This window comes from Cajanus cajan, chromosome 3, assembly GCF_000230855.2.
Source record: "Cajanus cajan strain Asha chromosome 3, NIPB_CcT2T_4, whole genome shotgun sequence".
NCBI lineage: Eukaryota > Viridiplantae > Streptophyta > Magnoliopsida > Fabales > Fabaceae > Cajanus > Cajanus cajan.
Window position 1 is genome coordinate 57,107,584 of NC_138519.1, and position 72,089 is coordinate 57,179,672.

Here is a 72,089-nt window from a genome sequence, read left to right on the forward strand (position 1 = left end):
CTAAATTTTCAAAAAGTTGGTTTTTCCTAAGAATACTAAAGACTTGCCTTAAGTGTCCTATGTGAACACTTAGGCACCTACTATATATAAGAATATCATCAAAATAAACTACAACAAATTTTCCTATGAAATCCCTTAGAACATGATTCATGAGACTCATAAAAGTAATAGGAGCATTGGTGAGACCAAAGGGCATCACCAACCATTCATATAATCCAAACTTGGTCTTAAAAGCGATTTTCCATTCATCACCTTCTTTAACTCTAACTTGATTATAACCACTTTTAAGATCAACTTTAGAAAATATGATGGCTCCATGAAGCTCGTCTAGCATGTCATCAAGCCTAGGGATAGGATGTTTATATTTAATAAGGATGTTGTTGATGGCCCTACTATCACAACACATTCTCCATTTGCCATCCTTTTTAGGGACCAACAATACTGGAACAACACAAGGACTTAAGCTCTTTCGAACCCAGCCCTTCTCTAACAACTCTTGGACTTGAGACTCTATTTCATTAGTCTCTTGGGGGTTTTTCCTATAGGCTGGCCTATTGGGTAGGCTAGCCCTAGGCACAAGGTCAATTTGATGTTCTATCCCTCTCACAAGGGGAAGGCCCATTGGAACTTCTAGAGGTAATAGATCATCAAACTCTTTTAAAAGAATTTTGACCCCTTTAGGTAGAGTCTCATTTCCACTAGATGTGGCAATGCAAATAAGAGTCCCTGTACATAGTAGGATAAAAGAGGGTTGTTTGATCAAGAGAGTTTGTTTTGAAAATTCCTTATCTTGATCAACAACTTCTAGGGAGGGACTCCTTTCTCCTTAGAATTCTCTTTAGTCCTAGTTTTCATGGACTTTTTTTTCTCTCTCTCTTTTCTTCTTTTTTTTTGAATTTTTTTTTCTCACTTTCTCTTTTGGATTTCATTTGTGCTTGATCCTCTGTCACCTGTTGAGGAGTAAGAGGATGAAGCACAAATTTCTTCTCCTTGTGAGTAAATGTAATCTCATTAGTAAGGCCATTATGCATGATTTTCTTATCAAATTTCCATGGCCTTCCTAGTAATATATGACAAGCTTCCACTGGTACTACATCACATAGCACCTCATACTCATATTTTCCAATAGAAAGTTTGACCTTTAATTATTGGTCAACTACCATATCACCATCCTCATTAAGCCAATGTAGTTGATAAGGTTTGTGTACAGTAGTTAGACACAACTTTTCAACCAGCCTAGTGCTACAACAGTTGCACCATGACCCACTATCAACAATGAGAGAACAAGCCTTGTTTGAAACATTACATCTAGTAAGAAAGATGTTCTCTCTTTGTGATAAGGTACCACTAGGTTGGTTGTTGAGGAGGCTCCTAATCATTAAGAGCTCCCCCTCATAAGGAAAAGTTAACTCCACATTCTCTTCATGATCACTTGCTTCTTTCTCACTATTACTAGAGGAAGTAGTAGTCTCCTCTTGACTACTATAAGTATCATGCCCCCTTAAGATCATGACTTTCTTTGTGGGGCATTGGAGTTCCGTTAGAAAAATCTCATTAATTAAGAAATGCCTGGATACCTGACTAATACTTAACTAATGGTTTTGAAAATGGTTCGTGGGAGTCGCCACCAATGTTTCACTCAAAACATTGGAAAAAGAAAAGGTTTTAAAAATCCAATAATGGCCTCGATAACCAAAAATTGGGTTCGAGGGTCGATTATGTGTAGGGAAGGTATTAAGCACCCCTACAACGCCCTAAATCGGTATCCTATGATGAAGATAGTGTGATAAGAATTAATAAATTAAATATTTAATCCCCTTTATGAATATTTATTTACATAAATTACATGGTTGATCCTAAAATGTCTACATGGTTGCTTTTATTATAATAATATTTGAAATAAGGGAATAGAGAAAAGAGGAGAGAATCGACTGAAATACCTCTTAAACGAGCTTTGTTGAACCTTCAAATGTGGAGATTTTTAGGTGCTTTGTGGCAACCTTTCACACTACAATATGCCTAAAAAAAATCTCAAGAAATACAAGAAAGAGAAGAGAAAGAGAATTTTTGAGCTGTGTGGGAGTCTAGACGACTTTTTTCTGGCTTGAGAACTGTGCATGAGTCTACTATTTATAGACATCAAAAGTTGCCAGAATGGCCCATTCCAGATTCAAAATGGTCTATTCTAGATCTATACGTTATGTGTTAATTTCGCATTTTGGAACGACCCGTTCTAAAACCAAAACGACTTATTCTACAATTGAGTTTTAACACATAACTATCATATTGGAACGACCCGTTCAAAACTAGGGGTTAAGGCCTTTTTGGTGCTTTGGAACGGTCCTTTCTAGTTGAAGAACGACCGGTTACACATTGGGAATAGGCTGTTCTAGCTTGAGATCGGCCCGTTTTGGGCTACTAAGTGACCTTTTGTTGGGATTTAGGCCTTCTAATGTCATGTCCTATTGTTTCCATGGTTTGGGAGCTCATTTCCTTGATAATAGACGTCTATTTCATTGCTTTTGTGGGTCTGGACAAAATTGGGTGTCTATAGTTGCCCTTCTTTACCTGTTCTTTGGAATAGTAATTTGTTCCTTTTCCAAAGGCAAGTAAAGACGTAGACATTTTGTCCGGGTCTTCTCTTCATCTCTTTGGTGTTGAAACTTCTGCATTATTTCCCTTGGATAGGTGTATTTGCTTGTATCCTCGCCTTTTAGAGTGGCTGAGTGTTGGGTTGCATACTCTATTGGGTAATAAAGGTGACAAACTTTACACCTAATCTTCAATCTTTAAGTAGATGCTCCATTGTTTCTCTTGTGATAGTGCGTTCTTTTATTTGTAGCTTGTTGTAGATTGAGTATTTTTGTAGCTCAGCCTCTCTAGGCTGGACTGATATTTAGGGCTTCAGCCGGCCCAATGCTAGTTATAGGGTCTAGCAACCCTCTTTGTTGTTGTAGTATTTTCGTAGCTCAGGCTCTCTAGTCTGAACTAACATTTTAAGGATTTAGCCAGCCCAATGCTAGTTTTAGGGCCTAGCAACTCTCTCTATTGTTGTAGTATTTTCATAGCTCAGCCTCTCCAGGTTGGACTAACATTTTAAGGCTTCAGTCGGCCCAATGCTACTTTTAGGGTCTAGCAACCCTCTCTGTTTTTGTAGTATTTTTGTAGCTTAGCCTCTCCAGGTTGGACTAACATTTCAAGGCTTCAGCCGACCAAATGCTAGTTTTAGGGTCTAGCAACCCTCTTTGTTGTTGTAGTATTTTTGTAGCTTAGCCTCTCTTGGATTGGATTGACATTTTAAGGCTTCAACCAGCCCAATGCTAGTTTTAGGGTCTAGCAACCCTCTTTGTTGTTGTAGTATTTTAGTAGCTCAGCCTCTCCAGGCTGGACTGACATTTTAAGGCTTCAGCCGGCCCAATGCTGGTTTTAGGATCTAGCAACCCTCTCTACTGTTATAGTATTTTCATAGCTCAACCTTTCTAGGCTGGACTGACATTTTAAGGCTTCATCCAGCCCGATGCTAGTTTTAGGGTCTAACATCCCTCTTTGTTGTTGTAGTATTTTGTAGCTCAGCCTCTCTAAACTGGACTGACATTTTATGGCTTTCGCCGGCCCAATGCTAGTTTTAGGGTCTAACAACCCTCTTTGTTATTGTAATATTTTTGTAGCTCAGCCTCTCTAGGCTAGACTGAAATTTTAAGGCTTCAGCCAGCCCAATGCTAGTTTTAGGTTCTAGCGATCCTTTCTATTGTTGTAGTATTTTCGTAGCTCAGCCTCTCCAAGCTGGACTGACATTTTAAGGCTTCAGCCGACCCAATCCTAGTTGTAGGGTCTAGAAACCCTCTCTGTTATTCTTGAGGATTCTAATAGTATATGCTCATTGGTGTTGTGGGATGAAAGACTGCTCCCAGGTGGATAGGCATGAGCTGTTTGAGGTGCCTCTGTTTTTGTGGGCAGAGAAATACATGAATTATAGGGATTCTAGCGTTGTCCCGACCATGTGAGTATTGTGAAGTTAGATGAAAAACACATAGAAGGGGGGTTGAATATGTGTGTGTATGTGAACAAAGGAATTTTAACATCTTTTCGCAATAAGACTCTCTTTCGTTTGGTAAAATAATATTAGTGAAAGCAAAAACTACCCAGGATTAGTTTAACAAAATCATTTTCAGTGTGGGAGTTTCATCGTCTATTTAGATAAAATGCTTCTTTAAACGAAAACCGTTCTTTAAGGTGACAAGTTGAACAAGTATGGTTTTCGTCTGAAGATGTTTTTAATAGACGGTTATCATTGGACAAAGTTTTCAATATTTAAGATCAATCAAATAAAGTGCGTCTAAAACATTAAAGCATTGAGCAAATATTTTTATACTCGTTCTCTCAAACTGAGCTACGTCCAGTCTCCTTCAATCGAAGGGTTGTAGACACCCAATTTCGTCCGGGGGCATGCAAACAATGGGACAGGATTTTAGAGGGCCCAAAAGCCAAACAAGCTGACTTTAGAAGACTGGAACAGGCTGTTCCAAAACCGGAACGGGCCGTTCCCAATTTGGAATGGGCCGTTCCAAGTTTCTAAATGGGCCAAAAACCCTAAATTGGAACGGGTCGTTCCGACATTGGAACAGGCCGTTCCAAGATTGGAACAGGCCGTTCCAAGCTTATAAAATAAGGGTCAAAACCTTTACTGGAACGGGCCGTTCCCAAACTGGAACGGGCCGTTCCAGGTTAAGAAAAAGGCCTAAAAATGTTTCTTTGGAACGGCCGTTCCAGTTTAAGAAATCAAGTGTTAATCTCACTACTTGAACAGGCCGTTCCAATTTCAGAACGGGCCGTTCCAGTATACGAAATTTACACACAACGGCCATGTCCAGAACGGGCCGTTCCGATTTTTGGAACGGGCTGTTCTGGACCCTTTCTGAAGTCTATAAATAGACAGCTGGGGCTCATTTTTCAGGGGCCCAAAAAATTTCGTCCAGCACTCCTTAGAGCACGAAATTTCTCTCTTTTTCTCTCTCCCCCTATCTTTTGTATTTCTTGAGATTTTGTGAGGCATTGTAGTGTGAAAGGTTGCCACAAAGCACCTAAAATCTTCCTGTTTTGAAGATTCAATTGAGCTCATTCAAGAGGTATTTCAGTTAATCTCTTTCTCCTTTTTTTTTATTTCTTCTCTATAATAAATATTGTTATAATAAAAATAATCACGTAGATATTTTAGATTAATTGTATAATTTAAATTGCAAGCATGTAAATAATTATTAATTAAAAGGGGATTTAATATTTTTATTATTATTATTTATAATGCTAATTTCATCATAGGGTACCAATTAAGGGCGCTGTAAGGGTGCTTAATACCTTCCCTACACGTAACCGACTCCCGAACCCAATTCTGGTTATCAAGGCCATTATTGGATTTTTAAAAACCTTTTCTTTTTCTAATGTTTTGAGTAAAACATTGGTGGCGACTCCATGAACTCATTTTTCAAAACCATTAATTAAGGATTAGTCTGGTGTCCGGGCATTTTTTAATTGATGAGACTTTTAATAGGATGTCTAAACCATATGTTGCAAGATCGGAAATTTTCGGGTTGCGACAGATGGCGACTCCGCTGGGGACGTTTAAAGAGGGTCAGGCCCATTTAATTGATGAAGTTAACAAAATAAAAATAATAATTTAAATATTTTTTCCCTTTACTTTATTTTCTTTATTTGATTGGCTTTAATATTTGTTTGTTTGTTTAAATTCTGCACCTATTTGAATAAAATTGTACACAATCCTTTGCACACAACAGTTCCCCCTACACCCGGGGGCATGAGGGTATTAAACATAGGGAGTGGTTGATGTATGACCGGCCCAAGTTTGGCCTTGGAGCCTGCGAGCCTTGTCAAAAATCACACTCAAGGTGATAATTGGTTACTCTAGCCCGAAATACTGCGATAGACCTTAGAGTTTGCCAGGTGACGGCGACAGAGATACTGGGTCCCTATAATGGGGGCACCTTGGGGGCCTTAAGACCAGTGAAGATAATTAGAACTGCCTTGTACAATGCACTTCTCTTAACAGGGACCACAGACCATGGATTTATACGCAACTGTTCGTGGGTGTACGTTGATTGAGCATGTGTGTGTGCATTTGTTTGTATTATTTTGTTTTAATAAGATGGATTAGAATTTAAAATAAGCAAACAAATAATAAAATAATAATAATAATAGTAATAAAATTTTATACCCCTTTGTACACTCTTAGGTCATCATTCCATTAACATCATATAGATAGTTTCTTTTTTTTTAAAAAAAATGAATAAAAGAAATCTCATCTTTACCATGCATCATTTCTCTTTAGATAATAAAAACATGATAAAGATTAGGCAAAAAAAATGACATGCATTCTAGATTAGCTCATTAATTTCATTCATTTTATTTTATTAGCTAAGGAGGATTAGGTTGTCGTATGTATCGAAAGTTAAGGAAAGTGAATGCTCTAATATACGACAGTATCTGCGCCATAAAGAAAAGCCCAAAGCAATTTAAAAAAAAAAAATACTATGGTTGAACCCTTGCTTTGGTATGTTTGTTGAACTAAGTCTTCTTAGAATCTAATATAGATTCTCGCTTAATACTGTCGAAATCTATTTGAGCATTCATAAATAAACAAATCAATGAGACTGATATTTATTATTCTCAACTTTCTCTACATTCTACATTACATTCATTTAGAACATATCCCTCCTTGTAAAAGAATAAATGAGAATAAAAAGGGAAATTAACCTATGTGCGTTAATCGGAAGTAATGGAAGTAAGCTATGCATAAAGAGTTGAGGAGAAAGAACTCTACAATCATTAAGACACCAACTCTTGCCCTGTGAAGATAAAGCTGTGTCGTGCAACCGTGAAATTCAAGTGGAATAGAAAGATGACTAGGAATGGACGAATCCACACTCCTAACGAGTTGTAAGCACCTGAGGAGGACGAATCTCTCAAACACTAAGGCAAAGCGGTTAGAGCTTTCTCGAAAGGTGATTTCAACAAGAGAGAAGCATTGCTTGTTAAGAAGCTGCTAGAATGAAAACCCGCAAAGGGCATTCTAGGCAAAAAAAAAAAAAAAGAGCAATGTTTGTTCGAGCTGAAAATCGAGAGACAGCTTGAATGTTCCCCTTGAGACTTAATAGAAAGCTCTATCATTGCTTCTACCCATTCCTACATCTTAGGAAAGATATGAGTTGAGAACACCTTCATGAGAGAAGAAGCAAAAGGCCCTCCCCCTACACGAGATCTTCTGAAGCACCACATCCAAGCAAGTGGAGGACTAGCTCTACAATTAGATGACCTAAGCCTTTCTAAGGGGCAACCTCCTTCTTTTTCTTTGTGTATGAATCACGAACTTGGGGCATGTCCGGGCCCTCAAGATACATTAAATGGGCACGTGTAAATTGAAAATTCTATTTTAATGTCATACTCTTTTCTATTTCATTTCTCTTCTCCCTCTTATCTACTATAAGCCTCTTCAACAAACCTTAAATGAACAAGTACATTTGAAATAAGGACGTCATTAGAAACAATGGCTTAATATGCAATAAAAGAACACATAAAGATCAATCAAACTTTGCATGACTTGTGGATAAAAGTGCAAACGAGATCAGTGCAAGGGGCATCGCCCTTTAATGAAGGAATGAAAGATGATCACAAATGCTACAAAGACAAAAGCCCCACAAGAAACTCATTGAGGGGCAGTGCAATAATTAGGGCAAGGTCCGCTAGGAGACCGACAAACAAAAGGGTAGCGTAGGCAAAAGTGAGGATCAAAAAGAAAACGTCCGCTAGGGAATACACCTCAACTACCCTAGGCAAAAGTTAAGACAAAGCAACATCCCGAGCTGAAAACTGAAAGGCGGCTCGGGAAGATCATTTAATCAAATTTGCAATCCTAAGTCATTGCTTAACTTCGAAGGAAATAATGAGCTATTGCAGAAAATGGTTTCCTCACTTTGAACGTGCTTGTTCATCAGCCTAAACCACTAGCCTACCTCGGCCAGCCATTCTTCTAAAACCATTTTTTGTAAAATCATTTCTAACAAAACTTCTGCAAAAAAAATATATGTATATATCCTTTTCCTCTCTTTCCTCTTGACCTATATGGCATTAAGATAAATTTGAGAGTTATACGGAGTATGCACAGTGAACACTCACAAGGAAAAGATGGAGGTGTCATAGAACAGAGTCTAGGTACACCTAATCTAAGGGCTAACATATCATATCCGGTACAAGCGAGAGGACTAAACTAAACAAACCTCAAGTTCAGGAAGCAACACTCAGAATGAATTCGACACGGCTAAAGGCTAACAATCCATGTCATTGATTAATGCGCATAGATTAATTTCTTGAAAGTAAAATCAATATGCATTTATGCATTAGCATAGAGGCATCATTGCATAGCATGCATAGGGCACAAATGTGCACAAAAGGGTATAATTTCAAAAAAATTTTGAAAAAATCCAATCCATTCCTTCTTTGCATTTTCTTTTGCATTCTTGCATTCTTTGTGTGTGTCTATCCATCCCTTGTTGGAGGAATCATGAGGCCGAAGCACTGGTAAAAAAGATCAACAACTAGATAGTGCCTTAAAGCCAAGATCATGTCAAAAAGCATAGCCCCAACAAAGGCATTCCATACAAGTGGTTTCATATAGCCACCAAGAAACAAAAGACATGTCAACAGCAAGACGGGATAGAAACGGACGAGGAAGAATAATCAAGGATGATTCAAGAAGGATGATTCAAGAGAATGCCAAGACTAGGAATGGTTTCTTTACCAAAGCCAGGAGTGGCTTCCAAAATAATACTCATCAATAAATATTAAGCAAATAACATCATCATGGGATGGGATCCCTCCACCAATGATGATAACAAAAGATAAAACAGCAAAAGGCAAGCTTCATACATGTTGAAAAAGCCGAAGCATTTAGAAAAATAGCAGAAAAAGGCAAGCTTCAAACATGAAAAAGCCAAAGCTAAACAAATATAAAATTCAGAAAAAAACCTACCACAAGCAGACGCCTGGAGAGGTATCACAATACTCACATGGCAGGGGAAACACCAGAATCCCTATCACCTATCTATCGCCCATCAACACAGGGGCACATCAAGTACATCTTGCCCATCCTCCTTGGGGCATTTTCCATCACAAGTCAACAACGAGGGTACCGTCAAGTACCTTAAATCGAAAAGGAATCACCATCAAGTATCCACCCAAGATTTCAAAGGTCCTCCTTCAAAGGATATCAACAACCATCCAAGTTGAGAGCCGCCATCGAGCTGCTCAAATCAATGAATGACAACAAGGGTACCGCCGAGTTCCTCGAAGTCGAAATTGGGATGCTGCCGAGCTCCCACCGTAGGTCAGTTGAAGCCTTAAAATTAGCCAAGCTTGATTAAGAGCCGCCATCGAGCCGCTCAAATCAATGAATGATAACGAGGGTACCGCCGAGTTCCTCGAAGTTGAAACTGGGATGTCGCCGAGCTCCCACCACAGGTCGGTTGAAGCCTTAAAATCAGCCAAGCTTGATCGAGAGCCACCGTCGAGCCTCTCAAATCAGTGAACGACAACGAAGGTACCGCCGAGTTCCTCGAAGTCAAAATCTGGGATGCCGCCGAGCTCCCACCATAGGTCGGTTGAAGCCTTAAACTCAGCCAAGCTTGATCGAGAGCCGCCGTCGAGCCTCTCAAAATAGTGAACGACAATGAGGGTACCGCCGAGTTCCTCGAAGTCAAAATCAGGACAGCCGTTGAGCTCCCACCATAGGTCCGTTGAAGCCTTAAAAATTAGCACAACTTGATCAAGAGCCGCCGTCGAGCCTCTTAAATTAGTGAATGACATTGAGGGTACCTCCGAGTTCTTCAAAGTCAAAATCGGGATTGTCGTCGAGCTCCCACTTGTGGGCCGGTTGAAGCCCTAAATATCAGTCCAGCTTGGAGAGGCTGAGCTCAGAATATACTCCCTCTTTAACAAGCCTCAAATAAAGAAACACGCTACCATGAGACAAGCAGAAGCAGTAGGAAACATCTACATCAAGATTAGAAGCCAAGATGTTTCGATTTACCGTCCTTATCACCCGATGGAGCATATAAACCAACACTCAGTTGATCTTAGTAACAAGGATACAGGTAAACACCATCTACCCGAAAGAAATGGTGTGGGGGCATCTACACTTCTGACGTAAAGGAGAAGATTCGAACACAGAAAGCGACATGGGGCATTCACATGGATCTCGAAGCCTAGATGTTTCGGTTCACCATCCTTGACACCTAATAGAGCATACAATCCAACACTCAGTTGCTCCATGGGGCAAGGATATAGGGAACACCGTCTACCGGAAGGAAATAATGTGAAGGTATCTATTGTCAAAACAAGAGTGAAGATCCGAATTTTCACCTCACTATCACAAGAGAAACAATGGAGCTTCTACTCGAAGACTAAAGATCAGGTGTACAGTTTGTCAGCTTTGTTACTCAATAGAATACGCAACTACTTTAAAGGGTGAGGATACAAGCAAATACACCTATCCAAGGGAAGCAACGTAGAAGTGTCACACAAAGAGACAAAGAGAAGACCCGGACGAAATGTCTACGTCTTTACTTGCCTTTGGAAAAGCAACACAGCTATTCCAAAGGACAAGTAAAGAGGGGCAGCTGTAGACACCCAATTTAGTCCGGGGGCATGCAAACAATGGCACAGGATTTTAGAGGGCCCAAAAGCCAAACAAGTTGACTTTAGAAGACTGGAACGGGCTATTCCAAAATCGGAACGGGCCGTTCCCAATTTGGAACGGGCCGTTCCAAGTTTCTAAAAGGGCCAAAAACCTTAAATTGGAACGGGCCGTTCCAAGCTTATAAAATAAGGGTCAAAACCTTTACTGGAACGGGCCATTCCCAAATTGGAACGGGCCGTTCCAGGTTAAGAAAAAGGCCTAAAAACGTTTCTTTGGAACGGCCGTTCCAGTTTAAGAAATCAAGTGTTAATCTCACTACTTGAACGGGCCGTTCCAATTTCAGAACGGGCCGTTCCAGTATACGAAATTTACACACAACGGCCATGTCCAGAACGGGCCGTTCCGATTTTGGAACGGGCCGTTCTGGACCCTTTTTGAAGTCTATAAATAGATAGCTTGGGCTCATTTTTCAGAGGCCCAAAAAATTTCGTCCAACACTCCTTAGAGCACGAAATTTCTCTCTTTTTCTCTCTCCCCCTATCTTTTTTATTTCTTGAGATTTTGTGAGGCATTGTAGTGTGAAAGGTTGCCACAAAGCACCTAAAATCTTCCTGTTTTGAAGATTCAATAGAGCTTATTCAAGAGGTATTTCAGTTAATCTCTTTCTCCTTTTTTTTATTTCTTCTCTATAATAAATATTGTTATAATAAAAATAATCATGTAGATATTTTAGATTAATTGTATAATTTAAATTGCAAGCATGTAAATAATTATTAATAAAAAGGGGATTTAATATTTTTATTATTATCATTTATAATGCTAACTTCATCATAGGGTACCAATTAAGGCTGCTGTAGGGGTGCTTAATACCTTCCCTACACGTAACCGACTCCCGAACCCAATTCTGGTTATCAAGGCCATTATTGGATTTTTAAAAACCTTTTCTTTTTCTAATGTTTTGAGTAAAACATTGGTGGCGACTCCATGAACTCATTTTTCAAAACCATTAATTAAGGATTAGTCTGGTGTCCGGGCATTTCTTAATTGATGAGACTTTTAAAAGGATGTCTAAAACATATGTTGCAAGATCAGAAATTTTCGGGTTGCGACAAGGGTTCCACTAGATAATAAATTAAGTACAAGTATTATTTGTTCAACCTCTTCAGGCTCGTAGTGAGTATTATAGACCATCCAGGTCACGACCACTCCTGGTCCTACGTATTCTCAACCACTTCTGGCTCGTTAGCTTCACTTGTAGTCGCTAGTATTCTTAAACCACTTCTGGTTGCCTGAGTATTCTCAACCACACCTGGTTTATCAACTTTTCTTTTTGACGCTAATATTCTTTACTCAGCCACTTCTAGCTCTTAGTGAGTATTATCGACCAACTCTTGGCCCGCCAGCTTCACCCACTAGCACTAATATTCTTTGATCAGCCACTTCTAGCTCCTAGTGAGTATTCTCGACCAACTCCTGGCCCGTTGACTTCGCTCATCAACGCTAATATTCTTTAATCAGCCATTTTTGGCTCACAGTGAGAATTTTTTGACAAGCCTTTACAGGCTTTACAAGTATTGTTTCCCTAGCCTCTTCAGGCTTTACAAATATCAACTAGATAGGTTTGGTTTGAGTGTATGGGTTACTCTCATAGAGAGGATACATAGGCTTCTACACTCACTAAGGTATGTAACCTTAGTCTTTACAATGATTGAGTGTTTGGTTTACTCTCACAGAGAGGATACATAAATTGGTACACTCACTATGGGTTTGTTCCTAAGATGCACATGTTTGGAACACCTTAGTTTACAGAGATGAATACACTATGGTACATTTGACTTTATACGCTTTACCTCTAGTTTCGTTGTTTCGTGGGCTTGATATCACTTGGTTAGAAATGCAGAGCCAAAGGCTAGCCAAAAAGCCTTTCAAGGTTTGAGGTAGTGATATATATATTATCTTGTAGAATCTGTCCGTTGCAAGTGTCCTTTCAAGCAAATATAGTCGTTCATGACTAGTTTGATCTTTCATTTAATGCTCAAAATCTTGTATTAAATGTTGCTTCCCATTTATAGAACTTGCGTGAAGTCTTCTTTGCCTTGTTAGCAGCTGTGTATGAATTTAGCAGAGACTTAGGAACCATTTTGTCCTTTTCTGGTATCATAGCTGTAGAGTGTTAACCTTATCTGAAAAAGTGATGTACTTTTTCTGACACATGCATTCTTATGCTTTTGCGTGTTTTTCTTCTTTTTCTTCTTTTCTCTTTGATCATGCGTTTTACATTAAGAGCATTTATGTGATTGTAGACGCTGGCTTGATTAGTCTTTTAAGACTTGATTCTTTAATTACTTGTGTGGCAGTCTTCATTTGCATCTGTTAGTTCTATGCATCTCAATCTTGACCTTCGTCTAAGCATCTGAGTTTAGTGCTTTGACTTTTCTCTTATTCAAATCAACATTACAGGTGGACAAACTCTATTCTTTGTTCTGACGTGTCTTTCAGTTTGTGCTATCCTTCGTCTTCTATGTTGCTGACTTCTTTTTGCTCTTTTGCTCATGCTTCTTCTGGTTCCTAATGTTTCACTAGAGGTTATACTAGACACACCTTCATTTGGACTCGTAGTCGTCTGGTGCACATATTGTACTTTGTCTCTGTCAATTTAATTTGTTTGGTTCTCATGATGTGCCTTGCCTTGACTGTGCTTTTTATAGATTTGATCATCTGGTTTCATCTGATGTTCAACATTGCTTTTCTTGTTCCAGGTTTAGTCTTGTTTTCGCTTTTCTTCTAATACTTCAATGTATCGATTTGTAGTAGGCCTCATCTAGTGCTTGTTGGATGTTCTTCCGTCTGTGATCAGACCTGTTCTTGATGCTTGAGTAACCATCATCTGATTCTCTTGTTTAGTTTGTCCAGGTTTCATAGATCTTACATTTAATGCATTTGATCTTGCATTAAATGTTTTCTTTCCGAATCTGCATTTCACGAAGTCTTTTGTACCATTTGTTTACTTCTATGTTTGGCATCAATCATGACCTGGACATCTATGTACTTTCCTGGCATTGTAGTTGTAGAGGTGTTGTCATTTACTGACTGGTAGGTGTAAATGTTCTAACACATGTAGTTTTGTCTTTTGGATAAGTGCTAGTTTATTTTTCTTTTCTCTCTTCTTCTATTTTGATAATTTTGTGTGTTCTTCTGATAGTGTGGATGCTAGGTAATTCTTTTCATTGTGCTTTCAAACGCAATCCAGTATTCTTAGTTTTTGTCTGTGCATTTGAGTCTCCGTCTAGTCAGCTATGCACTCTCTTGACATAGGTTTTTCCATCATTTGTGGTTTTGTATCATCTGAGGCTTCATTGATTTCCTTCTAATGTTGAGCTTGTTTTCGTTTGATTTCTTCGTCTTATGTCTTGTAGCTTTTACCCCTTATCTAGGTTGCTCGTGCTTTGTCCTTTTATTTAGCATTCTGTTTGTGAGTTTCTTTGTCTGATGTATTTCCTTCTTTTAATCAGTCTTTATCTGGTGCTTAGCTCATATTTCTTGGTTCTGATGTAGAAGGTGATACATGCATATTTTTTATTTTTTAGCTTGCCTATACTTGTTTTTATCTGAAACACTTACACATTTGTTAGAAATAATAATATGCATTATATTTGTCTCATTCAAAACCTTACTGGGAATTTCTTCGTCTGACTTAACATATTGTGATACCTCTCCAAGCGGTGCTTGTGGTAGGGTCTTTTCTAAGTTTCTTTTTTGTTTAGCTTTGGCTCTTTCATGTTTGAAGCTTGCCTTTTTCTGCTATTTTGCTAAATGCTTAGGCTTTTTCAACATTTACGAAGCTTGCCTTTTTCTCATGTTGTTGCTTTTTCTCTTTATTGTCATCATTGGTGGAGGGATCTATTCCCATGATGTTATTTGCTGACTCTTTATTGATGAGTATTGTTTTGGAAGCCACTCCTAGCTTTGGTTAGGGAGCCATTTTTGGTCTTGGCATTCTTTTGGATCATCATTCATTTGGTTGAGAAGTGAGGCATGATGGTCTCTTTATGCTTATAGGCTTGCTTGTTTGGTCGTTGAGCTTTTACGAGTGCTTTGTCTTGACGACTCCCTTTGACCCATGGCAAGTATAATGCATGGATGCATGGACGCAATGAAAATGCAAGATAGGAATGATTTTATTTATTCCTTTTTTGGTGTAATGTCCTTCCATATGCCCCTACCTCATGCATGCAATGGAGTTTATGGTCATGTCTTTGTTCCTAAACATGCAATGCAATTCAATTTATTTTTTATGTCGGGAAATTAACCTATACGCAATAAGGTTAATGTTGACGATTCCTTTCTGTCCATGTCATTTCTGATTATTACCGGGATATACTCCTTTAAACCCGAGGTTTCATAGGCTTATTGGTTAATGTGTGTCGCAACCCAAAAAATTCCGATCTTGCAACCTATGGTTTATACATCCTTTTAAAAATCTCATTAATTAAGGAATGCCCGGATAACAGGCTAATCCTTGATTAATGGTTTTGAAAATAGGTTCATGGAGCCGCCACCAATGTTTTACTCAAAACATTGGGAAAAGAAAAGGTTTTTAAAGATCCAATAATGGCCTTGATAACCAAAATTGGGTTCGGGGGTCGATTACGTGTAGGGAAGGTAGTAAGAACCCCTACAACACCCTTAATCGGTACCCTTATGATGAAGTTAGCATAGTAAGAATTAATAATTTAAATATTTAATCCTCTTTATGAATTGCTATTTACATGCTTGAAATTTAAATTACACGGTTAATCCTAAAACGACTACATGATTGCTTTTATTATAACAATATTTGAAATACGGGAATAGAGAAAAGAAGAGAGAATCCACTGAAATACCTCTTAAACAGCTCTATTGAATCTTCAAATATGGAGATCTTTAGATACTTTGTGGCAACCTTTCATAATCCAATATGCCTCACAAATCTCAAGAAATACAATAGGAGGGAGAGAGAGAGAACTTTCGAGCTCAAAGAAGTCTTATACGAAATTTCACGGCCCTGAGAACAGTGCTTGAGTTGTCAATTTATAGACGTCAGAACTAACCAGAATGACCCGTTCCAGATTTGGAATGGCCCATTCTGAGTCAATCTATTATGTGTAAAATTTGAATCTGGAACGGCCTGTTCTGGGTTTGAATTTTACTCATAACAACCTGTGTTGGAACAACCCGTTCCAAGCTAGGGCTAATAGGCCTTTTTAGTAGTTTGGGTTCTTGTTTGGGAATGGCCCGTTCTAGCTTGGGAACAACCCGTTCCAGCTTGGGAACAACCCGTTCCAATTTCAGAATGATCCGTTCTGGGCTACTAAAACGAACTTTCTCGGGCTTCAAGCCTCCTTGTTGTCATATCTGTTAGAAAAGAATGGCTCAATTGATGGAGTTTAGGTTGAAGCAATGGATGAATTTTTGCTTCTTTTGACCTTCTCCGAATTTGAAGACCTTTTCCTTGAGCTTGCCATGATTCAAATGGAGGAAGAAGATGAATGGAATGATAGGAGAATCCCTAAGCTAAGGATGGAAGCATCCAAGATAAAGATCCAAATGAAAGCTCACTTTCAAGCTTAGGAATGGAGGTTTTCCTAAGGCTAGGGTTAGTGAGATTTCGGTGACTCTTGGAGAGAATTGGGCTGAAGTAAAACTCAGAATTCTCTATTATTCAAAAGTGTCTACAAAATGGAAGGATACAAGCATATAAAGCCACGGATCAAGGAGCCACCCATGTGCACTAGCAAATGGCGCCAATTTGAATTCAAATTCAAATTTGAATTCAAATTGGACGTCCAACTATCCTAAACCATGTGCGGCCATTCCTTCTAGATTATTAATTGCATTTAGAGGTAATTTAGGGTTCATTTGAATGTACACATGTGCAGCCCCCTTTGGCACAAAACATGTGACTCAAATGAAACACTAATTACTCCTAAATGTAATTAACATTCTATGATTCATGCTTTATTACTTAATCCTTCTAAATTCCTATTCTAATGGCCTAAATACAATGGCCAAGCAAATACAATGGAAAGGAAAAATTACAAGAATGAAAACGAGCCCAATATTGGGTACCAAAAGCCCAAAGGCCCATGAAGCCCAAAACTAGGGCCAATAAGCCTATGGCCTAAAATGCTATCCTAAATGGTCCAAAATACAAGACCCAAAATATAGGAAACCTATACTAACATGATATATACAAGACATAAGAAAATAGCTAAAACAAGATATGGCCCATGAGAAGTTCAACTTGGGCTTTTCAAGCCCATCGGGCCCATTGGACCTTGACTGGCCCAATCCTCCATGTCTAGCCCACTCCTCTTGGCTCCTTCAATATGTCACCTCTTGCCTTCCTAGGCATGATTCCATCATCAATCCAAGAGGGGGGTGAATTGGATTCTATGACACTTTAAAAAATTTCAGAGTTTTCAGGATCTTTATTTCAATTCAAACTTTTCTAATTATTAATTTTCAAAGAAGTTTCTTAAAGACTTGTTAATGAAGAATGAATCCTATATGCTTTCTTGATTAATCATTAATGAGATTCAAAGTTAAGAACAATCAATATGTAATCCTTTGATTCAGTTCAAATCAATGTTGAACATGCAAACATGTAAATCAAGAATAATCTCTTCAACATACAACCAAGATATTACACAAAGTAAAAGATAAGGGTAAGAGAAGATTGCACAACTCTTTTATCCTGGTTCAACCACTCCACATGTGACCTACATCCAGTCCTCAATCATAACCTGATCAAGATTTGTTCCACTATCTTAATGAAGAAGTTTTACAAGCATACCACACATGCATATACTCCTACATTCAAGATAACCACTTTCTTGACCTCAAGAAAGCACCCCTTGTAGAAACCCACACTACTAGAAAGAGACTGTTTTACGTCACCAATTTTACATCGGTTTTAGTAAAACCGATGTAGAAATAAATCGCGGTGGCATTCTCGTAATAAATAGCATAATAGATTGCATATTTACATCGGTTATACATGGGACCGATGTAAATATGTAGTATTCTACATCATTTTTATGGAACCGATGTAGTATTTCAAAAGGCGGTGGCATTGTCGTAAATAATCCTAAATAGTTTTGAGATCTACATCGGTCCACTTGGTGACCGATGTAATATTCCTCATGAACCCTCCAATCTAAAGCATATGCGCGCCTTTTCCCCTCATGAACCCTCTCCCCTGATAAACCCTAAAATCTGGAAGCATTTCCACTGGTGAACTTGAAGTCTCGAACCAAGCCTTTCTCACAAAGAACCGTGAACTCTCTAAGCATTGTCATTGATTTGCAAAGAAAGAACGCACCTACTTTGGATGCAAGCTTGAAACTTCTGTTTCGTTTCCGGACAGTAATGGTAAGCATCGTCGTTCTTCTCTTTTGGTTTTGAAGTTTAGATTTCTAATCTATAATTCTAGTAAAGCTTCAAAAATGTCATTGTTTGGTTTTCGGATTCTTACTCTGTGTTTTGAAATTATGAAAGGTTTTGTTCTACTTGCGAACGATCATATTGGAGTCCCTGCACGAAGGTTGAATCTGTGATTAGGGTTTGATTCACATTGTCGTAGCATTCTGGGATTCCTCCTAATTAAAAAGGCCAAAGGTTCGTAAAAAGAAGTTTATTTACCCTGCATTTTGACGTTTCTTTAAATCTGATCTTGTTTTAGTGTAACTCTGTTTTATTTATTTTAGTGTAAATCTGTGATTATTTTCATTATGTTGATGTGAACACATTTAGGTCATCCCAGTTACTTATGCCTCCATATTCAAAAGCTGTATTTTCGCTTTTCCTAGGAGAGAACCCCCTCCATATTAATGGTTGTGTCATCTTGCCATTCCCTTCTCCATTCTTCCTTCTTGTACTAGTCCCAGCAGGATTAGATGCTGTCATCTCTTTGGTAGTTTTGCTTATAATTGTTCTCAGCACAATAGAATTAGACAACCAAAATGTCAACCTGTATCCAAATGCAAGAAGAGGTTAATCACCCGGCAAGTTAGCACATTTTATGATGAAACTGCAGGTTCCAATTTATGCAGTAATGAATAATCAGCTACCTCTAATATCTAATTTGATCCATTTAGCTGAGATTTCATGTAGGATATCCACTTTATCTTCCATTTGTATTATCATATTTTTTTCTTTTGGTTTTTATATTGAGACTAGAGTAAGTTTGTTCTCATTTTAAACAGAGAAGTGCATGGCAAGTTCCACCCCTGTAAAGTTCTCTTCATGCCACACAAGCCTCCTGTTTTCTGAGTTAATTAATCAAAGACAAATAAACTTTTCTTAATTAGAAATAAATTCCAAACTTCACATGATGAAGCAACTTGTGATGGTTAATGTTCATGGACTTCTGTAAAATATTATGTTGACTAGTAATAGAACAATGGGAAATATACTAGGAATAAAATGAAGTAACCATTATATCCAAAAAGAGGCAGTAGCCAAAATAATTCAAGCTTTACCTTGGGACATCATTTCCACATGCCTTAGCAACAAGGGTTAATCCTGAAACAACACTTTTAGCTGCCCCAGCCCTTCTTGCTTGTAGATTTTCTTTACAAGCATGGAGATACAGCCTGGAAAGGCGCCTTGCTGGAGCATGAACCTTACTCATGGAGCTTCCATGCTCGGCCACTACTGAGTATAAAGCAGCCTCAATAGCAGCAGCTTCTCTTAACTCTCCTTCAAGCATCTTTATCTTGTTTTCCAAGTTCTCAACCTTGCTGTCTAAAATGGCATTTCTGGCTTCCCTTGGATAAATCTTGGCATCTTTTCTATCAATGCTTCTGATGTTCCCTCCACTGTTTTGGGCATCTCCATGAAAATGGGTTCTTTAAATGTCATTGTTGTTGGATTATTTTTCGTTTGTGGGGGTCTTCAATTGTCTCTAAGTTTTGATGTTTTTGAAAAATCTTAATCTGGGTCTTCACTTTTCAGCCATGATCGTTTTGTTTTGTGTTGTGTGTTGGTTAACCCGTGTTTTCCCCCTTTCTTCTTTAAAGCAACTGCTCTTGCTGCTGTTAAGGCCTCCTTTTCTATTTGTTGTTGTTTTTTCTCGGGTTGTTCAATTAGGAAAATTTTTGTTACCCTTTTAACTTCAAACAAAAAGCAATGTTATAAAGTTGCACCGTGTAACAGAATACACTGGTAGTTGCAGTAGGTTTGAATTAGTAATACTTTTTTTCTTTTTGAGAAATTTATGGGCTGTGCCTGTGAAGAGAAACTAAAAAAGTTTTAACTAGATAGCCTTTCCCCATATTACGAAGTATGCAGTATGAGTACACAGTTCATGTCACTTTGAGAATTTTTAACTATGTCCCTAAACTAAAAAATTTGTAATTGGGTCATTCATCTTTTTATATTTTTGTAATTTAGTCCTCGGAATTAGATGTCTATGTACAATCTGTGAAATTTAACACAATGTCTTATATCCTCATAATTAGACAGCCACATCAGATTATAAATAATGTATATTAGAATTTATTCTTGGTGTACTAAATTTCATGCTTTGTAATTGCAAGGTTTAGACTAAGTTAATTTCATGTAGTTCAGAACTACAATGCTTACATTGATATTTGAAACATGATATTCAACTTTCTCGTTTTCTCTGTTCATTTCCTTTTTTTTTTTTATGGTTTCTATCAATTTATTTTTCCTGTGTTTGTAAAAGTAAACTAAAGCCCTAGGATGAGAATGATTTCTCTCATTTTCTCAGTTCATTTCCTTTTTTTTTGTTTCTATCAAATTCTCTTTCCTGTGTTGGTAAAAGTCAGCAATTTGAGCATTGTACTCCAACTAGAGTCTATATATGCAGCATTTTTTAAGTTCTGATATATCTGATTTCTAAAACAATGTTACTGTATTAATTTATATGAAATAATAGCATGAACATCAATGCCATTGGCTTCCTGTACCTAACTACTTGTGAGTTATGATTTTTGTAAAAGAATTTTCTGTTGAGTTAGGGCTTATTGAGTCATTATTGGCTCATGTTATTGTATGCTTTGATGATATTCTAAAATTGAAATGCCCACATGCTTGAAAGTTGAAAGTTACCATGTTGGTTTCTAGTGTTTGTAAAAGTAATTTTATCGAATGTTCTCTTTCTTCATATTTTATAATCTATAAACCATTACTGACAATTTCTCCCTTTTGCATAGGTTGTTATTGTCTATAGCTCTCTATTTGTACTGCATATGCTTCTGAAGCTCCTATTGGAATTGGAAAAGAATGTTGGAAGGAGGTATGCTGCTTTATTTGGATGATATTTCCCTTTTTTTTAATAACTTCACGCTGATTGAATGTGTCCTTTTTCTTTGATTTGCTTACCTAATTATTTTTCTTTGGAATGCTACTAGCAAATAGGTGCCCCTGCTACCAAAATATAATTTTGTGCAAATAATGGAGTAACATAGGTAATATTTCTGGTTTTATTGTCCTGTCTATCAATCTCATCATATTTAATAAAATCATCTATGATTGCATGATTACTTTATGTTATAGTTACATGTATTTTCTTTTCATGAGTTTTATCATTTTGTAAAGGTTTGTGAGCAACTTCCTGTCACTGCTATTATATTGGATCTTTATCAATAAAAAGCTAATTTCATCCGATGTATATGGTTAAGTTGTTGTTAATGTTTAGATGGAAAACTAATTTTTTGATGTGAAAGTGACACATGTATGTTCTTGTATGAGTGTGAAAGTGATGCAAAATTAAAACCCACAATGACAAATATAGCAGAACAAAATTAAACTTTTATGCATTAATCATAAAATTTGGCCATTCTAGTAAGTCTATTTTGGCTGGCATGAAAGATACTAGAAAAAATAAAATGGGTGGGAGACTGCGAGTGGGAAGAGTTGCATGGCTAAACAATCTCCACCAAAAATAAGTTGAAAGCAACAAGTCAAAGCACTGTACCATGATTTCTACTTTCTTCTAATACGTACATATAATTTTAGGCTAAAATGTCAAATTATTTTATGACTAACTTTTGCTTCTAGTAGGTTGTCCTTGATAAAGAGAAACAGGTAGCCACGGTGGACAGAGAGGTTGATGATGGTATAGAGACTGTGTGTCTGAACTTACCAGCAGTAATAACGTGAGTTTCGCATTCTTCTCAGCATGTTGCATCCATCCTATGTTTCTCTCACTGGGGTATAACTTTTCATCATGAAGCTCTACTGATTCTTTCTACTTCTGAATTATTTTAAAGTATGTTTGTTATGGTTGGAAATATTGAATGATTATAATGATTAATGCAAAACATATGGTCGTGTCAAATTTTTATGACATTTCAGTTTTGAAAACTTGTCTAGGTCATTTTATCTTAGTTTGGTATCCACAGTAAGATGTTTTACTTTACTTTTTATGAGTACAAGCCGCTTTGATTTTTTATTTATCTGTTTATTTTTTTGTTGGTAATTCTTTTTTTTTTCCTTGGTAATTCTTGTTATTATTGTTGCATTTGAAGTTTTTAAATGCTTTCTTGGAAAAGAATTGAATTAGTAGTTAGCAATGGTGAACTGCTAGACTTGTAATGTTCCATATGTGGTGTGTTGCTTTTCATGACATTAGTATTTTCTCTCTACAAATAGCTTACATATGTTCGTTATCAGGCAAGGAATCACTGCAGTAGATTTTGACAGCAAGGTAAATACAAATTGATATTGAAAGGCTTTAGTTGAAAAGAGAAACTGTTTAAGTAAATGTCATTGTGATGCTTGATGCTTGAAAAGTAAATAATTCGTGTGTAATGTTCTAAAATAAGAAAAACATCACATTCAAATATACTTAAATTTAATCAGAGCTAGCATTTGAATTAATCTTTATCTCTATGTTCATAAAACTCTGAAGCCTTTCCTGGTTTTAAAACCTTTCTTTTTGGTGCAAGAGTATTTGAAGGAAGACCCATATACAGGCGTAGAAATTACTGGGTAAAAGCTGGTGCAGGAGTATTTGAAGGAAGACCCATATTCTGGTGAAGTTTCCTATAGTTCTATTTGTTTCTACATTGCTACTTAATGATTTTTGCAATCTATTTATATATAGTATTTTATATCTATTTCACAAAAGCCTATCAGGTATATATGGTTTACTTGTTCTGCCCAGGCAATTATCAGACAGTTGAAAACATGAATTTTCATGTAGTATAAAGCTAATGATTTTTGTCTCAAAATATGACCCATGCCAAATATGCCTAAAGTTTTGTGTATTAAATTAATGATGATTGTGTCTTTAAGTAAGCTATGAATTTTGTGTATTAATAGTAAATATGCCTCAAGTTTTGTGTATTTTTGTTTTCAGGTTTGAGTGTTTGGTATTTTGTATTGCAAATTATTTACATTGTATGTACCATCTTTGATGTAGTAGCCAATCCCACTATTTGGTATACTACATTATCAGTTTTGGGTTAGGTTGCTCTTAGTTAGCTATTTAGGATTAATTACTTTAGGTATAGCATTTGAATCCTACAATCATGATTCCTGTGCCCAAAGTTTCTGCCTTTTAGCAAGGGATAACTTGGTTTCTGAAGATTGAAAAGAAATTATCTGAAGTTTAATTGAACAAGGGGGCCCCTCTTAATTTTGAATGGTAACAGTGGTGTTTTAGAATCATAGTTTTGAAAACATACTAGATCAGCTAGTTGAACCAAAAACCAGTCCCCTTATATGAACTGCTTGATTGATATCTATTAGTAGTTGGTTAGGTGTCTGTTAGTTAGGTGGGATGAGATATTAGAAGAAATAAGGCATTCCACTGCCTATAAATAAAGGGGTGGTTGAGTTGGAAGAGAAATCATCTCATATTTGAGAAAGGTTTATACTCTTGGAGGGTGGGGAGAGTCCCAATCTCTCGAATATATAGGGAAATCACTCATTTTTTATCTTCTACCCTTGACTAAGGCTGCTACCACATGGGAAAAACAATTTGGATCCAGGGTTCATCCATAGAAATTCTTTCTTTGCTATGGTAAGAATCTGGTCAAAAATTGGTAAATCAATCTTTAACCGAGAAAACTTGTCAACCTAGACCAGTTGAAAAGTTAGAACAATCCTATCTTTTTTATTTTCTTTAACTTTCATGCTCTGTTCAAAGTGGCCTATTTAAGCATCTCTCTCACACATATCTTTTTTATTTTGATATGCTCTGTTCAATCTTTATCTTTTTTATTTTCATTAAATGCCTTGTGGCTCGCAACTTGAAGTACTCCTGTGAACTGTTGAATGACCTGCATTCAAAGTTGCTAGTTTTGAAGAACACTATCCCCGGCCCCCACGCCCCCAGCCTACCAAAAAAGTTTCTTTCCTAATACTAACCAAGAGGAGTGCTAGCAACACTCTATTATTGCTTAAAATTTATTGGACCTACAAATTTTTGTGATTTCCAATATATTGTGATTAAATAAGAAATAGGACTCAAAGAATTGTGATTATTTCCCAATTAGACATCCTATGTGAGCCCAAATAATTCTGCATCACTGGAAAGCATACTAAAAGGCACCTATGCAATCTTCCATTATTATAACCTCCCACCTAGCCTTTTCTTGGCCAATTGATAAAATTGGTGTAAAATAAAATTAGAAACAAATTACTAAAATAGGATTATTTAGAAGAAAAAAGTTGTTGAAGTAGAGTTGTTTTTATCATATCATATCAAAATCAGACACATGATAATATTATGACTTAGCTCTATTTCTATAACATCATAGTATATGCTGGAATTGAATAAATCATATTTTAGAACTCTACATTCTACAAGACTATAACATATGCAAAATTTTTCACATCTACTTTTCACATCTCATTGGTGCATTTTTGTTTAACCAAGGATTATCTAAACTTCATAATGAGAAGGCACGTATGTAGTCACATAAATCTTAAACTTGATTTTGATTTGGCAGGAAGTGTGCAGAGGGTGATACTTCTCTTCTTGACATCTATTAGTCAACACATCTAGTTTGTGATATCTTCTTAGTAAGGTACGTTAAACTCAATTATATTTATGTAGTTTATTTATCTAGTTGAAGAAATGAGATGAATTTTATTTATGTAGTTGATGAAATAAGATGACTTATATTTGGATCTGCTACCTACTTAGATAAATGAAATAATAGGTTCAAATAACATTGAATTAGTGTATGGTTTGCTCTTCTACTATATAGAGAGACCTTAAATACTCAATTGTGTAAATAAATTTGTCTCACAGAAGAAGAAAAATGGATCGTAGTTGGATAAATGCAAGAAGAATCACTGATGAGTATCCAAATGGGGTTGAACAGTTTTTGGAATTCGCTCAACAAAATCGAGCAGATTTGAATGGAAAATTTTATTGTCCTTGTGTTAATTGTTTAAATGGGAGACGACGTACAATTGACGAAATACGAGACCATCTTATTTGTGATGGGTTTTTAACGAGCTATACAACATGGATATGGCATGGTGAAGATAAAGAAACTCAAATTGTGGCCCAAACTGAGCAAGGTGATGTAGAAATGGAAGATCAAATAGAACACATGATTCGTGATGTGGGACAAGAGTTTTTCCAGCAAGCACAATCACATGTGTATGATACTTTAAAAAGTGACTCAGAGACACCTTTGTTTCCTGATTGTACAACCTTCACACGATTATCAGCAGTGTTGAGATTAATGAACTTGAAGGCAAAATATGGGTGGAGTGATAAAAGTTTTACAGAGTTGCTTGAGTTGTTGAAGTTAATGCTTCCAAAAGACAACACATTGCCAGATCGTCATTATGAGGCCAAAAAGGTTTTGTGTCCGATGGGTTTACAGTATAAGAAAATACATGCATGCCCTAATGATTGCATATTGTATAGAAAAGAGTTTGAATCATTGCACAAATGTCCTCGTTGTGGGTTGTCACGGTACAAAGTGAAGGATGATGGTCGTAGTAGTCATGAAGATGTAGTTGACAAGGGGCCTCCAGCGAAGGTGTTATGGTATCTTCCAATTATTCCAAGGTTCAAGCGATTGTTTGCTAATGCAACTGATGCAATGAACCTTACATGGCATGCAGACAATAGAAAATGTGATGGCATGCTTCGTCATCCAGCTGATTCCCCATAATGGAAAAAAATCGATGGTTTGTTTCCACATTTTGGTAGTGAGGCAAGAAACCTTAGGCTCGGCCTTGCTTCAGATGGAATGAATCCTTTTGGAAATTTAAGCACTAACCATAGTTCATGGCCTGTTCTCCTTTCAATTTACAATTTGCCTCCTTGGTTGTGCATGAAGAGAAAATATGTAATATTGTGTATGATGATTGCAGGTCCAAAACAATCAGGAAATGACATAGATGTTTATCTAAGTCCTTTGATCGAGGACTTGAGAATTTTGTCGGAAGAAGGGGTTAATGTGTTTGATGGGTATCGTCAACAGAGTTTCAAGCTACAAGCAATGATATTTTGTAATATTAATGATTTTCCGGCATATGGGAACTTGAGTGGATATAGTGTTAAAGGACATCACGCATGCCCTATCTGTGAAAAACAAACAAGCTACCTACAATTGAAGCATGGAAAGAAAACTGTCTACACTAGCCATCGAAAATTTCTCAAACCTAATCACCCATATCGAAGATTGAAAAAAGCTTTTAATGGATGTCAAGAACATGAAATTGCACCCACACCCTTAACTGGTGACCAAGTCTATGATCAGGTGAAGGACATAAATATTATATTTGGAAAGACCCAAAAGAAGTCAATTGAGAAGAAGTTGTGGAAGAAGAGGTCCATATTTTTTGATCTTCCATATTGGCACCATCTAGATGTTAGACATTGCATAGATGTTATGCATGTGGAGAAAAATGTATGTGATAGTGTAATAGGCACACTTTTAAACATTAAAGGCAAGACAAAGGATGGACTCAATGCTCGTCAAGATTTGTTAGAGATAGGTATACGTGAACAGTTACATCCAAAGTTAGAAGGTAAGCGTACATATTTGCCTCCAGCATGTCATACTTTGTCAAGAAAAGAGAAAATAAGTTTTTGTCAATGCCTACGAGGTGTGAAAGTTCCACAGGGATACTCTTCAAATGTTAAGAGCCTTGTATCATGGAATGATCTTAAACTGGTTGGCTTAAAATCTCATGATTGTCACGTTTTGATGCAACAACTTTTACCTGTGGCTATATGTGGCATTTTGCCTAATAATGTTAGAAGTGTGTTAACTCGTTTGTGCTTCTTTTTCAATGCTATATGTGCTAAAGTCATTGACCCTAACAAGTTGGATGAGTTGGAAAATGAGTTTATTATTATCCTATGTCAATTGGAGATGTATTTTCCTCCGAGTTTTTTTGACATCATGATTCACTTGATTGTTCATCTAGTTAGGGAGATCAGATTGTGTGGCCCTATTTATTTACGATGGATGTACCCAGTTGAGCGTTACATGAAGATTTTAAAAGGGTATAGCAAGAATCCATACCGTCCAGAAGCATTTATTGTTGAAAGGTACATTGCAGAAGAAGCTATTGAATTTTGTTTAGATTACATGTCTGAAGCAAAACCAGTAGGGATTCCTAAGTCTCGTTATGAGGATAGAATTGAAGGCAAGGGTACAAAAGGCCTAAAAGTTAAATTTATTCTTCGAAAGGAATTACTTCAGGCACATTTGTATATATTGAACAACACTGAGGAGGTTCTCCCATACATATCTGAGCACCAAGCCTTTTTGAAGAAAAATAACCCTAGAATGAATGAAAAATCATTGGTCAATGAGCATAACAAGACATTCTTAAAATGGTTTAAAGAAAAAGTCTTTAGTGATGACAGTGCTTCTGACACATTAAAATGTCTTGCAAATGAGCCTAAATATAATGTCTTTACTTATACTGGATATGATATCAATAATTTTTCATTTTACACAAAGTCACAAGATGATAACAGTACCATGCAGAATAGTGGGGTTACTCTTCAGGCTCAATCTATGCATTTTTCTAGTAGAAATGATAAAAATCCTGTTGTGGCATCCACAAGTTACTATGAAGTCATTGAAGACATTTGGGAGATCAGTTATGGTACATTTAAAGTTCCTGTTTTTAAGTGCAAGTGGGTTGATATTAACACTGGTGTGCGAACCGATGAAATGGGATTTACAATGGTATACCTTAGCAAGGTGGGTCATAAGGATGAACCTTTCATCATGGCAAACCAAGCAACACAAGTATTTTATGTCAAAGATCCTATTGATGAAAGGTGGTCTGTGGTTCTACAAGGTAAAAGTGTACACAATCTTGACGATTCAACAGTTGAGTTTGGGGAGAGTCTTTCTTTCTCAACACGTATGCCAACTAACAACGAAGAAATTGAACAAGATGACGTTCATGCCACTCGTAATGACCATGATGAAGGCATATGGGAAAACATTATTATCTAATTACCACATTAAGTTATGTATATCTTGATATATACTTTAATATTCTATTTATCATTTTTTTCATGCTTTTAATTAGTTTTATTACTTATTTTGCAATTGACCTTGGTTTTTATTTTTGTCAAAACAGGTACATGGATACTCAATTTGATCCACAAGACTCCCCTGCTCCTCAAGGCTCCCCTACTCCTCAAGGCTCCGCTGCTCCTCAAGGTTCCACTGCTCCTCAAGGCTCCACTGCTCCTCAAGGCTCCACTACTCCTACACCCCCTGCTTCACAGACTATATCTAAGAAAAAAAGGAAGCCGACATGAATGAAAACCTTAGCCTGTAGGCGCATGAAAGGGGCAAAAATATCACTTGACGTGAATCCCACTACTGGGATAGTTTCAGGGCCAAACAAAGTCCAATTTGCAAGTTATTTGGGAACCCTTGCTCGAGATAAGATTAGTATTTTAGTTCCTTCTTGGAAAGAAGTTCCACAGACTACTAAAAACATGATTTGGCAGGATATATTGGTATTTCCATTATCTTTACATAATTTGACAAAATTATGATTATTTTTAATGTTTTTATTATTAATTGTTTAATCTAAAATTGTTTTGTAGGAATTGTATGACATTAGTGATACTACAATATTAAAGAGTAAAATGCTTTCAGCTGTTGCTACAAAATTTAGGCAACACAAGTCTTATCTTACCAGGGAATGGGTACATGGGAAACATAAGGGTAAAAGCCCGTGTGATGAGTATAATATTGACCCTGAAGAATAGGAGAAATTCAAAGAAATTCGGAATGACCCTTCTTGGAAGGTAAATTGTGTTTATTTTTTTTTTTTGTAAAATGTATATTAAATTTGTAATTTTATTTCACTTTTAATTATCATTTTATTAAACTATTGCAGCTTATAAGAAAAAAAGCGCAGGATATCCAGAAACTCAATAATGCACCCCACCTATTGTCTCGTGGGGGTTATGAGCTACTTGTGAAAAATTATATGAAAAGAGAAGTTAAACGACTTAAGGAGGTAGCAATACAATCTGGTGCTAGTGAGGATGTAGCCATTGATCCTCCACCTCCTCCTCCACGCCATAGGTTGTGGAACATGGCTCGCACAAAAAGCTCTGGAGAGATGACTTCTGAGTCTGCTAATCAAATTGCACAAAAAATTGTAAGTATTTTCTTATAAAATTAATCTCTTTATGTATTTGAAGATTTATTGTAGATTTTTTTTATTTACGGATATATTATAAACAAAATTTGTTTATTGTAGAATGTGTTGGAGGAGAAAGAATCACAAGGTTCATTTATTCCTGAAGGCCGTCAGGATATATTAAATACTGCCCTTGGACGACCAGAGCATCCTGGTTGTGTTCGTACAGCTGGGGTTGCTGTTACTATTGGTAATTACTTTGGACCGTTATCACAGGGGTCATCCTTATCTAGATTGAGCCCACAGGATCTTGAAGCCCTCACGCAACAAATATATGCACGGGTCACAAAAACTTTAATGGAAAAGTACCCAAATATGAGTACTGCATAGTCACAGGATGTTCCTCCAGTTGAGGTAGATCATGCTATCGTGGCCCGTGTTAGCACTAAAGGCAGTTGTCAAACTCCTTCAACTGGTACTGTTCCTGGTAATCCCTTTGGAGATGAGGTTGATGCAAATATCTCCAATAAGTGTGAGTTATGCATTGAGGGGATTCCTCCACTTGTAGTGGCCATTGGTAGAGTTTGTGAGGGGAGTTCAACTATACACAACGTGCCTTTGACAAATGATTTGGTCAAGGTGGTCATTGAGGAAGTTCGAGATTCTAATGCTCGAGTTCCCATACCTACTTCAGAGGTTCAACTGGTTGGGCAGGCCTTAAAAACTTTCATTGCGTGGCCGACACATCTTGTCAGACCTATTTCAACCACGGTATATATTTTTTCCTATTTTTTCATTATTACTAACTTTAATTACAAATACAAATTGTTTATTCATATTAATGTTTGATGTTTGATTTATTGTATAGGATATTCATCGAGCAAATAAACGAGTTCCATCTATTGATAGGTCAGAACCTAATGGTGATCCTATCACTGGGTTACGTGAGGTAACAAAGTCCTTACTTTTTGGACAACCATTTCAGGTGACTTGACTAACTAATATAAAGACTATTTAACATATTTATATTTTAAGTTTGCTACTTACCCAAGTTTCCAATTTCAGGTGATATGTCCTGCAAGTCTATTTGGGATCAACAATGATTATTTTACGTTGTATATTTCATTTCAAGATATATATGAATTATTACAACGTCAAGCAATGCTTAACATCTCAATTATACAATTATGGATGTTGTAAGTACAAAATTGTTAGTGTCATTATCTATTTAATTATGATTTCCTTCACTATTAATTTTTTCTTTTGTATGTATTTTAGATATTTGAATCGTAAAATTGAAGAACTCAATCATGGTGACTTGTATGGATTTCTTGAGCCCCAATCAATTCAAAAATCTGGGAATAAAAAAGCGGAGTCTCAAAATTATATCATTGAAAGGTTACAAAATTCACCCAAGCAAATTTACTTTGCTCCTTACTGTCGCCACCGGCCCGAAACGGGCTTTCGGCATTCGCGAAGGATGGTTGGACTCTTTTGTTTGTTTAAAAATATGGATTGCTAGAATGACTTATTCTCAAACTGAGACCTCGTCAAACGAGCAATTTTATTAAAAGGCTCACCAATCCATGTTAATTCCAAGCGGGACCCTCCATGGATTAGCGGTTTTCATAAAAAGGAAAGGTTCATGGAGTCGCCACCAATGTTTTACTCAAAACATTGGAAAAAGAGATTTAAGGCAATCGATTCAAAAATCGACTTCGGCCATTACAACCAGAGTCGGGTAAGGGAGTCGGTTACGCGTGGGGAAGGTGTTAGCACCCCACAGCGCCCCTTTCGGGTTCCCTATGACAGATTATTTAAAAATAATAGTGCGAAATTACTAAATTACCCCTATTTATTCTAAGCAATTATAAATTAACTATCTACATGATGACAGTTTAAATATGTACAAACAGAAAGCGGTAAAAGAAGGGACTTTAAAGAGATAAACCTTTGAAGCGTGCTTTCTTATATATCTTGACAGAAATTGGGAAGCGTTTTGGCGTTCCCTCCCTCTACAAGACCGCTCGCTCCCTCCTATAAAATTTTAACTATGGAAATCCGGAGGATTTCCCTTCGACTAGGTTCGAGACTCAAGCAAATGGCTCGTGACTCAAGAACTTCGTCGGATCAACTCTCCGAGTGATTTCTAGGCAGAGCACTGCTAAAAAAAACCCAGAATACTCAAGAAGAGGGTTAAAACTCAGTCCAAAAGTGTAGAATGACGTCCCATTGACGTCATATTTATAGGGATGAGGCTCAATACGGCCTCTGGGGGTCAATACGGTCCGTATTGAAGTTTTGAACTACAATACGGCCGTATTGAATTCAATACGGCCGTATTGAAGTTCAAAAAACCTCAATACGGCCGTATTGAAGTTCAGTGCAGCCGTATTGAAGTTCAGTGCAGCCGTATTGAATTCAATGCAGCCGTATTGAAGTTCAGTGCAGCCGTATTGAATTCAATGCAGCCGTATTGAAGTTCAGAAACTTCAATACGGCCGTATTGAGTTCAGTGCGGCCGTATTGTAGTTCAAAATGTGCAGTACGGCCGTACTGAACTCCAAGGAGGCCGTATTGAGCTCCAAACCTCCCACTTTCTTATTTTTGGCTACTCTAAGACCTCTAAACCTACAGATAGTCATCCTATGGTCTTCTGGGAGTCCTTCTGGCTGACTTTCCTTCGATCTTTGAGAGTCTTCGAGTCTTATTTCCGACCCGGACAATTTTAGGGGTCTACAGCTGCCCCCCCTTTACTTAGTCAAACGGCCTTTTAGTGTACCGGTTGATAAGTAAAGGAGTTGACCCAATTGTCCGGGGAATAAGGCCATCCTTCCGACTTGTAGTGTCTTCCGGTGGAAAATTGCTGAGTAGCCTCTCCAGGTTTTGCTTCGCTTGTCGCCCGAGCCGGAAGCTGCATACCTCCGTGCTTCTGAACACTCTGGTAGCGTGAGTACCGCCTCTCCAGGCTCAACTTCACTCGACGCCCGAGCTGGAAGTTGTGAGTACCGCCTCTCCAGGCTTAGCTTCGCTTGCCGCCCAAGCTGGAAGCTGTGAGTACCGCCTCTCCAGGCTCTGCTTCGGTGCTTCTGACATCCTAGGCAGTTGAGTTTGCCCTCTCCAGGGTTAGCTTCGCTTGCCGCCCAAGCTGGAAGCTGTGAGTACCGCCTCTCCAGGCTCTGCTTCGGTGCTTCTGACATCCTAGGCAGTTGAGTTTGCCCTCTCCAGGGTTAGCTTCGCTTGCCGCCCAAGCTGGAAGCTGTGAGTACCGCCTCTCCAGGCTCTGCTTCGGTGCTTCTGACATCCTAGGCAGTTGAGTTTGCCCTCTCCAGGGTTAGCTTTGCTTGCCGCCCAAGCTGGAAGCTGTGAGTACCGCCTCTCCAGGCTCTGCTTCGGTGCTTCTGACATCCTAGGCAGTTGAGTTTGCCCTCTCCAGGGTTAGCTTCGCTTGCCGCCCAAGCTGGAAGCTGTGAGTACCGCCTCTCCAGGCTCTGCTTCGGTGCTTCTGACATCCTAGGCAGTTGACTTTGCCCTCTCCAGGGTTAGCTTCGCTTGCCGCCCAAGCTGGAAGCTGTGAGTACCGCCTCTCCAGGCTCAACTTCACTCGACGCCCGAGCTGGAAGTTGTGAGTACCGCCTCTCCAGGCTCTGCTTCGGTGCTTCTGACAACCTAGGCAGTTGAGTTTGCCCTCTCCAGGGTCTGCGGTTTGCCCTCCCCAGGGTCTGCCTCCGTGTTCTTGACGACGTTGGCAATGTGAGTTTGCCCTCTCCAGGGATCTGTGATGGTTTTGTCTCCACAGTCCACGATGCTGCTTTGACGATTTGTTTTTGATTTTGGTGCCGCTGAGGGCTGGATAACGCAGGGATCCGTCTAGGGGATGTGCAGTTACTCATAGGTTCTTGTGTCCCAACTTTCCTTTGCATAGTTGGTGCCCATTGAGGAATTTCTGTTTCCTTGGGGTGTAGACACGAAGATGCTCTTTCTGATGTGAGCGATGCCTTATGATTGGCTGACGTCCTTTGACGTTGTGGAGTATCCCGGTTATCCTTATTCGGGTGACTCTTTTTGATTTTTGGATTTTGCTGCCTCTGTGTAGGCTGTTATCCGCTGGGGATTCTGAATGTTGATTTTTGATTGACCTCTTCTGTTAGGCAAATCATCTTGATGTTTAGTGGTTTGGCTAGATGCCAAATTCCGCTTGGGGAATATTTATTTTTTATTTTTCTCCTTTTGTAAGGGTGCCTCTTGAGTAGGCGACTGGGGATTTGGGGATCTTATGTATCCCAGAGTATTATTTAGAAAGCCTCTTCAGGCTTAGCTTTACTCTTTGTTTGAGTTGGAAAGCTATCTTCCATTGAAGAATTTTAAGTCCTTTGACTTGGATATTTTGTTTGGATCATGCTTCCGTTGGGGAATTTCGATGATCTGGCCTTGATAGCTTTCACTGGGAAATTTGGTCCAAGGGTGAAAGCTAAAATATCTCTGGGGAGTATTATTTCGGCAAGCCTCTCCAGGCTCAGTTATTCTGTATGATGAGAGAGTATTGTTTCTGCAAGCCTCTCCAGGCTTAGTTATTCTGTACAATTTTGCTGGATTTTCTGTCTCTTTATTGATTTCGGCTTTTTATATATTTTTTTGCCCTTTTTTTTTTTTTTTTGATTTTGGCTTTTTCTATATTTTTGCCTTTTTTGATTTTGGCTTTTTTCTGTATTTTGCCTTTTTTTGTTGATTTTGGCTTTTGTTGTACAGAAATAAAAGTGTTAAAAGATTTAGACTCAAAGAGTGAAAAATTTCATTCATTAAATAAACATGAAATTTTGTACAAGGGAAATGATGGGACGCAGCCCATTCAAACAAATACATAAAAATAGGAAAAAGAAAGCCAATCTTCATTCTTCTGCCGGCGGGTCCTGTGGAGGAGCGGGGAACTGGCGGTGCATCCAGACCGAGAGGTTGTCGAACCCCTGCACCAAAGTGTCCAGTCGAGTATCGGTGCTCTGCTGCCATGCGCCGATACTGTGCTGAAAAGCATCGAATTGAGTATCGATGCTTTGCTGTAAAGCGTCAAAGCGGGCATCAAAGTAGGCCCTATCCGACTGTGAGGTGCCGGCCTCTGGCTGTGGGCTGCCGTCGCCCTGAAGATCAACGTCATTGAAGAGCTCGGCGAAGGCGTCGGGGCCGTCAGCTCGTACATACCTCCCTCCTGACCTCGCTATGATCTTCATACTGATCAAGGTGGAGGCATTAATTGGCTTTGGTGCCAATGGCCCTGGCTCTACGCCGTCTGGGCATCCCCAAGTCTCCGCAAGCCGTGAGAGGAGTGGGGCAACCAGGATGTATCCCTGCCTAGATCCTCCCTCTCGTGCCCCCAAGTTCTTAACGTGCTCGAGGAAGAAGTATCCGGGGTTGGCCCTCCGACTGGTGGCCATGCAGTATAATGCTAATAAATCCGGCCGTGTCACCGACTCGGGGCTCTTCCACCTGCCATGGATGATGCTGGTGAGGATCTTGTGACAGATCCGAAGAGCGGTCAAGAGTCGGGTGCCCTTCACCCCGGCATGATAGTCTTCGTGGCCTGTGATCGCTCTCCACATGTCGACCGGGGTCCACTGATCAGGCCACTCGCATATAGCATCTCGATATGCGAGCTGATAAGTCCTGCTGAAAAATCCTGCCTGGACGTTGAACTCGTCCAACGTCAGTGAGCGGTACCCCTGGTTTATCCAGAAGTCAACTGAGCAGACAGCCTCCCCAAAACTGTTTGTCGACTCAGTAACGCCGACAGTGGCCAGAAACTCCTTCGTCGCCGTCAAGTACAGGTGAGAAGGGGGATCAAGGAAGAATCCCCATCCTATACTGTCGAAGTAGCCTCGGACTTCATCCTCCAAGCCCACTGTACGGAGAATGTCGAAGTCGAGCGCCCTCGACGGCTCGAAGGTGAATGACTCTACGAGCTGCAGCCGTTCCTGATGTCTGTCTGTCATCTCACGTCGAGCTGGGGCCCTCTGCCTCTTTCTAGATGATTCCGCCATTTCTGAGGTTTCTTCTTGGGGTTCACTCACAAGCAGGATGCAGAGGAATGAAGATTGGAATGCAAAAATGAGAAGGAAAATGCTTATTTATAGACAAATTTTCGCCAATACGCCCCGTATTGATTCAATACGGCCGTATTGGTGTACCCGTTATTGGGCAATTTTGGCAACCAATACGGCCCGTTTTGAATTCAATACGGGCGTATTGGAGGTCAATACGGGCGTATTGGATTTAATACGCCCGTATTGAAGCTGAAAGGTTGCTTCAACGGTCGTCTTAATACGGCCGTATTGGGACCAATACGAGCGTATTAAAAATTATTATTATTATTATTATTATTATTTTTTTTTTTTTAAAGATAAACAGAGAATAAGTGATCTTCTAGTACACCTATCATCTGTATGCATGTATGCAGTATGATGCACCTAATTCTATTTGATTCATTTTTCAAAAGAATTAACCGATGCGTTTTTTGCTTGGATTTTGCCATTCCTCCAGACGGACTGTGCGCTGCCGACTTTTATGACCGAGGAATGATGCATATTTGTTTTTTGTGTCATCAACCCAATGATCTTTTCCCTTCCTTTAGAAGATGTGTTAACCCTCCTATTGACCACTATATCTCCATGTTTCCACTAGATTATTAAAAAATCGTTGGGACAAGAGAGAAAAGAAGGAAAGGATATATTTTCAAAAGTTTGTGTTTTAGAAGGGATTATTTATTTTTTGAAAAATGGATTTTGTAAGAATGGCTTGGCCAATGGTAGGCTTAAGTGTTTAGGCTTGTTTGATTAAACACTTATGAAGTTAAGCACGTCTTGGTTATTAACATTTGTGATTTGATAACTTGGATAGCTTTTCTTGAGCCCCTTCGTTGAATTCAGTTGGTGGTACCATCATGGATTTCTTTTCGCTTTTTGATTGCCCTAACTTTTGCCTAAAACACCCTTTTGTGGCGTTTTAGCGGACTTTTTTTATTCATTATTTTGTAACCCTAATTTTTGCCTAGGTCACCCTTTTGTGGGATTCCTAGCGGGTCTTTTGCTCTTATTTTTGCGCAGCCCCCTTTTTGGGTTTCCTGCCGAGCTTCTTTTATATTTTTAGGATTTCTTTTTATCCATGATGGCACTTATTGAAGCCAAGAAAAGGTGCTCCAAGTTGTCGTGCATGCTTCCACACAAAATGATGTGGGTTTATTTTTATTAAGACGATTTTAACCTCATTTATGTTTATTCAAACAGGATTAAATAATGCGGTCTAGAATTTTATTATAAGCAAGAAAAGAAGCAATAAGAAATAATGAAGAATGATTTTATTATAATCATAGTGGAAACATGTGCCCTATCGAGGCTCGGGGGTCGGGCTGTCCCCGAGGAGTAATCTCTAATAGTCATCGAGTTTATACATCCCTATCGGAAGAAGAAAAACACTTGATGACGACGACCGGCCTTGACGTTTGTGAACCGGCCTTCCTAAAGATCTGACTTAAAGAACGTCGAGAAGGATCTTGATTCCTCTTCGTTCTTTGATCTTTAACAGGGTTGTATCCTAACCCTTGTTTCCCCGAATTATCCTTGATGATGGGTAGCTCCGGAATTCCTTGGGAATCCTTGCCAAGTCCTTGTCCAGGCAGGTATCCGTGCTTCGTGAGCATGTAGGCTACCTTCTTCGTTCCTCGGGGAAACGTTTCAACATTGGCAATTTCCAATGCTTGGAAGGCGGTTTCTAAAGCTTCCTCTGCTGCATCCACGTAAGGTATAGCAGCTGGCTTGCTGATGAGTATGTCATCTTCAGCTTGTACAGTCACCAGTTTGTCACCCACTATGAACTTGACTTTCTGGTGGAGCGTAGAGGGTACAGCTTTCGCATCATGAATCCAAGGTCGGCCAAGGAGACAACTGTATGCAGGAGTAATGTCCATCACTTGGAATTCGACATTAAAGATAGTGGGTCCAATTTGGATTGGAAGATTGATCTCTCCCACCACTTCTCTTTTAGATCCGTCGAAAGCTCGAACGATCATGTTGCTCGGGCGCATTTGGACTCCCTTCATTGCCACTTGATCGAGCGTTCTTTTTGGCATTACGTTCAAGGAAGATCCATTATCCACCAAGACCTTTGCGATGTGATACTCCGTGCACTTTACAGAGATGTGCAAGGGCTTGTTGTGGTTCGGTCCCTCAGCGAGGATCTCTTCATCGGTGAAAGAGAGGTGATCATTAGCCGTGATGTGACTGACAATCCCCTCAAATTTATCTTGGGAGATAGTATGCGACACATATGCCTCGTTCAAGACTTTCAACAGAGCTTGCCGATGCGGTTCGGAGCTTAGGATCAACGACAACAAAGTAATCTTTGCTGGTGTCTTGTGAAGTTGATCCACAATGGAGTACTCGCTTTGTTTGATGAATTTTAACAGCTCATCAGTCTCCTCCTCGGATTCTCTATCTTCCTCGGTTTTCTCCTTTTCTTTTCCTTTATTCTTGGGAGCTTTGTCGTGCAGATCTTCGGGAGTGTAGATCCTTCCACTCCTAGTCATGCCCCCAAGTCCAGCGATGTTGGAGATATCGCTGTCAGCAGAAGAATGGACGTCGTATATCCATGGCACAGCCTTATTTGATTCGTAGGGGAAAGGCCTTGGAGCGATGATCCTTAACGGTGTCGGACCTTTCCCTTTGTCTGTCTTGATTACCAACAACGGAGTCGCCGTGTGCTTGCTTGGTGCAGTTGTTGGTTTGCATTTAATTACCAATGGCGTGCGATCCATTCTGAACATACGCATCGATTAATTCTTTCTTTTTATTAATATTTATTATTAAATTACCGGGAGAGATAAATGCAAATGAATGACTAATGAGATGCAAAGGCAATAAATCTCAAAAATACAATTTTTATTAATTGAAGAAAGTGTACAACTTTTATACAATGCTTTGAAGCAACTTTTTACAAAAAGAGAAAAGCTGGTAAAAACCCACAGGCGGGTTCATATGTCTTTGCCATTCATCTTCGGCTTCCTCCACATGGCGGCCCATTGCTTCAATCTGAGTATGGACCGCTTGGCTCAGATCATCACTGATTTTCTGAGCATCTTTCGCTTTTTGTATATGATAGTTGATCATGGCCTGCAGCTCATTAAGCTCATCCTCGGCCCGATCCTTCTCCTCTTGGAGTTTGGCCATTTGTGCCAATCCTTCCCTTTCCTTTTTGCGGAAGTCGGAAAGGTTTGCGGCTTGTCGTTGAACAACTTCCCGCCATTGTTGCGCATCAGATCGAGTCAAAAGCAGATCGTCTTGCATATCCTTGATCAACTGTGCCTGCCTTGAATACTCGGCCTCAAGGTGTGCTATCTTCATGTTGACTTCTTGGAGTTGGCTACTCGGTTCAACCTTTGGCATTTTGGGTGCCCGAATAGCCTCCTCATTGAGGTTAGCACACTCATCCTTGAGCCGCTCTATCTCGTGGTCTTTCTTCTTGCATTGCCTTTGAAGACCATCAATAGTAAAACTGGATTCTTCATTTTTCTCTTCAAGAACTCTCATCTGAGCTCCCATGATTTCCAGTTTCTTGGTCAAGGCGTCGACTTGCTCTTGCAACACCTTCCTTGTTGCTGTGGTTGCACAAGAAGTGGATGATTGAGGCACCCCTCTCTCGCTCCTCCATTCCTCATAATCAATGGAGACGGATACCCGAGGCTTTCCAAGCTCGAGATCTCCCTCATAAGTTGGTCTCTCCCACGCTCTCATGACAACGTGCATGTCCTTCTGATGCTCGGAATCGAAGGAGAAACACAACCCTCCAAGCTCCTCTATAGTAGGAATGGTCTGAGTCCTCATCAGTTGCCTCATAACCAATCTAGGTGAGTAGGCTATGCAACCTCTGAGGCCCATCAATGGTATGCTTGGATAACTGCCGCATCTCATCAATACATGGCTTGGACGGAACCAAGGGCAAACCCACGTGAAGTGCTCGATACTCCACTGTTCCATCTCTTCCTTCCACTCAGAAGCATATCGGCGGCGTACGGGAATTTTCGAAAAACTCCTCAAAGGGTCGGGCAGGGTCCCCATATGACTAGAGGCATAGAAATGAGTGATGCTCCACACATACAGCAAGGAGGTGCAGCATCGGATGATTTTTCCTTGCTTCTGTTGAGACAGATGAACAGAGAGCAAGGTGTCGACAAGAATAGCAGGCACGGGACTCTTCATATGTACGTCCCAAGCGAAGAAAGCGGCCATCGCAGCATGGTCCACTGTGTTAGCGTGAAAGGGGAATAGGATCATCCCAAACACAGCTAACGCTAGAGTTTTGTTGAAAGCTAACCAATCTCCCTCACCAGCCAAGGAAGAAAGGTAGTCCTCAATCATAGCAAGCTTCCAACCTTTAATACTGCCGTTCCCCACTAAGGCAGCTGATCGTGATGGTAATTTGACCTGAGTGGCAACTCTCTCTACGGCCACATGGTTGTCATGAAAGATATAGACCCCGACTGATTTGGGCCATCATAGCATGAGTTCGTACTCCTCGAGAGTAGGAACTAGGTCAAACTGGGGGAACTCGAAGCAGTGCAAATCGATACTCCAGAAGTGAACCAGTGCTCTCAGAAATGCTGGATCCACACAGATCTTCATCAAGTCGAGGACTCGTCCATATGATTTCTCAAACTTGACGCGAGCCTCTCTTGGCATCAAAGTACAGAGGTGATCTAACCTCTCAGCATGGTATAACAAGAAGTCTACTTTCTTCAACTGCTTATGCATCTCCTTAGACCTCTCCATATTCTACAATACAATGCATGATATGAGATGATGGAGATGAATATGCATGCATAGTGTTTATTCAACTAAGCATTATCATGTTTTGGGATTTTCCTAAGATGATGCATGATATTGCTTGGTTTGGATAAATACATATTTTTTCTTTTGGATATTTTGTATCTTTTTGTATTTTTTTGGGTGAAAAGGGAAACTACCTATATGAATGCAATGAAGGTAGATGTTAACACCATGTACTAGAAGATCTTTATTTCTATTTATTCTTTTTATTTAAAAAAAGAACGTTGTATGTTTAAAAGGTGCAATGTATGCTCATACAATGTCACATAAAAATGCACACACAATTCACTCATCCACGAACAGTCACGAGCGAATCACGAGGTAGGGGTATCCTGCAGAAAAGTGCATATTCAAGGTGGTTCTAACTGTTCTCACCGGTCTGAGGCCCCCAAGGTGCCCCCATTATAGGGACCCAATTCCTCTCATCGTAAGTCGATGGAAAGCTCCAACGCACTGTCGGACTCGAGTTCATGGTTATCACCTTGAGTGATGCTTTCCGACAACGGTCTACGGGCACCTATAGACCCATTCGACAACCGGCCGTACTAACATCCACTCCCTATGGCTTACCACTCATGCCCCCGGGTATAGAGGGAACTGTTGTGTGCAAAGGTTTGTGTGCAATTTATATTTCAAACAATTGCAAAAATTTAAACATACAACAGTTATTTAAAGCCAAATAGGTAAAACGTGTTATCATACAAGCAAGGGGTAATGAAGTAATTTTAACTATTATTTGTTAAAAATAATCTGTCACTAAATGGGACTGACTCTTGAGGCTTCCCCAGTGGAGTCGCCATCTGTCGCCACCGGCCCTAAACGGGTTTTCGGCATTCGCGAAGGATGGTTGGACTCTTTTGTTTGTTTAAAAATATGGATTGCTAGAATGACTTATTCTCAAACTGAGACCTCGTCAAACGAGCAATTTTATTAAAAGGCTCACCAATCCATGTTAATCCCAAGCGGGACCCTCCATGGATTAGCGGTTTTCATAAAAAGGAAAGGTTCATGGAGTCGCCACCAATGTTTTACTCAAAACATTGGAAAAAGAGATTTAAGGCAATCGATTCAAAAATCGACTTCGGCCATTACAACCAGAGTCGGGTAAGGGAGTCGGTTACGCGTGGGGAAGGTGTTAGCACCCCACAGCGCCCCTTTCGGGTTCCCTATGACAGATTATTTAAAAATAATAGTGCGAAATTACTAAATTACCCCTATTTATTCTAAGCAATTATAAATTAACTATCTACATGATGACAGTTTAAATATGTACAAACAGAAAGCGGTAAAAGAAGGGACTTTAAAGAGATAAACCTTTGAAGCGTGCTTTCTTATATATCTTGACAGAAATTGGGAAGCGTTTTGGCGTTCCCTCCCTCTACAAGACCGCTCGCTCCCTCCTATAAAATTTTAACTATGGAAATCCGGAGGATTTCCCTTCGACTAGGTTCGAGACTCAAGCAAATGGCTCGTGACTCAAGAACTTCGTCGGATCAACTCTCCGAGTGATTTCTAGGCAGAGCACTGCTCAAAAAAACCCAGAATACTCAAGAAGAGGGTTAAAACTCAGTCCAAAAGTGTAGAATGACGTCCCATTGACGTCATATTTATAGGGATGAGGCTCAATACGGCCTCTGGGGGTCAATACGGTCCGTATTGAAGTTTTGAACTACAATACGGCCGTATTGAATTCAATACGGCCGTATTGAAGTTCAAAAAACCTCAATACGGCCGTATTGAAGTTCAGTGCAGCCGTATTGAAGTTCAGTGCAGCCGTATTGAATTCAATGCAGCCGTATTGAAGTTCAGTGCAGCCGTATTGAATTCAATGCAGCCGTATTGAAGTTCAGAAACTTCAATACGGCCGTATTGAGTTCAGTGCGGCCGTATTGTAGTTCAAAATGTGCAGTACGGCCGTACTGAACTCCAAGGAGGCCGTATTGAGCTCCAAACCTCCCACTTTCTTATTTTTGGCTACTCTAAGACCTCTAAACCTACAGATAGTCATCCTATGGTCTTCTGGGAGTCCTTCTGGCTGACTTTCCTTCGATCTTTGAGAGTCTTCGAGTCTTATTTCCGACCCGAACAATTTTAGGGGTCTACACTTACGTTGATCAGTAAGTGCATCTTTGTCAACTCCATTTAATTTGTCTATTTATGTATCTATTGTATAACTAATTGTGCCTAAATGTAGAAATCATTGGCAGTTATTGGTTCTCTGTTCGACAAAGAATGTTGCTGTTTGGTTTTGTTCTTTCCATCGTAAGCCAAATGTTCAAATCAAAAATTTAATTAAAAGGTAAAATTTAGTTTCTAACAGGTATTTATTTTATGCTCTCTGTTATAAATTTTAACCATCTAACGTACATTCATTTATTTTCTTAGTGTTATGGTTGTCTATAATGTCATGGGAGGTAGATCTACAGCACAACCAAAGAATTACTTATACAACTCAATCTAATTTTCATTTTAGAGTAATCAACAACAAGGAGGTTACGAATGTGGATATTATGTGATGAATTGGATGTTAGACATAATTGAAGGGGAAGTAACAAATGATTGGATTGAGGTAATGTAATTTTTTTACTTTTACTCATTAATTAATTTATTTACATGATTTTTATGTAACTAATATATTATACTGTATGTTACAGCTTTTTGATGATGTTGCACCATTGCCGGAAACCAAATTGGAAGACATTCGGAGTCAATGGACAACCTTCTTTTTAGAAAAATTTAGAAATAAAGCATGATTTTTAGTTTAATTAGGATTGTTTATAATATAACTCCAAAACAATTTTCTGGCTTTATTTTTTAATTTGGTTATCATGTTTTGGTCAAGAGGATCTATTTCTAATTTGATTGTGATTAAGCAAATGATGATTTAACTCCAGAGCATTACCAGTTTTTTCTCTATCAGCTTCTTCGAGGCTTGAAGTATATACACTCAAGTTATGATCTTTATATTTAGCTAGTTTTTTTTTATTCATTTTATTCTTATTTTTTTCTTTTGTTGGCAGGTTCTTCACAATAGGTCATGCTTATTACTTTTTTTTCATTTGCTTGGCAGGTTGAGGGTTTTATGTTTATATCCTCATTCATTTTGATAATTATATTTAAATGCTGAGTGCTAAAGTTGAATTTTATTTTAGGAACTGCATTTAGTCTAGTTGTGTACGTGGCAGTTATTGTTTAGTTTCAGTGGAGTGTAGTTATTGTTTGGTGTATAATGCTTCTCATAAGCCATAAAGATTGCCACAAACTACAAAGCTTAAAAGTCACAATAATGGGTATATTTCATTTATGATTTTCAATAACTTTGCTTTGTAGTTTTGGTAAGGATTACCCCAATGCATGAAAGAAGCTTTGTTGTTTTCTCATGGGTTGTTCTGACTTCTGACAGATAAACTACTTATGATCTTCAACCTACACTAGAAACATTTTATGTGCGGAATATTGAACTGTATTAAAGTAAATGTTATTCATATTAAAGTAAATGTTATTTTTTGTTGATGGAAACAAAAAAATTTTTCTAAAACTACTAAGTAAACCTTGAGAGAAACTATCTGAATCATCCTTCATAATAAATATAAGTTATTTAAGTGGGTATAATCTACATGTTTGTATTGATTTGTTTTTCTATTTCTTCCGGTTTTTGATTCATGGAATTTGGTTATGTTGGTTAGTATAGGAGATTTCTGTTTATGGAGGAAGGTTCCAAAATTGTTTAAGGGATAGAATTCATTGCATTAGTGGCTACTGGCTAGAATGTGAACATAAACATCAAAATTCAATACACAATGGCTGCAGCAATAGAATGGTCCTATCCAATTGATTGCATTTCTGGGTTTTGGTTTGGTGTTATAAATAAAAATGTTTATACAGGTAACCCACAAAGAATGTAAAAAAATAACAGATTTTTTTTTTAATAAAGTCTACATCGGTTTTATATAGAACCGATGTAGATTTAAGTCCACATCTACATCGGTTGTGAGGAAAACCGATGTAGATTTGAACGCAAATCTACATCGGTTCTATTTAAAACCAATGTAGATTTTCGTTCAAATCTACATCGGTTTTCCTCACAACCGATGTAGATTTTACGAAATTCTACATCGGTTTTTAAAACCGATGTAGAAATTTTTTATTACTACGTCGGTCTATTCTACATCGGTTGTAAAACCGATGTAGATCACCTTCCAGAACCGATGTAGATTTGCGTTCCTGTAGTAGTGCCACTACAAGAATTCCTTACCACTTGAGAAACCTACTCAAGATTTACAAATATTCACAAAGAACTAAGGAACGAATTCACCTGGAATTCAGAAGAAAATCTTAATCTTTCTCTTTTAAAGAATGTGATGATGATGATGATCTTTTCTCAAAGCATTTCAAAAACATTTTTCTTCTTGGTTTCACAAAGAAAACTCTTAAAGAATGTCACAAAGACTTCACAAACACGTGTTTCTATTTTTGATTCTCAATTCTATCTTGTTCTGAAGTTTCAAAATGTGCAAACTATTTATAAGTTTTTCAGAACCAAATAATCGATTATTTTAAAGAATAATCGATTATTTTGTTCTTCGTGATTTCTGGAAATCTACCAAGAACAATTTAATTGATTATTTTGCAGGATAATCGATTATTCCAGAGAGTATTTTTTGGGATAATCGATTATTTGACAAATAATTGATTATTGCAGCAAGGCATCCTTTATGCCTGTTGTTGGAATAATCGATTATATTTAATGATAATCGATTATTTTGAGTTAATTTTCAAACTTCTGTTTTATGTCTCAAAATAACTTCTTAAGCTTCAAACTCATCATCATACTCACTCCTAATCAGATTAAATACAGATTAGCTTAAGCACAAAGCACACACAAGAAAATATAAGCTCAACAAAATAACACAAATTATGAGCTACTCCTATTACAACATAATAGTTATATTTTTCTTCTTGACTTTGTTTTTGCTTGTTGATGTCCTTGGTTAGCCTTGTTCCACACTTTGGTATCATCAAAATCTTCAATCTCTAGAGGTGAGTTGATTCACCATTATGAATCTCAACAATATCGAGTTGTCTTCATGTTTAAGGAGCTTCTTTTCTTCATATATAGTAGACGTCCATTTCATTGTTTAGGGTTTGTAGGTGTATTTGCTTGTATCCTTGCCCTTTAGAGCAGTTGAGTGTTTGTTGCGTACTTTATTAGGTAACAAGGCTGACAAAATGTACACTTGATCTTCAGTCTTCGAGTAGATGCTCCATGCTATGGCTTCTCTTGTGATAGTGTGGTGGAGATCCGGCTCTTCGCTTTTGTTTTGACAATAGATACCTTCACATTGTTTCCTTCAGGTACATGTTGCTTACCTATATCCTTGCCCATTGGAGAAACTGAGTGTTGGGTTGTTTGCTCTGTCAGGTGTCAAGGATGGTAAATAGAATCATCCAGGCTTCAAGATCCATGTGAATGCTTCATGTTGCTTCTTTTGTTGCTGTGTCTGAATCTTCCCCTTTGCTTCAATAGTGTAGATGCCCCCATATCATTTCCTTCAGGTAGATGGTTCTTTCCTATATCCTTTCCATTTGGAGAAACTAAGTGTTTGGTTATATGCCCCGTTGGATGTTCAAGGATGGTAAACTGAAACATCTAGGCTTCAGGTCTTGATGTAGATGCTTCATGCTGCTTCTACTTGTCTCATGTAGTGAGTTCTTTTATTTTTAGCTTGTTAAAGAGGGAGTATATTCTGAGCTCAGCCTTTTCAGGCTAGACTGACATTTAGGGCTTCAGCCGACCCAATGCTAGTTTTAAGGTCTAGCAACCCTTTCCGATCTTGTATTAGTTTAGGGGATCTAACAATCTTTACCGATCTTGTACTAGTTTTGGGGATCTAGCATCACTTACCGATCTTATACTAGTTTTAGGGATCTAGCAACCCTTACCGATCTTGTACTATTTTTGGGGACCTAGCAACCCTTACCGATCTTGTACTAGTTTTGGGGATCTAGCAACCTTTACTGATCTAGTACAAGTTTTGGGAATCTAGCAACCCTTACCAATCTTGTACTAGTTTTGGGGTTTAGGGTTTAGGGTTTAAAACCAAGTTTGGTTTGTATGAATGGTTAGTGATGCCTTTTGGTCTCACCAATGCCCCTAACGCCTTCATGCATCTCATGAATAATGTACTTAGGGATTGCATAGGAAAATTTGTAGTTGTCTATTTTGATGACATTTTAGTTTTTAGCAAATCCTTAGATGAGCATCTTGGACATCTAAGAAGTGTTAATAATTCTTAGGGACAACCACCTCTATGCCAACTTAGAGAAATGTACTTTTTGTAAAGAAAATGTGAACTTTTTGGGTTTTATAGTTGGAAAAGAGGGAGTGCAAGTTGACCCCGAGCAAATAAAAGCCATCCAAGATTGGCCCACCCCAAAAAGTGTGGGAGATGTGAGGAGCTTCCATGGTTTAGCAAGCTTCTATAGAAAATTTGTCAAAGACTTCTCCACACTTGCATCCCCTCTTAATGAGCTTGTTAAGAAGGATGTTCCTTTCATTTGGGGTGAAGCCCAAGAAAAATCATTCCATGATCTTAAGGAAAAGCTCACCCATGCACCTATTCTAGCTCTCCCAAACTTTGCTCAAACTTTTGAGCTAGAATGTGATGCATCTGGTTTTGGCATAGGTGTTGTGTTACTTCAAGGAGGCCACCACATTGCTTACTTTAGAGAAAAACTTCATGGGGCCACATTGAATTATGCCACCTATGACAAAGAGCTTTATGCGCCCTTATTAGAGCCCTCCAAGTTTGGGAGCATTACTTAGTGACTAGAGAGTTTATCATACACACCGATCATGAGTCACTTAAGTACATTAGAGGGCAAGGGAAGTTGAACAAGAGACATGCTAAGTGGGTCGAATATCTTGAGCAATTCCCTTACATTATCAAATATAAGAAGGGAAAGAATAATGTGGTGGCAGATGTTGTTGAGATTCATGGAGTAGTGAATCAACTCAGCCCTGGAGTATGAGAGTTTTGATGATAACAAAGGATGGATTTTGAGAGTTGAAGCTGACCAAGGACACAAACTAGTCAATAAAGGAAGATATGAATATCATGATGTGTAATAGGAGTAGCTCATGAGTTGTTATGTGTTATATTGTTTTGATTAGTTTATTTTGCATGTGTATGCTTTGTGTAAGTTAATCTTAATCTAAATTGACTGAGAGTGAGTGTGATGATGATTTAAAATACTTGGAGAGATTTTTGAAGTATAAAATCAAGTTTTTGAAAGCTAACTCAAAATAATCGATTATCATCAAGTGTAATCGATTATTCCAACAACAGGTGAAGAAAGCCTTGTTGTAATAATCGATTATCTGTGAAATAATCGATTATTCCAGGAAGTACTCGCTGAAATAATCGATTATCCTGCAAAATAATCGATTATTCTATTCTTAAGTGGTTTCTAGAAATCATGAAGAACAAAATAATCGATTATACTTTAAAATAATCGATTATCTGGATCTGAAAACTTTATAAATAGCTTTCACTCTTTGAAATTTCAGAAGTGAGATGAACTGAGAATCAAAAAGAGAAAAATTGATATTATGAAGTCTTTGTGACCTGCTTGGAGTGTTTTCTTTGTGAAACCAAGAAGAAAAACATTTTGTGAAATGCTTTAAAAGATATCATCATCATCACTACATTCTTGGGAGAGAAAGATTAAGATTTATTTAGAATTCACAGTCTGATTTGGTCGGCTTCCAGGTGAATTCGTTCCTTTAATTCTTTGTGTAATGTGTAAGGGAAACTTTGAGTTGGTGTCTCAAGTGGTAAAGAATTCTTGTAATGGGTTTCTACAATAAGTGCTTTCTTCGGGGCAAGAAAGTGGGTATCTTGAATGTAGGAGTATATGCATGTGTGGTATGCTTGTAAAACTTCTTCATTGAGATAGTGGAACAAATCTTGATCAGGTTATGATTGAGAATTGGATGTAGGTCACATGTGGAGTGGCTGAACCAGGATAAAATACTTGTGCATTCTTCTCTCACCCTTATCTCTTAAATTGAGCAAAATCTTAGTGATCTTGATTAATATGTTTGTATGCTTAACAGTACTTTAAACTAAATCCAAGTATTGCATATTGGGTGTTCTTAAAACTGAACTTAATCAAGATTAATCAAGAAAGTATATAGGACTCATTCCCATTGGCAAGTCTTTCAAGAAAATTCTTTGAGAATTCATATTAGAAAAGTTTAAGTTGAAATAAAGATCCTTAAAACCCTGATAAATTTTTTAAGTGTCATAGAATCCAATTCACCCCCCTCTTGGATTGAGCCGTTCTTTTCTAACAATTAGTATCTAGAGCAAGGTTCTTGAGTGTTAATCAAGATTTCAAAAATGGCCAACAGCAACCTACCTTATGGTGAGGGAGTTTCTATTCATAGACCTCCTATTTTCAATGGTGAAAACTATGTCTATTGGAAAATTAGGATGAGAATTTTCATTGAAGCAATAGATATTTCTGTGTGGGATGCAATTGAAAATGGACCCCATATCCCTATGACCAAAAATGGTGATGGAAAGAGAGAAAAACATTGGAGTGAGTTGAGTGATGATTGATGGAATCGCACTAAGACCAAGAAGACCAAGATGTGATATATTGAAGGAGGCAAGAGGAATGGGTTAGTTTTGAAAACCATAAGAGGAGTGGGACTACTATTGGGCCTTAGCTCTTAAGTTTTTATTAGTATAGGATTTATGCCTATTTTTTCCCTTGTCTTTAATTTCCTATTTTACCCTTGTATTTTGGGTACCTTAGACATATGATTTATTTTTCTTGTATTTCCTATTTTACCCTTGTATTTTGGGGTGTCTTAGTCATAGGATTTATTTTTTACTTGTATTTCCCATTTTACCCTTGTATTATAGGGTGTCTTAGATTATAAAATTTTATTTTATAACTAGGGTATTTTATTAAGGATGGAAACTAGGCCTAGACATGTTTGTTGGTGGCATTGGATTTATTTTTGGACTTGGCAAGGCTTAGGCCCAAGTGGAGGGCACCTAGGTTACATGGTCTTATCATGCACCTAGATGTAGCTTAACCAAACCCAATGATTTCATGCTTGGCCACCAAGTAGCATCTAGGGTTAATTTAGGTTTCATTTGAAGTTCATTTGGATTGCATTACTTGGCCATGCACTCTCAAATGTAACCCTAAATAAATCCTCCCTTCTATAAATACCCTAGGCTAGCCTCCTTATAAATACTTTGGAATTTATGATATTAAGAGACCTTTAAGCCTTAATATTCTTTCCTTAGTCCCCTTGGTCATTTAGTCCACCTATCCTTCTCATCTTTACCGTGAAGTTCTCACCTTTAGGAGTGGCCTTCATCCATCAATGAAGTGAGCCAAAACCCTAGAGTACCACCTTAGCATTTCAGCAAACACCTAGCCTCCATAAACACCATTCGCCCATCTCCATCTCCAAGGCTAGAAACCTCGAGTTCCATGATCCAAGGAGTCCGGTGTTCCTTCTTTGAAGTTGCTAATTCAATCCATGCAAGGAGGGTTGCCATCAATGATGAGAAAAAGAGATCTCAATATGACTATAGAGCTAAGAACATAATAACATTTGCATTGTCTATTGATGAGTTCTTTAGAATTTCTCAATGCAAGTCATCTAAAGAAATGTGGGACACATTACAAGTTACTCATGAAGGAACATGTGTTGTAAAAAGATCTAGAAAGCATGCTCTTATAAGAGAATATGAATTGTTGAGAATGAATCATGGTGAATCAATTTTTTATTTTCAAAAATGGTTTACACACTTGATAAATCCCCTTGTTGATCTTGGCAGGAAATTTGAAGAAGAAGAACTAAATTTAAGGGTTCTACAATGCTTGGACATATCTTGGCAAGCAAAGGTTACTGCAATAGAACAATCAAAGGATTTAACTTCATTAACCCTTGCAACTTTCTTCGGAAAACTAAGAGAGCATGAGCAAAAGCTGCATATCTTTGAATAAAATGAACAACAAGATAAAAAGGAAAATGAGTGTCTCTAAAAGCCTTAAAATTAGTCCAACGCAAAGAAATATGTGAGGACTCAAGCTTTGAAGATTCGGATTCAGAGAACTTTAATTTGCTGGTGAAGAAGTTCAGAAAGTTCCTATGAAAGAAAAGGAGTTCCCCCTACAAGTTGAACAAGAAGGCCAATAAGAAAGATGAAGGGAGCACATCTTCTTACAATTGTTTTGAATATGGAAAACCAAGCCACATAAAAGCTAAATGCCCCAACCTTCAAAAGAAGCAACAAGAGGAAAAGTAAGGGAAGAAAAACTACAAAGGAAAAAGAGCCTACATAGCTTAGGAAGACAATGAATCAAGCACAACAAGTGATGAATCTGAATTTGAGGAAAACGACTTATGTTTGATGGCTGGAGCTGATCAAGATACAATAGTAAGTGATTCTGATCTTGAATCTAATCTTGATTATGATCAACTCCAAGAAGCTTTCATTCAAATTCACAAAGAGCCTGTGAAATTAGATGCTTTAAATTCTAAGCTTAAAGGTAAATTGTCATGGTATGAAAATGCTTTAATTAGAGCTGAACAAGAGCTTGAAAATTTGAAGAATGAAAATAAAAACTTGCAAACAATTTTGAATTTCAATGAAGCTCATTGTGAAACCTCTCCTTCCTCAAAAGTAGATTATGAAAGTTGCAAGCTTTTAGAAAAAGAAAATGTTGATTTGAAAAATTCTCTTGCAAAATCCACAAATGGAAATGCAAATTTGAATATCATTTTGAGAAAGCAAAGACATGCTTTTGATAGAAGTGGACTTGGTTTTAATCAAAGCATGAACATGCCATCAAAATCAAAGGAAAGAGGTTTTAAAAGGAACCAATCTTTTAGAAAATTTAAAGGCAATTTCATAAAACAAACTACTTGTTTTTATTGTTGTAAGAAAGGACATACAATAAGAAATCGCTATTCTAAGAAATATGGTGTTCCAAATGGAGAAATGATTTGGATTAAGAAGAGCCAAAGGCTGAGAACTAACCATCAAGGACCCTTCACATGGGTACCTAAATCAATTTTTTGATTTTGTTGTAGGAATGCTTGAAAGCCAAAAGCTTACTATGGTATCTTGATAGTGGCTGCTCAAGACTATGACTGGAGATTCTTCAAAATTCTCAAGTATGAAATTAAAGAATGAAGGATTTGTTACATATGGTGATAACAACAAGGGGAAGATTCTTGGTTGTGGAAATATTGGTAATTCTTCTTCCTCAACATTGATTGAAAAATGTATTGCTAGTTGAAGGGCTGAAACATAATTTGGTTAGTATAAGCTAACTTAGTGACAAAGGTTTTAAAATTGAATTTGATAATACTTGTTGTTTAATCTGTGATAAATTGACAAAAGAAATTAGATTCATTGGAAAAAAGAATTGATAACATTTATATGTTAAACTTAGAACATTCAACCACAATTTATAACACCAAGTGTTTGATAACTAAAGAAGATAATATTTGGCTTTGGCATAAAAGAACTGCACATATACGCATGGATCATTTAAACAAGTTAAGTAGAAAGGAGTTAGTAATTGGATTACCTAAACTCAAGTTCAGCAAGGAAAAACTATGTGATGTTTGTCAAAAAGGCAAGCAAGTGAAGGCTAGCTTTAAAAGCAAAAATTTGATTTCAACTTCTACACCTTTACAATTAATTCACATGGATTTGTTTGGTCCTTCAAGAACCATGAGTCTAGGAGGGAATTACTATGGGATGGTTATGGTAGATGATTATTTAAGATTCACATGGGTTATGTTTCTTGCAAATAAGAGTGAAGCTTTCAATGCTTTTAAGAAATTTTCTAAGCTTGTTCAAAATGAGAAAAACACAAAAATCACCTCAATTAGAAGTGATCATGGAGGTGAATTCCAAAATGCTTTGTTCCAAAAATTCTGTGACGAACATGGCATTAATCATAATTTTTCAGCACCTAGGACACCTCAACAAAATGGGGTTGTGAAAAGGAAAAAAAGGTTTCTTGAAGAATTAGCTAGAACTATGTTGAATGAGACTAAACTACCTAAATACTTTTGGGCTGATGCAATTAACACAACATGTCATGTGCTAAATAAGGTTATAATTAGGCCTATTCTAAAAAGAACACCTTATGAGATTTATAAAGGAAGGAAGCCTAATATCTCATACTTTAGAGTATTTGTTTGTAAATGTTTTGTGTTGAACAATGGTAAAGAACAACTTGGTAAATTTGATGCTAAAGTTGATGAAGCAATTTTCTTGGGTTATTTAACAAATAGCAAGGCCTATAGAGTATATAACAAGAGAACTCTAGTAGTTGAAGCATCAGTACATGTTGTTTTTGATGAGACCAACAAGAAAGAAACAAAGCAAACTGAAAATAGAGGGCATAACTGATTTGCTTGATCAACCTCCCTAAGAAAATGAACAAAGTGAAATGCCTAAAGAGAGTGAATCAATTAAAACCATTGAAAATTCAAGTGAACAATTACCTAAGGAATGGAAAACTTCTAAGGATTTATCAATTGAAACTATAATTGGAAACATTGGTAAATGAGTGTCAACTAGGAGATCCATCAAGAATATTTGTAACACTATGGCTTTTGTTTCACAAGTTGAACCCAAAACAATAGATGAAGCACTAAATGATGAACATTGGTTAATGACTATGCAAGAGGAACTAAACCAATTTGAAAGGAATGAAGTTTGGGATTTAGTGCCATTACGAAGTGATTATCCAATTATTGGAACTAAATGGGTTTTTAGGAATAAGCTTGATGAATCTGGAATCATTATAAGAAATAAGGCAAGGTTAGTGGCTAAGGAGTATAATCAAGAAGAGGGAGTTGATTATGATGAGACGTTTGCCCCTGTGGCAAGGATAGAAGCCATTAAATTGCTACTTGCTTATGCTTCAATAATGAACTTCAAGCTATACCAAATGGATGTAAAGAGTGTTTTTCTAAATGGTTTCATACAAGAAGAAGTTTATGTGGAGCAACCACCTAGTTTTGTTGATTTTAAATATCCAAATCATGTGTATAAACGTAAAAAGGCACTCTATGGCTTGAAACAAGCTCCAAGATGATGGTATGATAGGATGATTAATTTTTTTATTGAGAATAACTATGTTAGAGGTAAAGTAGATAATACATTATTTGTGAAGAAACTTAAGAATGAGACAATGTATATTCAAATCTATGTGGATGACATTGTTTTTGGATCTACTAACCTCTCTCTATGTAAAGAATTTGCTAAGACCATGCAAGGTGAATTTGAGATGTCCATGATGGGAGAGCTTACATTCTTCTTGGGTTTGTAAATCAAACAAATGAATGATGGAATCTTTATAACTCAAAGCAAGTATTGCAATGAACTATTGAAAAAGTTTGGTGTGGAAGGGTGTAAGGAGGCTGCAACACTTATATCAAACTCATGCAATCTTGACTTTGATGAAAAAGGGATAGCTGTTGATAACTCAAAATACAGAGGTATCACTGGATCACTTTTATATTTGACAGCTAGTAGACCTGATATAATGTTTATTATGTGCTTGTGTGCAAGATTTCAGGCAAATCCAAAAGGGTCTCATATGAAGTCTGTTAAAAGAATTCTTAAATATCTAAGAGGAACAACAAATGTAGGACTATGGTATCCAAAAGGAGTCTCACTAAGTCTGATAGGATATTCAGATTCAGACTATGCTGGGTGTAGACTTGTTAGGAAGAGCACAAGTGGTACATGTCACCTACTTGGAAATGCACTTGAGCAAAAGGCAAGCATGCATTGCTTTAAGTACAGTTGAGGTTGAATACGTAGCCGCTGGCAGCTGTTGTGCACAAATCCTCTAGATGAAACAACAACTAAAAGATTATGGAACTGAATTGAACAAAAATTCCTTTAAGATGTGATAACACAAGTGCAATCAATCTCACAAAAAATCCAATCTTACACTCTAGGACAAATCATATAGAAATAAGACATCATTTTTTAAGAGATCACGTCCAAAAGAATGATTGTGTAGTAGAGTTTGTTGAAACAAATAAACAATTAGCTAATATATTTACAAAACCTCTACCAAAAGAAAGATTTAATCAATTGAGAATTGAACTTGGAATTATTAATGAGTCTTGTTTGAATTGATTGTGAATGTGCACTTGAGTGTGGTTGTTTGCATAAAACTTGATTGATGTGTGTATAAAACATTGAAATGTGGTTTATAAAAAAGTGTTTGTAAGAGTTGAAATGGATGAGGAAAGTTTTATAAGGTTTAAAGTAGTGAAACAAAACTTTTCTTAAATAATCGATTATTGTAAGTAAGACTAGGCAAGCAATTGATTATTTGGGAAATAATCAATTATCTGGGAAGAAGTAGAATTCCAGAAGTCTCTGGAATAATCGATTATTAGGCAAATAATCAATTATCTAGGAAGGATTGAAAGAGTAAGTCTTTGGAATAATCGATTATTCTGGAAATAATCAATTATCTGGGAGCAAAAATGAGACATGAGTCTCTGGAATAATCGATTATTCCAAAAATAATGGATTATTTAGTGTAGACAGGGTTTTCAAATTGATTTTACTGATACAAATAATCGATTATTTGTATAGATAATTGATTATTTACGCGACCCTTGGTTTTTCAAACGGTTTTTGAACGTTTTATTCGTGCCAACTCCCAACCTCCCACTTTCCTTCATAAGTGGCACATCTATTCTACCCAATCTATGTCTAGAGCTTTAAAATCACTTAACCCTCTTATTTTCTATAAAACCCATTCATTCTCTCAAGTTTAAACACACAAACCCTAACCCTAAGCATTCATCTTCATCTTCTCTTCCCCAAATCAAGAACCCGTCTTTAATCAAAAAATGGCCTCATCTTCCAATAGAACCAAGAAGCTTGAAGTCATGGGGAGCAAAAGACCTCTGCCCACAAGAGCTGAGCAACTGATCTCCAAATAGTTTGCTGACAAAGAAACCCAAGATTACTACTTTGAGTGGTATGCAGGTAGGAGAATCATTCCTTCGAAGACTTGGAAGTTGGAGTGGTTCAAGAGTGAGGGTTTCAGTTTTCCTCCTCTCTTGGAGCATCAAGAGCTTGGTAAGTTTTTGGAGCTAGAAGGTCTATATTACCCGGAACTTATTAGGCTATTTTTGTGCTTCACCTCAAGCAATGAGGGAATAATGCAATCAGTGGTGAAAGGGAAGCTAATAAAGCTTGATGGACCAACCTTGAAAGAAGTGGCTGGGCTAAGTAAAGCAAGAAGTATGAAGCCCCAACCTTTCAAATTTGGTGACTTTGAAGAGCTGATAACCTTTCGGGATTGTCAAAGAAATCCAAAGACCACAAATTACAATAAATTTCTGGCTGGAGGTATGAAGAAAAACTCTAGGTTGATTTCTTTTATAATAGCTTGGATGCTTAAACCTAGGCTTCATAATCATGCTCAAATGTCTAGAGATGATGATATTTTGTTAATGCATGTTATTAAGAAAAAGGAAAAGATAGATTGGGTTTTAGTTGTGAATGATTGTATCTGGAAAGCTAGGAGAAAGGAGGATGGTCCAATATCCTATGCTTTATTACTGTCTAGAATTTTTTAGAGGGCTGGAGTAGATCTTGAAGGGGAGAAAAAGATAATTCTCAATGCCTCAAACAAGATTGAAAAATCTTCTTTGCATCATATAGGGATGCTAAAAAAAAGAAGATAAATGGGTGTTCAAAGGTGATGTTCCTCCAACACCAGAACCGGCAACAGACGAAGATAGAGTCCCATCTCATGATGAGGAACTGCCACCACAAGTGGAGCCTGAACTAGTGCAAGAGCAAGAATCGGAGCCTAAAACATTTTCTCTATTTGAACAGATTATGATCAATAAGCTTGATGTTGTCATGGAAATGACAAGGAAGCATGAGTCACATTATTGTTAAGTCAGACAAAGACGAAAGCAATTTCCAGTAAGGTTTTGAATGAGACAAATATAATACATATTGTTATTACTAACAAGTGTTTTAGTGTTTCTGATACAAGTACAGGTAAACTGCTGAATAGAGAATATACATCCATACCAGAATCAAGGAGATGTGAGGGAAGCATTGGATAAAGGCTGAGCAACCAATATGAAGGGAAAAAGCTAACAAGATGTCAGATAAGGAGATCAAACAATCAAACAAAATTTCGCCCAGCATAAGAAGGGAAATAACGAAGACTCGGACGATACAAGACGATGGATGATGGGAAAATCCTAGCAAGAGCACCCTAGAAGGAGACTCGAATACGCAGACGATGGTCAAGAAAGCTGTATTGTGTCTGAAGACATAACGAGGTGAACTATCTAACATCCACACTTCCAGAAGAACACATGAAGACATCAAAATAGAAGAAGGAAAATAAGAAAAATGGATGAGCGCTTATCCACAAATCAAAACAGCGTGTGTTAGAGCAAGTACACGTACCAGTCAGCAAAGGACAACGCCTCTGTGACTACAATACCAAGAAAGTATAGAGATATCTTAATGCCAGTCATAAAAGCACACAAATTATACAAAAGATCTCGAGAGGCACAGATTCAGCAAGCAAACATTAAATGCAAAGTCATAAGCATTAAATGTCACAATCCATGAAGATTGTACAAACCAGATGAAAGAATCAAATGATAGGTAATCAAGCATAAGAATGAAGTCTGCTCACAGACGGAAGAGGACTACCACCAGAATGAGACACTGAAATAACAGACGAAGCCTATGAGGAATAGACAACGCTAGACACGAACCAGACAAGTTGAGATAGATGAAACAAGTGATGTAGGAAACCGAGCGTCAAGAGAAGAATAGTTGGAACACATATAAGCGCCAGTTGATCATAAAATAAACAAAAAATGTGTCTAGTACAACTATCCCAAAGCACAAATCAGACGAGGCATATGTCTAAGGTCTAAAAGAAAGCCAACTATGCATCAGACGAAAGACAACACAGACTGAGAGACACTCCAGGTGGAAACAATGACCAACAAATGAAGATGAAGACTGACACGCAAGAAAATAAAGAATCACGTCTCAAGAAACAAGCCAAGACATCGTCTATGATCACACAAAAGCTTTCAACGTAAAACACGTGATCTAAATGAAGAAACAAAGAAGAAGAGAAGTACACAAAAGCAGAGCATGCATGTGTTAGAAAAAGTGCATTACTTTTTTAGAAATGGACAACGGCTATATTGCTGCATGACCCGAAAAAGACAAATAATTTCTTGGTCTCAAATATAGTCAAACACTATTGCAACAGGACAGAGAAGAATACACGCAATGTCTAAGAACAAGAAGCAACATTTAATGCAAGGCCAAATGTATTAAATGAGAAGATCAAACTAGTCATGAACGACTATATCAACTTCAACGAACATATACAACAGGAAGCTCCACGTCAACGGACATATTCAAAATCAAGAAACAGGAAGAATCAACAGGAATATATATATATATATATATATATATATATATATATATATATCTATATATATATATATATATATATATATATATATCACTACCTCAAACCTTAAAAGGTTGGCTTTTCTATTGGAAGAAAAAGAGTGATATCAAGCCCACAAGACAGAAACCAGAGATGAGCATACATAGTCATATGTACAATGTAATATTGTATCTTTATCTTTGTAGACTAAGGTGTTCGAAATGTCAGTGATGGACTAAACCTTAGTCAGTGTTGTAAACCTATGTATCATCTCCATGAGAGTAACCCAAACACTCAGACACTTATCTCTGTAAAACTAAGGTAGCAAACCTTAGCGAGGGTAGTAAATTCCCAATCCTCTTTGTGAGAGTTATGTATGAACTCAAACCAAAACTGTCTAGTCAACATTGTAAAGCTTGAAAAGGCTAGGAAAAAAATACTTGTAAAGCCCGGAGGGGCTTGTCAAAGAATACTCACTACTAGCCAAAAGTGACTAAGAAGAATATACTAGCGCTGGTGAATGAAGCTAGCGGGTCAGGAGTGGTCGAGAATACTTGGAGAACCAGAAGTGGTTTAAGAATACTAGCACTAGTGAGTGAAGTTGGTGGGCCAAGAGTGGTCAAGAATACTTGGAGAACTAGAAGTGGTTTAAGAATACTAGTGTTGGTGAGTGAAGCCAATGGGCCAGGATTGGTCGAGAATACTCAGGTCCAGGAGTGGACGATAATACTCAAATGTTCTTCATTTTTTATCTAGTGGAACCCTTCAAATTGAAGGAGACTGGACGTAGCTCAGTTGAGCGAACCAATATAAAAGTGCTCTATCTATATTTCAGACGTAGATTATTTCAATTGTCAAATCACAATTAATCTTCAGCTACTGTCTATTCTTCATTAAAATCATTTTTCAGACGAAGACGCAAATTTTGTTTAACAAACATATTAGACTGAAAATCTTTATCCTCTACTTGTCTTCAAATTAAACTATCTTGAAAAGGAAAATGTTAGAACTTCAATAATTATCATTATAAAACATTTTTCTCAGTAGATGATGAATCCTTCAAATGCAATGACATTATGTTAACCAAATTTTGTGTAACCGTTTGACATTTAAAAGTGTATTAGACGAAGAGCTTACCACTCCTATACCTAGACAATATCAGAAATATTGAAGTACGTCTGAAGTCCACTAATCACATTGAAAGAAATCATACAAGAAACACAAGAGGACATCAATAAGGGAGAAAAATAGGCAAACACGGATTCACAAGTGAAAGTTGAGTGCATTAGAGAAAGAACACCTACTTTTCAAAAAAAGACAGCATCGCAGCAACTAAACTGATGAGGAAAGTACAAATATACCTAGATCATGATTGAAATCAGATATTGAAGTAATCAACTACACAAAGAGACTCCACGAATACAAGCAAACATTTAGTGCAAGATCAAAAGCATTAAATGAGAAGATTTACATAGCCATGAACAAGCCTCCATTTGCAACTACGCTCCAACAGGAGAATTTTAATTTAAACAACGAGCAAATTTATCAAATGGCTATAAGTATCAAGGAAAAGAAGAAGAAGAAATAGAGCTGAGAAGCAGAGAAAATGTGCAATACAAAAAAGAAAGAAAAGAGCATAAACTATTTTTCTTCTCAAAGTACTTACTGTATATCTGTGTAAAAACTTAAATAGCTTGTCTTAGTAAGTGTTGCTAATAGTTCATCCTCTCTATGAGAGTAAGCAAACACTTAGAAACTTATCCTTGTAAAACTAAGGTTATGCACCTTAGTGACTGTAGAAACTACCTTATCCTCTCTGTGAGAGTTGCAAACACACTCAACACCCTTATTTTCTATCAAGCCTGAAAAGACTGGTAGAAAGAATACTTGTGAACCAGAAGTGGTTGAGAATACTAGCACTAGTAAGTGAAGCTAGCGGGCTAGGAGTGGTAAAAAATACTTGTGAACTGGAAGTGGTTGAGAATACTAACGTCAAGTTGACGAGCCAGAAGTGGTTGAGAATACTTATAATCTTTTGTGATTAGTGGAACCCTTCGATTGAAGGAGACTGGAGGTAGCTTAGATTGAGTGAACCAGTATAAACATCTGTGCATTCTTTTTATTTTTCAACACGACTTACTTCGTCTTTCATCTACCCTCTTTTCAACAAACTATTAGAAGAAAATACACTTGATCATTGAAACTGAGAAGCAGTTTTTCTTTGGACGATAAAACTTTCCAGATGGAAAAAAATTTACTTAACCTTTTCTATTAACGAGAAAATTTATTTTGGAAAAATCACTAACAGAAAAATCTGCTTAAGTTTTCCAAGCAATTGAAATACCCAACTTAGAAACTATCGTTATGAAGCAATTTTGAAAAATCTTCCTTCGAACAAGAACACACACATTCAACCACTCTTCTGTGTGTATTTCCGCTAACTTCAATATCTAGGGTTGAATTTATAAGAAAATACCTTGAGAAAGTCAAAGAGACAAATTGAAAAACAAACTCAAAAATATGACAAATACAACAACAAAGGGGGGAAAAATGTGACTTTTGAAGTTGGGGATTGGGTTTGGCTTCACTTGAGGAAGGATAGATTTCCTACTCAAAGGAAGTCCAAACTAAGGCCTAGGGGAGATGGTCCTTTCCAAGTCCTTAAGAGGATTAAAGACAATGCATACATCCTAGACCTTCCCTCCGAATATGGAGTTAGTTCTTCTTTTAATGTTTGTGATCTTACGCCTTTTGTAGGGACTAATGACATGGATGTGGTTGAGGATTTGAGGTCAAATCCTTCTCAAGAAGGAGGGGATGATGGAGGACCATCCTTGAGACATCATATAGGGCCTATCACAAGGTCCATGGCTAGAAGAGTAGAGGAAGATGAAGAACACACTAAAAGCCATGATCATCATGTGTGTGGATTTTGGGCCCTCTCCTTAGCTTGTTACTTTCTTCCCTATTTTTCCCTTGTATTTTGGGGTACATTAGATGTTAGGATTTTATTTTGTATATTTATTTAGCCTTTCTATTATGGGGCAAAATTAGTCTTAGGATTTATTTAGGGACTTAACCTTGACTTGTGAGGTCAAAAATCCATTTCTTTCATTTTCTAGGACTAAGGGTACTTTAGACTTCTTCGAGAGATGAGAGCCATTTCATTTGGGTTGCATCTACGGTTAATTTAGGGTGCATTTGGGCTTGAAAGTTTTGGCCAAATGCTCCCAAAAAATCCTAGATGCTCTCCTCTCTCTCTATAAGTACTCTAGTCCCTCCACCTTGTACCTATTTTAGAATATATGCATTTTGAGTGAGCCTTTGTGCCTCAAAAGCCTTCCTTAGTCTCCTAGGGTCCTCACACCCAACCTCCTCTCCTCTCTACCTTGAAGAGAATATGAGTTTCCCTTGAGTGGCCTCCACCATTCCTTGGTGGAGAGAACTAGCCAAGAGTACCATAAACACTTTCCACCTTCCTTTCTCCATTTTCGCCCACCTTGACCTCCACCCTTCAATATTGTTTTTCCACCACCCTTGGGGAACATCCGGCCATCATCCTCCCTCCTAGTCCATGGAGAAAGAGGGAGCTCTTCCTTGGAAGCCAAAGCACAAGCCATGGAAGGAAGGAGCCCATCATTTGAGCTCCTGCATGGGGCCTAAGTATTTTTATAAAATTTAGTCCCACATAGGATAACTCTCTTATGCTTCTGCCTCCTAGTTGGATATATAAGAAATCCTCTAGGGAAGGGATTAGGAAACCAAAAGTTGCATAGCTTGCCCCCCTCTCTATATAAATATTTGAGTGATAGTAAGGTTTTTGTAAAGCGATTGCCTGCCAAAACGCGTCTCGCACGCATTTGGGAAGATTCTCTTATAAAAGGCTTGCTTCAAAGATTCTAAATTGTTCTCTTTTATTTTATTTTATTTATTATTTTATTTATTGTTTTATTTATTATTTCATTTATTATTTTATTTGTTTCTTTATTTATTATTTTATTTATAATTCTTATATGTCAATAAATAATCATGTAAATAATAGGTATTTTTTTTCATGTAAATAATATTAAATAATAAAAAGGGATAAGATATTTAAAATATTATTTATTATTATGCTAATATCATCATAGGGTACCGATTTAGGGCGGTGTAGGGTGTCTAACACCTTCCCTACATGTAATCGACTTCTGAACCCAATTCTTCCCATTAAGGCCTTTATTATAATTTCAAAATCTTTTGTTTTTTGATATTTTGAGTAAAATATAGATGGCGACTCCTTCGAACTTTTTTGAAAAACTGTCTGTTAGGGATTAGTCTGGTGTCTAGGCATTCCATAACTGATGAGATTTTCAAAATAAAAGTCCAAACCATCTGTGGGCAAGATCAGAATTTATTAGGTTCCAACTGTTATGTTAGATGAAGTAATTTCCAGCAAGATTTTGAATGAGACAAATATAATACATGTTATTTCTAACAAGCGTGTTAGTGTTTCAAAAAAACATAAGTACATGAAAGTTGAAGAATAGAGCATGTGGATGTGCCACTTCCTACTCCTTAGCATAAGGATCACACGAAGAGTAAACAAAGCTAAATGATAGAAGGAATATGAAATATGCACTAGAAGATAATGAATCAAATATCAGATGATAGATGTGTCAAGGAAAACCTAGAGAGAAAATCAGACAAAGCATTAGTCAAAAGAAATCCAACTATGTATCAGACTAAAAGGTGTTCAAGACGAAAACAAAGTTCGTCCAACTATCTCGCTGACCAGTGTAGACCCCTAAAATTGTCCGGGTCGGAAATAAAGCTTGAAGACTCTCGAAGACTGAAGGAAGATCAGCCAGAAGGACTCCTGGAAGGCCCTAGGAGGGTTCTCTGTAGGTCTAGAGGTCTTAGAATAGCTCAAAATAAGGAAGTGGAGGGAATGAAGCCCAATACGGCCGTACTGAACTTAATACGGCCGTATTGAAGCTTCAATACGGCCGCAGTGAACTCAATACGGTGTATTGAAGTTTCTGAAACTTCAATACGGCCGTACTGAAATCAATACGGCCGTATTGAAGCTTCAATACAGCCGTATTGAACTCAATACGGCCGTATTGAAATTTCTGAATTTCAATACGGCCGTATTGAACTCAATACGGCCGTATTGAAGTTCAAAAATTTCAATACGGCCGTATTGCTTCTGTAGGCCGTATTGCGCCTATTCCCTATAAATATGACGTCAATTGGACGTCATTCCACACTTTTTGAGATAGTTTTAACCCTCTCCTTGAGTATTCTGGGGTTTTTGAGCAGTGTTCTGCCCTAGAAATCACTCGGAGAGTTGATCCGACAAAGTTCTTGAGCCCCGAGCCATTTTGCTTGAGGATCGAACCTAGTCGAAGGGAAATCCTCCGGATTTCCATAGTTAAAAGTTTTTTAGGAAGGAGCGAGCGAGCTTGTAGAGCGAGGGAACGCCAAAAAGCTTCCCAGTTTCACTCAATATATAAAAGCACGCTTCAAGAGGTTTTTTCTTAAATCCTTCCTTCTACTGCTTTCTGTGTGCATATTTAAACTGTCATCATGTAGATAGTTAATTTATAATTGCTTAGAATAAATAGGGGTAATTTAGTAATTTTACGCTGTTATCTTAGAAAATAATCTGTCATAGGGAACCCGAAAGGGGCGCTGTGGGGTGCTAACACCTTCCCCACGCGTAACCGACTCCCTTACCCAACTCTGGTTGTAATGGCCAAAGTTGATTTGTAAAATCAATTGCCTTATCCCTTTTTCCAATGTTTTGAGTAAAACATTGGTGGCGACTCCACGAACCCCTCCTTTTGCGAAAACTACTAATCCATGGAGGGTCCCGCTTGGGATTAATATGGATTGGTGAATCATTTAATAAAATTGCTCGTTTGACAAGGTCTCAGTTTGAGAATACGTCATTCTAGCAATCCATATTTTTAAACAAATAAACGAGTCCAACCATCCTTCGCGAATGCCGAAAGCCCGTTTCGGGCCGGTGGCGACAGATGGCGACTCCACTGGGGAAGCCTCGAGAGTCAGTCCCATTTAGTGACAGATTGTTTTTAACAAATAATAGTTAAAAATTACTTCATTACCCCTTGCTTGTATGATAACATGCTTTATATATTTGGCTTTAAATAACTGTTGTTTGTTTAAATTTCCGCAATTGTTTGAAATAAAAATTGCACACAAACCTTTGCACACAACAGTTCCCTCTATACCCGGGGGCATGAGTGGTAATCCATAGGGAGTGGATGTTAGTACGGCCGGTTGAATGGGTCTATAGGAGCCTACGAGACCGTTGTCGGAAAAACATCACTCAAGGTGATAACCATGAACTTGAGTCCGACAGTGCGTTGGAGCTTTCCATCGACTTACGACGAGAGGAATTGGGTCCCTATAATGGGGGCACCTTGGGGGCCTTTGACCAAGTGAGAACAGTTAGATCCTCCTTGAATATGCACTTTTCTGCAGGAGACCCCTACCTCGTGATTCGCTCGTGACTGTTCGTGGATGAGTGAATTGTTTGTGTAAATGCTTATGTGCAATTGTTTGTGCATTAATAAATAACCTCGTGATAAGGTCTAAAGAATAATCCCCATGCATGAAAAAAACCATGACATGAGAGGAAAGACCATGTGTGAAAATATAATAAAAGTGAGGAGCATGTACATCATTACCAATAAGACATCATGCATCCTCATAAAACCATGCATTTTAGGTTCACCAATACCTCTTGACATGAGTGAAAGAGACCCATGACTATAGAGATTCTCCGTTGGGGAGAGATCATAGATAAAGAAGGGTGGTAAACTTCCGTCTTAAAAAGGCAGCGCCTTAAAGATGGAGGTTTATCAAGCTCATGTTAAAGAGTGTATTCATTCCATAAAATAAACTAACTAAACATTCATTTTAGAAAGTGGCTGGTCATCTCTCTGTCCTTACGCGCGCACAGAGAATCAAGAAAATGGAAGCATTGGAGGAGCAAAACAAGAAGCTCACAACCGAGCTTTCACAGCTTAAAGAGCAAATGGCGCAAATGATGGAACTCATGCGTCACCACAACGTCCATGGATCTCATCACAGTGAACATGGGTCCCATCATGAGGGAGAGGAGGAAGAGCATGAAAAAGATCCTCCACATGCTGTACCCCTTGGGGCTGGAATCATGATTAAAGAGCCCGAGGTTTCAAAAGAACAATTCCACGCCCTAGAGGATCGGTTGAGGGCTATGGAGGGGCATGATTTTGACATCAAAGATGCCGCTGACATGTGCTTAGTGAGGGACATTCAATTCCCTCCTAAATTTAAAGTGCCGGATTTCCCAAAGTACGTGGGATCGACTTGCCCCAAAAGTCATCTCACCATGTACTGTCGCAAGATGGCTGCATATGCCACAAATGAAAAGCTCTTGATCCACTGCTTTCAAGAGAGCTTAGCTGAAACTGCACTCAATTGGTATATGCAGCTGGATGGAAATCAAGTGTGCACGTGGAGGCAGTTGGCCGACGCCTTTCTCAAGCGCTATAAATACAACATCGACCTAACACCCGATAGGTCTGATCTTCAAGCCTTGAGTAAAAAGAATGATGAATCCTTCAAGGCGTACGCCCAACGTTGGAGGGAGTTGGCGGCACAGATAGAGCCCCCGCTGTCGGATAAGGAGACGGTGTCCTTATTCATCAACTCGTTGACTGGTCCCTATTACGATAAAATGATAGGGAACACAACGACACTCTTCTCGGACATCATCACCATTGGAGAAAGGGTGGAACAAGGACTTAAAAGTGGGAAGCTGGCTAAGCCTTCCCAACCATATGAAGCTAAGAAGGCCTTCGGGAAGAAGAAAGAAGGAGGAGTCAACGCTGTAACCATTTCTCCATCTTCTTCCACTTCGAAGTCAGGCAAATCGCAATACAACTCTGTGAAGAAGTTTGACAAACTTCCGACCACTTATAGCGATCTCCTGCCGAAGCTAGTAGAAGCCCAACTTCTAGCCTATATTCCACCAAGAAAGATCGACCCACCTTACCCCGATTGGTATAAGCCTCAAGACAAATGTCTATACCATTCGGGAGCACCAGGGCATTCAACAGAGAACTGTCTAGCTCTCAAACACAAGGTCCAAGGCCTTATTGATGCTGGGTGGGTCACTTTCGATTCGACAGCGCCCGATGTGAGCAAGAATCCTCTACCAAAGCAGGAGTAGAGTATGGCAAGCCACGATAGGGCCCCTCCACATTTTTCTTTTTGGGACTCATGATCAGTACCCGAGATCATGAGGACCTTTTTCATGTAAATAAGGGTTTTGTACAGTTTTACATACATATATCAATAAAAAGGCATTTTTCACATATTATTCTCTCATTCCGTTCTTTTCTCTCTCTCTCATTAACATTAATAAATTCTAAACCTAAACAGAACCAATAAATAATTATGTCTGTGATTTGTTCGCTTCGATCGGGATCCAAAAGCCGAGGATGAATGGGTTGAGTCGGACAGTGATGTGGAGACCATCTCTCCGGATCTGCAAAGACTGCTAGATCAAGAAGCTCGTCTACTCCAACCGTATCAAGAAGAATTGGAGACCGTAAATTTGGGGCAGGGTCAAGAAATACAAGAGGTCAACATTGGGACCCATATCAGTGATGAAATAAAATCACAATTGATCCAATTATTAAGGCAATACAAGGATGTATTTGCATGGTCGTACCGTGATATGCCCGGTTTGGACTCTAAAATCGTCGAGCACAAGTTGCCATTGAAAGAAGGGTTTCGACCCGTTAAACAAAAGCTTCGACGAATCAAGCCCGAATGGTCTTTAAAGATCAAGGAGGAAGTGGAAAAACAATTAGACGCGGGATTCTTGGTTGTATCCCAATATCCCGAATGGCTGGCTAACATTGTGCCAGTTATCAAAAAGAATGGAAAGGTTAGAGTGTGTGTTGACTATAGGGATCTGAATCGTGCCAGTCCAAAGGACGATTTTCCCTTGCCACATATTGATACACTCGTGGATCACACAGCCACGAACACGCTCTATTCCTTTATGGATGGATACTCGGGGTATAACCAAATCAAAATGAATAAGGAAGACCGCGAGAAAACTTCTTTCATCACACCCTGGGGCACTTTTTGCTATAGGGTAATGCCTTTTGGACTTAAAAATGCGGGCGCCACCTACCAACGAGCGATGGTGACACTATTCCACGACATGATCCACAAGGAAATTGAAGTATACGTGGATGTCATGATCGCAAAGTCGAAAGACGAGATGAACCATATTCAATATTTGAGAAAATTATTCAATCGGCTTCGCAAGTATCAGCTTAAGCTAAATCCGGCTAAGTGTACTTTCGGAGTCCGGTCGGGTAAGCTTCTCGGGTTCATCGTTAGTGAAAAAGGCATAGAGGTGGACCCCGATAAAGTAAAGGCAATAATGGAAATGCCTCCTCCTAAAACCGAGAAGGAGATAAGAGGATTCCTTGGCAGGGTGAACTACATTGCAAGGTTCATCGCACAGTTGACTGACACGTGCAAGCCAATATTCAAGCTGTTGCGCAAGAATCATTCCGAAACTTGGGATGAGAATTGTCAACGAGCTTTTGACGAGGTCAAACAGTGCTTGGCCAATCCACCAGTATTGGTGCCACCTGTCGAGGGAAGGCCATTAATCCTCTATCTAACAGTGCTTGATGAGTCCATGGGAGCCGTGCTAGGACAACAGGACGAAACTGGAAAGAAAGAACGAGCCATCTACTACTTGAGCAAGAAATTTCTAGATTATGAAACCCGCTACACGCCATTAGAAAAGACTTGCTGTGCGTGGGCAACACAAAGGCTCAGGCAGTATATGATAAGGCATACTACTTGGTTGGTTTCCAAAATGGATCCAATTAAGTATGTGTTCGACAAGCCAATAATCACTGGGAAGATCGCCCGATGGCAAGTACAATTATCAGAATTTGACATCATACATGTCACACAAAAAGCCATCAAAGGCAGTACCCTAGCTGATTACCTAGCACATGGGCCGACCAATGATTATCAATCCCTTCAGGATGATTTCCCCGATGAGCATATAATGAGTATACAACATGAAGAACCAAAAGATGATGCGTGGACCATGTATTTTGATGGAGCCTCCAACATGCTTGGACAGGGGATTGGGACAGTGTTAATCTCCCCACAAGGAAAGCATATCCCTCTAACAGCAAGACTCAATTTCGACTGTACAAATAACATGGCCGAATACGAGGCTTGCGCGTTAGGAATCCAAGCAGCAATCAACAATGGTATCCTAAAGCTCAAAGTATTCGGAGATTCGGCTTTAGTCATCCACCAACTGCGAGGTGAATGGGAAGTCCGAAATCCTAAGCTGATACCATATGTTGAACATATCAAAGACCTGATACAATTCTTTCAAAATGTCGTCTTTGAATATATCCCAAGGGAGGAAAATCAGTTCGCTGACGCCCTTGCCACACTATCATAGATGTTCGCCTTGGATAAGGAGCATGAAATGCCCATCATCAATATCCGGCGGCACGATAAGCAAGCGTTCTGCCTACTGATAGATGAAGCTGTTGACGATCATCCATGGTTCCATGACATCAAACAATATCTGAAAAAAGGGGAATATCCTGACATGGCCAACGATAATGACAAAAAGCATATCCGAAGAAGGGCCATGAGATTTCTGCTAATAGGAGAAACCCTCTACAAAAAGAATTATGACTCGGTCTTGTTGAGGTGTATAGACCAAGTCGAAGCTCAAAATGTGATCAAAGAAATACATGAGGGGGTTTTCGGTACCCACATTCCCGGACCTGCAATGGCTAAGAAAATCCTTAGGGCAGGGTACTATTGGTCGACCATGGAAAAGGATTGTTACCAATACGTTCGGAAATGCCACAAATGTCAAGCATATGCCGACAATATTCATGTCCCACCAACGCCACTCAATGTGTTGGCTTCACCTTGGCCATTTGCAATGTGGGGCATGGATGTTATTGGACCCATCGAACCAAAGGCATCCAATGGACACAGATTCATCCTTGTGGCCATTGACTATTTCACCAAATGGGTAGAAGCGGCATCATATGCTCATGTGACCCGAAAGGTGGTAACATCCTTCATAAGGAAGAACATCATATGCAGATACGGTATTCCCGATAAGATCATCACTGATAATGGATCCAATCTAAATAACAAGATGATGGAAGGATTGTGCCAGGAGTTCAAGATCCAACACCACAACTCTTCCCCATACCGACCAAAGATGAATGGGGCAGTCGAGGCAGCCAATAAGAATATCAAGAAAATAGTACAAAAGATGGTTGTCTCATTCAAAGACTGGCATGATATGTTACCCTTTGCTCTCCATGGATACAGGACTTCAGTACGCACATCCACAGGAGCTACTCCATTTTCCCTTGTTTATGGAATGGAGGCAGTTCTGCCTGTTGAAGTCGAAATACCTTCTCTGAGAGTAATCATGGAGCAAAACTTTCCGAGGCAGAATGGGTTCAAAGCCGGTATGACCAGTTGAACCTCATTGAAGAGAAACGGCTGAACGCCATATGCCATGGTCAAGCCTATCAGAGGAAGATCAAAAAGGCTTTTGACAAGAAAGTCCACCCTCGAGTCTACCATGAGGCAGAGCTAGTGATGAAGAAATTGCTACCGGCTCAAAAGGACAAAATCGGAAAGTGGGCCCCGAATTACGAAGGACCGTACGTAGTAAAGCGAGCCTTCTCCGGAGGAGCACTGATCCTCACAAACATGGACGGAGAAGAACTTCAATACCCAGTCAACGCTGACGTGGTAAAGAAGTATTATGCTTGAAGACGTTGCTTGCACAAGCCCGCTAGGATGAAAACCCAAAAAGGGCATCCTAGGCAAAAATTAGGGCAAAACAAAAAGCCCGCCAGTACAAGGGTACTAGGCAAAACAAAGGCAAAATTATCCCCGCTAGGATACGTCCTAGGCAAAAATTAGGGGCAAAAGAATAAGATGTAAAAACAAAGCAAGCAACGATCACTTGAATCGAAAACCGAAAGGCGGTACAAGTGATAATCTTCTAGAAGCAAGCGTCTTGCAGTATCTACACTCCTGGCTCAGGCATCTCACCCGAAGCAATTAGGGGAACGGGAAGGGCGACAATTACAGATATAATTGTTTAAAGCTAAAATGTATATAGCCTACCCTGGCCAGCCATTCTTCGGAAATTCCTTCGGTACATCTTTCTGTAAAAACATTTGTGAATATTAATAAAATATCCATTCATTTCTTTTCTCTCTTGACCATGTGATTATGCCTTTAAATTGGTATTTCTAAAAATTGTATGAGATTCCTTAATAATCGGTCAATAAAGAAAATTGGAGGGGTTCCTGTAAAATCCATAATCTCCTGCATAAAAGGCTCACAAAAATCCTCCCTCGCGTCTATGACAGAAACTCCTCCAAAAAAAAAAGAGGAAAGGGAGAATCATTCACTTTTCTAAATAAAAGAACAAAAATAAAAACTTGCATCGCGTGCATCACACACATTAGTTGCACATTCAAAGACCTTATCATGAGGCAATTACATAAAATAGAAAAATAGAAAATTGCTTGTGTATGACAGCAGCAAGCAAAATACAAAGATTCAGAAAATCAACAGCATCATACAGAATAACTGAGCCTGGAGAGGCTTGCCGAAAGAATACTCTCAAAATAACTGAGCCTGGAGAGGCTTGCCGAAAGAATACTCTCAAAATAACTGAGCCTGGAGAGGCTTGCCGAAACAATACTCCCACAGAATAATTGAGCCTGGAGAGGCTTGTCGAAATAATACTCCTTCAGAATAATTGAGCCTGGAGAGGCTTGCCGAAATAATACTCCTGCAAAATAACTGAGCCTGGAGAGGCTTGCCGAAATAATACTCTCTCATAATAACTGAATTTAATTTCTTTAGCACTTTTAATTTCTGTACAGCAAAAGCCAAAAACATAAAAAAGGCAAAATACAGAAAAAGCCAAATCAGAAGAAAAGGCAAAATACAGAAAAAGCCGAAAATGAAAAAAGGCAAGGATATAGAAATTCCAACAAACAGTTTGTACAGAATAACTAAGCCTGGAGAGGCTTACCAAAATAATACTCCACATCCTCCACAGTATGCAGAATAACTGAGCCTGGAGAGGCTCGCAGAAATAATACTCCCCAGAGGGAACCTCAGCTCAAGCTCACGGGAAAATCCCCAGCGAGAGCTATCAAAGCAAGATCGACGCAATCCCCAATGGAGGTGCGATCATCCAAACAGTATATACAAGTCAAAGGACTAAAACTTCCTCAGTGGAAGATAGCTCTCCAACTCAAGCGTTGAGTGAGGCTAAGCCTGCAGAGGCTTCCTAAATAATACTCTGGGATACATAAGATCCCTAAATCCCCAGTCGCCTACTCAGAGGCACCCCTTCAAGAAAAATCACAAAAAAGATCAATAACCATTCCCCAAGAGGAATCCGGCACTCAGCCGAACACTGAACATCAAGATAATTCGCCTACTCAGAGGCACTCTTCCAAAAAAGGAAAAAAAAATATATCAATAAATATTCCCCAAGCGGAATGTGGCATCCAGCCAAGTACCAAACATCAAGATCATTTGCCTAACAGAAGAGGCCAGTCAAGAAATGAATGACAAAATCCCCAGCGGATAAACAGCCTACACAGAGGCTACAAAAATCAGAAAATCCAAAAGAGATACCCGAATAAGGACAACCGGGATACTCCACCCACGTCAAAAGGACGTCAGCCAAACATAAGGCATCGCTCAACTCAGAGAGAGAGCATCTGTGTCTACACCCCAAGGAGTCAAAAATTCCCCATGGGTACCAACAATGCAATGCAAGTTGGGGCACAAGAACCTATGAATGACTGCACATCCCCTAGACGGATCCCTGCGTTATCCAGCCCTCAGCGGCACAAAATCAGAAAAACCGTCGAAGCAGCATCGTGGACTGTGGAGACAAAAATCATATCAAATCATTGCCGAAGTGATCAGAAGACACGGAAGCAGGCCTGGAGAGGCAATACTCAACTGCTGAATGTTAAGAGGCAGGACCTGGAGAGGGTAAACTCAACTGCTGAATGTTAAGAGGCAGGACCTGGAGAGGGTAAACTCACACTGCTGAATGTTAAGAGGCAGGACCTGGAGAGGGTAAACTCACACTGCTGAATGTTAAGAGGCAGGACCTGGAGAGGGTAAACTCAACTGCTGAATGTTAAGAGGCAGGACCTGGAGAGGGTAAACTCACACTGCTGAATGTTAAGAGGCAGGACCTGGAGAGGGTAAACTCACACTGCTGAATG

General features: G+C 38.5%; 2 protein-coding genes, 2 long non-coding RNA genes and 1 pseudogene across 4 annotated transcripts; 4 read left to right on the forward strand and 1 right to left on the reverse strand.

Annotated features, from left to right (window-relative positions):
* Positions 1-15,961: 15,961 nt before the first annotated feature.
* Positions 15,962-22,369, forward strand: LOC145955798 (uncharacterized). The gene is made up of 5 exons (XR_014432489.1): positions 15,962-18,115; positions 18,242-18,361; positions 20,923-21,005; positions 21,121-21,177; positions 21,773-22,369. It is a non-coding gene; the product is annotated as an uncharacterized LOC145955798 (long non-coding RNA).
* On the reverse strand, positions 18,458-19,588 carry LOC145955797 (uncharacterized). The gene is made up of 2 exons (XM_083070993.1): positions 19,225-19,588; positions 18,458-18,713 (listed from the first exon to the last, which is right to left on the reverse strand). Exons 1-2 carry the CDS (start codon positions 19,452-19,454, stop codon positions 18,473-18,475), a joined length of 471 nt encoding a protein of 156 aa, XP_082927119.1. The 5' UTR covers positions 19,455-19,588; the 3' UTR covers positions 18,458-18,472.
* Positions 22,370-24,764: 2,395 nt separating the features above from the next.
* LOC145955796 (uncharacterized) lies at positions 24,765-28,271 on the forward strand (annotated as a pseudogene).
* A 231-nt stretch (positions 28,272-28,502) lies between these two features.
* On the forward strand, positions 28,503-30,884 carry LOC145956341 (uncharacterized). Its single transcript, XM_083071929.1, has 9 exons — positions 28,503-28,682; positions 28,773-28,874; positions 29,069-29,259; positions 29,379-29,385; positions 29,438-29,659; positions 29,708-30,088; positions 30,186-30,302; positions 30,383-30,513; positions 30,596-30,884. The coding sequence occupies exons 1-9, from the start codon at positions 28,503-28,505 to the stop codon at positions 30,837-30,839; spliced, it is 1,575 nt and encodes a 524-aa protein (XP_082928055.1). The 3' UTR covers positions 30,840-30,884.
* Positions 30,885-42,281: 11,397 nt separating this feature from the next.
* On the forward strand, positions 42,282-44,067 carry LOC145956571 (uncharacterized). Its single transcript, XR_014432816.1, has 3 exons — positions 42,282-42,484; positions 42,571-42,754; positions 42,840-44,067. It is a non-coding gene; the product is annotated as an uncharacterized LOC145956571 (long non-coding RNA).
* Positions 44,068-72,089: the final 28,022 nt, after the last annotated feature.

What these genes read in the sequence shown, in the direction of transcription:
- LOC145955797 (XM_083070993.1), bottom strand. Translation starts at nt 19,454, where the DNA reads ATGCTTGAAGGAGAGTTAAGAGAAGCTGCTGCTATTGAGGCTGCTTTA. An exon ending in TGTGGAAATGATGTCCCAAG is followed by an intron (nt 18,714 to 19,224) that starts GTAAAGCTTGAA and finishes ATTTGGATACAG; the next exon opens with GTTGACATTTTGGTTGTCTA.
- LOC145956341 (XM_083071929.1), top strand. Translation starts at nt 28,503, where the DNA reads ATGAAAGGGGCAAAAATATCACTTGACGTGAATCCCACTACTGGGATA. An exon ending in CGCAACAAATATATGCACGG is followed by an intron (nt 29,660 to 29,707) that starts GTCACAAAAACT and finishes AGTACTGCATAG; the next exon opens with TCACAGGATGTTCCTCCAGT. An exon ending in ATTATACAATTATGGATGTT is followed by an intron (nt 30,514 to 30,595) that starts GTAAGTACAAAA and finishes TATGTATTTTAG; the next exon opens with ATATTTGAATCGTAAAATTG.